At 39.1% G+C, this 72,089-nt stretch overlaps 1 protein-coding gene across 1 annotated transcript; it reads right to left on the reverse strand.

The window, feature by feature from the left end:
- Positions 1 to 28,924: 28,924 nt before the first annotated feature.
- YTHDF3 (YTH N6-methyladenosine RNA binding protein F3) lies at positions 28,925 to 51,893 on the reverse strand. Its single transcript, XM_055704530.1, has 5 exons — positions 51,510 to 51,893; positions 49,468 to 49,492; positions 43,524 to 43,609; positions 40,566 to 42,158; positions 28,925 to 29,900 (listed from the first exon to the last, which is right to left on the reverse strand). The coding sequence occupies exons 1-5, from the start codon at positions 51,531 to 51,533 to the stop codon at positions 29,877 to 29,879; spliced, it is 1,752 nt and encodes a 583-aa protein (XP_055560505.1). The 5' UTR covers positions 51,534 to 51,893; the 3' UTR covers positions 28,925 to 29,876.
- Positions 51,894 to 72,089: the final 20,196 nt, after the last annotated feature.

A 72,089-nucleotide genomic window follows, 5' to 3' on the forward strand; every position in this document is an offset into this window, starting at 1 on the left:
TGAAGCCAGGGAACCTGGACACTCTCCTCGTTTTGGTCCTCAAGCATGCAAAGTAGACCAGATGAGGCACCATCCCTTCTCACTTCCAGGTGTTAATATTTTTTAAAGCTGTTAGAGCTGCAGGGAGGGAAGTACAGGGTGACCCAGCTGGTCCCCCAGTGGGAATGACCTGGACTACAGGAGAGAAACAGGAAAGGAATGCCTCAGACTTCATAGCTGGGACATAGCAGAAATGTAGACCCCAGAAGCAGTGTGGGGCACACCACGGAGAGCTTCTTCCCATAGCCCATACTCAGGTACTGCAGGTGAAACAGCTAATTACTAAGCGCAATAAATTTACAAAGCCAGCTACACAGTTTGGACTGTATCTCTGTCAATGTTTCATATTTGAAGCAAACTGGATTTAAGATTAAAGTGGGAAGAAAGGCAGCTGCTATCCCAGATGCCTTAACCGTTGAGAATACCCAGTACTGTTTCCACTAACCTGCTAGTGAGGAAAGTTCAAGAGCAGACCCTTGAGGTACACTGTATTGCCTGCTTCCAGGATTGACTTGACATCATTCAGTACAACCTATGCGCATTCTTCTTCGCAAGCTAACAAGCCAATTAATTATGAAAGGCAACAGGTTTTGGCCTAAAGCCAAATTACACTGGTGTCATTAGTCTTTGCTTTGTAACAAAATCAAGAGTCCTGCCTGGATTACATTCTCTGAACTCTTCAGTTCAATGATACTGTGCTGTAGGACTCCAAGTAGGGGCTGACACACACATTTCGTAATAGCAGGCACAATGATAGCAATAATCATCCCATACTTGTAAAGGTTTTTTCGCCTTTTAGCGTTCAGAATCTTTTTGTAGAAACATGACCTCAAACAAACAAGCCCCTCCTGTGCATCTACCCACCTGAAGATGAAGAGACATTGCCTAGGCTAACGCAGAAAGTTTAGCCTGGAGGCTGCCTATCCACCAGCAATGCTCCTACCCCTAACCACAGCCCGCCCCTGCTCTCAGCATTGCCCCCATCTCTGAATGCCCTTACCTTGGATTTTGTGCAGATTATCCCTAAAGATTCACAAATGAATTTAAGGGAATAGTATTTTTAGAAAACAGGTGACAGCTGTATACAAGTATTTTGTTTCACTAAAGATATTTATTTTATATTTAAATTAGAATATTATCTACACTAAAAAAAGCAGATCTGTTGGCTGTACAAGATACATTTTAAAACGATACACATGCGGGGGGGGGCGGGGATCAATAAACTCTGAAGCAGAGACACGATTTCAAGTGAGATGGTGATCCCCTAAAGATTTTGCCCAATTAGGCTGCACCTCTACCACGATACTTTTAGGTCTCCCTCCTGAGATATTTTCACTTTCCACCCCATTTCATCACCCAGCACTGCTGCTACCTCCTGGAGTCAGTCACAGAATTGCTGAGCAGGCTGGAGAAGCTGCCGTGAGCCCCCCAACCCACTGATGCACCATGCACGGCCCTGTGATACAAGAAGCTGGCTGCAGCAAGCCAAGCAAATTGCTTTATTCATAAACTGTAAGGACCCAGTTCATTCAGTATTATTATAAACCATCATGGTTTAAGCTAGCAGGATCAATGGCTCATCTCATCTGATTTCTGTACAATGTGAAACAAAGGGAATACACTCTCTGACTTCTGTGTTGCTACTGCTGTTTCTGATAAAATATTGTACAAACATATTAAGGAAACCACTAGAAAACACCTGAGATGTCCATCTGCGTTAAAGTTTTATTACTTCTGAGATCTCAAAAGGCTTAGGAAACATCACCGAACATTGTTTCATACATACTTGTGAAAGGGTAACATAATAAAACCAGGTCAAACAACACTGAATATTAAATTTAATGTAAAGTATGTAAAAGAAATACAGGAGGTATTGGAAGAATTATTAAAAGAGAAGAAACAATAACTGTACATGTGATTGTCAGGGGTTTGGTGAGATTTTTGGGGGGTAGCGTGTTGTTTTTTCAATTGGCACACAAAATCATCTTACATCCAAGGAAAGACACAATTAATTTTCCTCATTTTTTTCTGGCTAAATTTCGAGCAGCTGAGAGGTTGGTTATTTCTAACCATCTTTAAAAATGGATTTATAATGTTGCCATCTGTTGGCATATAACAGATATAGCATCCCACGATTCCAGACAGTCACAAAGATGCAGAAAATTAAAGGGACAGATGTGAGAAATACATGCTCTCATTTGGTTCCAGTGTTCACATCTGCTCTCCTCAAAGATTTTTCAATCATATAAATCTGTCCTCAGAAGCTAGTACCTTGAAATGTTATGGCATTTCTGGTAATCATAAAAAGCATATTCCAGTAGAGTTTACTGCATTCCAAAACATCACTGGATTCATAAAAATCTGGTTTCCATCAGCAGGAGACACAAAGTACATAGCAACATTACTTGACCGCTTAACTTCCCTCTCCTTCACAAATCATGAGCAAAAGGGTACGTGACTGATGCAATTGTAACAGAACTGCAAGCACACAATTTCAACAGGTATCTGCAGATACTCTATGTTTACACAACACCTAGAAAGGAAATTGGCATCTCTTTCTAATGATCACTGTACACTGCCCTCGCCCCGTGTAGATCACAGAGCGCACTACCTGCATCCTGCTGGTGTAAGGGCATTTCTTGTCACCCAGACGGTTGCCTGCCATTGCAAGTACATCTGTCTTCATTTGCAACGTCCCTCATTTCTTTTTACAGTGCTTTTGACAGGCTGGCTGTTAATGCTTCCATCAGCTGGAAAGATTTTTCCCACTCCCCTGTCCCAGCACCTCTACTCATGCAGCACCAGTGCGCTTTGACCCTGTAGGACCCCTCACTGCACTGGACGGTGTGAGACATCACCGCTTCTCACAGGCAGGAGACGAAATAACCACAAAACCAGACAGGGTTTGTTACTGCTCCCTCTCCTTCATTTTCTACCTGTTACCCCTCTCTTCCTTTGGGTTTGAACCTTGCATATCGTTTTCATCCAACAAGGGTTAGAAAGGACATTTCCCCCCTCCCTCCCCATTATTCTGTCAATGGGAGTGGGGGCTACGGGTATCTGCACATTTGCGGCACACACACATAGGCTTCTATGGGCAAACTTGTACCGCTGTTTTTATTCACAGACAGGTTTTAATGGTGAACACAGAAATGATGCTCAAATTCCTATTTCACCTTGGCTGCAGTGAACCCATTTTTACCTTATGTACAACATACCTCCTTCTCTGCAATACACTACAAATTCACTCTCAAAATGGCAGTGCCATCAAAAATTAAAAGGTGTATTACAAAGCAAACAATATTGGAGCTACATAAGCATGCTGATAATTCACGTGAACAGTTTTCAGTATTTACAGAAAGCATTGACTGATACAGTTCAATGGCCCCATGAGCACTATGTTAAATCATTAAAGTGTGAGCAGTCTTTATTTGTATTGCAATAATATTCTGTATCTCCAGCCCAGAACTCTGGTGTGCTCAGTGCTGTACAAACAACCACCAAATCATGACCTGCATTTGAGCATGATTTTTTTTTTCCTTTAAGAAATAGTTTCATCTTTGACAACTCTTCATTTTTCTACATATTTTCAAATAATTTTGAAGCATAAAATAACCAGCAAGCTACCAAGTGGAAGACAGAATCCCTCCACACAGCTACTGCATGAAACACTGAAATAAGTTGAAAAGCCTAACTATTGCCTACTTCAGAAAGGCCAGTAACCTATATGAATTTCACAATACATAAGAAATCACATGCTCAGCTTTAGCTGATAAGAGATACTTGACAACAGGATTGTTTGGTGCCTCTTGCTCGCCAGGCAAATGAGTATGAAAATGTAATGAAAAAACCTTTTCCCCAAAAGATTCTGAATTTAAGAACAAAACATTTTTTTGCAGCTGGTACATATCACTGCCTCTAAACATGATAGCAGTTTAAAAACAACAACAGAAGTAACCACTAAAGGTTCAGATGTCAGTAGTAGGCAAGTAGTAGGACCAGCGATTCAATATATCCCTTTTGTGGGTTGCCCTCAGCTGAAATCTTGTGGCCACACAGCAGGGCCACAATTTGTATTGCCATGAGAAGCAAACCCAGGGGATAAAGGAAAGACAGTAAAAATAAGTAAAATTAAAGTTGTCACATCTAATGTGGAGTCTCCCAAAAGTATTTTGTCTCATATTTAATTACCCTTAAAAGTAAATGATGGTTATATACGTACTACAATTTAGCCAGAAAATGGGGTTAGGCTAGGATTTATTAGAGAAGTGTATTGCACTTGCAATACGTGGGATGAAATTTTCAAGCACCTTTTCCTTGCAGATAGAGTCAAGGTACTTTTTAGGCATGTGAAGGGAGAACATAGCACCTACGTCATCTTCTACAGAAAGGGAAAAGAATACTAGTCTTCTCAGCCACCTCCTACTTGACTCCTCGGTAACACTGGGAGTTGTTTCCATATTCTTAAGACCCGAGTCATGACTGCAGACAACCTGCCTCATTCCCTCCATCAACTAGGAAGCAAGCTCCCGTGTGGTGCTTCACAGGTGTGGTGAAGCTGAGTGGATGACTTTAAGAGCTTTTGAGAAATGCTTTGTGCACTTGAGAAATAAGGTGGGTTTTATATAAAAGAGAGTCGTCATGATATCAGACTTCAGCTGCACTAAAAAGAAGAGCGGAAACAACAACTGAATTTATGAGGCACCCTATTCTGTCAATCTATGTTAGTTAGTCTTGCATCTCGCTTACTTTGTCAGGGATATAAGCAGAGAAACACTTGATTTTCTGGATCCTAAAAAGGCTTGAGCACAGATAAAGTACTGGGATACCTGAGACTTGCAAAATTAGAACAATTCTGGCTTGCATTGAATGCAGTTTTATAATTGTCAATTAACACCCAAAAATCAATAAACTTTTAGAGTGCAGATATATTCAGGTGTACAGAGCAGTTAAGTAGGGGGTTTCAACATGAGGTTGGAAGATCTGTACCTTGATGGGCATGAGTCATCCATCAGCAGAGCGCTTTGTGGAAGCAGGCACCCCCTGCCAGCCCTGATCTGGGTGGAGGGAGGCTGTGGAGCCAGGACCACATCACAAGGAGACGGAAGCAAGATCCATATCCACTCATGCAAACAAGGGGTTAAAAGTTCGCTATACCCCCCTCCAATAAAGCCATTCCTGACAAATGCAGAGTGATGCATCCTTAGGCATTAAAAGTTACCAAAACAAGTCAATTTCAAATCTTGCATTATGTTACAAACAGATGGTTTAAAAGACTCATTTACAAATCAGAAAATGTTCACCTGACCATTTCTATAAGGTCAAACACTTGAAGATGCTCAATGCTCCCATGTCACTAGGGAAAGGCCATGTAAAAAGTACTTCTGTTTATTGCATTAGCATCCATTTTCATTAATACCCAAGGTGGTATCATTTCACAGGCTAGAAAGTAATTGCCAAAATCACGCTTTCCAAAATGTATCAATTGATCAGAAAGTGCTGATGAGATGAATCAGCTTCTGCAGACCAAGGAGAAATATGTTCATAATCCCTTCACAGCTAGAAGTGACTGAGTACACAGTAGCCTGCAAACAGTTACAGCAAAGCTCCCCTTTTTTTTGATGGTCATGTTCAACACTCCTACACCACTGCCATCTGCTGGCAAACAGAAAATACAAGTTTCACTTAAAAAAATCGTAGTGTTTAATCACAAAGTTATAAGGCTGGAAAAGGAAGCATGGCTGGAAGCAAGGCATTTGCAAGCTCCAGGGCTGCAGCAAGTCACCTGCCTTCACTACACCATTGTAGACACCCCGGGCTTGGAAAGCACACCACCTTCTGCCAGCAGCAGCACTGAGAAATATTATTGCTCTCCCTTTAAAGGTATTCTCCCTCTCACAAGAAAAATCAAGTCTTAAGTGTTCCTTCATCAAAGACATCAACAAAGCTTCTATTGACTATTATGGGAGCTACAGGTGACGTTTAAAAAGCACTGACTTATTGGATATTTTTTTCCTAAACTGTTAAAATATGCAATCAAAAGAAGAAACAAAAAGACAAAGTACAATGCAAAGGCAATACACCACAACATTTTCTTCCTCTCGCTAGTCATCTTAGGTTCCCATGAAATGTGGAAGAGTCTCTGGTGACAGGCACAGCAATACGTGACACAGACCTTCCTGGCAGCTTTTGAGTGCCAAAGTGCTACGTAATTTACAAAAAACATTTACAGTGCAAGTGCTTTATGACTTGCCCTGGCCAAAGGGTGGGTTAGCTCATCAATACAGATTAGAACACTGCCAGTGAGCTTTTCTATGCTTTTCTTTGGGATTAATTGACAAGGAAAAAAACCCCACCAGTTCTGAAACCCCAGCTATTGGCCCCAAAATCAGAGCATGCTTCACAGCTCTAGAGCTGGTTAAAATTTTTCAATTTAAAAAATGAGCTTCTAGATAGGATAGAAAAATAATAATTATAATTATTATTAGCAAACAATTTAAGGCCAATTCTGAGATTCTGTTTTGGGAAAGAATGTAGATTTATGATTTAATGGGTCTTCAGGATTTGTCAATAGAACAAGACTGTGCCTTAGGAAGCAAACAAGAACACCAAAACTTTAACCTGTAAATTGACACATCCACATTATTCATACTATGACAGGATCTAGAGGACTTTGTCATGGACCAGGACTCCTTTTAGCAGTGCGACAATATAGAAACTGGGCGGGGGGTGGGGGTGGGGGGGGGAGGCAGGGGGGAGGAAGGTAGGAAGCATCCTTGCCTTACCGTGCAGTTTTCTAAAGTGATAGAAGAAGAAATACAATGACATCACAAATGGCAGATTTCATCTATCAGCTGGCCAATGAATCATCCTGGTAGCAATGGCAAGAAGTTTATCTGAGCTGCCTTGGGTTCACATCACAGAATGCAGTGAGTCATCCTCACGTCTTGCCGTGGATATAGACATTCCTAACAAATGACTACTTTAAATTAGGCAGCTGTATAAAAGCCAGCTGAACCTAACCTCATGGAGAGGGAAGTACAAGGAGGTGTAACGTTGCTGGTCAGCACCAGCCTTTCTAGTCACATCACTTAACAATCCTTTAAAAAGGCCCAGAGAAGATAAAGATTTTGAAGGAGGATATGAAGATAAGTTGGTAGCATGAAAAAGAATGCTGGTATTTACATGAAAAAATGAAAGATAGAAATTGTCATCTTAGGCTATTTCAGAGGAACAAGTTGGCATATTCACAGTAGAAGAAAGGAGGTGGGTAAGCTGGGAAGGAACTGTGAAACGAAGCTTGTGTGTGATGTGCTAAAGAAGTGATAAAGACTAAGCAATGGCCTAAAAAAACCAACACAAACATCCAAAACCTTTTCAGCTGCGTCCTGCACATTTGAATAGAGTAAGGCTACAATTCCCATGCCCAGATAGACATAATAATAACTGACACAGAAAATTAGAAAAATTTTACCTCTGTAATTGGATTGAAAAGACCATCTCTCTTGGAAATACCAGAAAAGCCTGCAACAATTGGCTGTAAGATGCAAGAGAAGCAAAGATGATACCCAAAAATAAACCTTCTTTTATAGGTCTGAATGAAGTAAGAAAGCAAAGTTGCCTCCAGAGATAAAAATGGGATGTGGGTGTGTGAGCATATAACAGAAAGGAAAGTTTGCCCTCTTTTTATATATTATATGTATGCTTTATATGCACATATGTGTGTGTATGTATAAAACATGTATTTATACAAAAGTAAAGGCTACAGATACAGACCCTTTGGGAACTGGAGTTAATGACTGGACATTCATGAAGAGATGTCACAAAGATGGAATGCAGGGGGTGGGGGTGTGTGAGTGAGGAGAAAGTTTGACAACAGAGTACGTTTGCAAGTGTAGAAATAATAACAATCTCTGACAAATATAATTCAACTAAGACACCATTCAAAACGGAGAGAAGGAACAGAGGAATAAAATCTAAAGCCAGACTAGATTTCCAAATGACTTGTAGTTAAAGTCGGTATTATCACTGCTAAGAACTAGAAAGAAGCAGGAGCTTGTGAGAGTCGCTTACAAGGAGTACGAGGGAAAGCAGCAGAATGGGAAACGGCCCAACACATAATTGGAAAAGAAAAGCAAAACTGATAGCAGGTAGGGCTTCCAGTCATCTTGAAGAAAAGAAAGTGAGGATGGGAGGGAAAAACCCAAGAGCTGAAGTCAGCACTGATAGATCAACAGTCAGGGAGCAAGCAAGGGAGACGTACCCAAGAAGCAGTGCTAGAGAAGGTACTGTGATGGCTAGAAAGAGGGAATGAAGCAGTGGAGACAGAGGGCACAGTCTGCTAAAGAGTAAGTTAGGTGAATGATCTCTTGAAGGAAGAACAAGATTGTAGATCACATTTTAGTTTGAGAAAGAAAGCATGCAGCTAATATGGAGTTTGATACCAAAATTAAATCTGAAGTATTAATTCCCATTAGAGTCAGAGGAACGCATATCTATGGCTTAGTTTTTTGGCTTCCAATCTAGGCAGCCTCAAGAGATCAAACCTTCTCTCTGCCCAGGAGCCCAGCTTCCACGATCAGATATTAAAGCAAGTGTGTTATGGAACATAACCAGGTAAACGGAGCATCATAGAGAAGTAAACAAGCAATATGGCATTGAGCAGCAATCTTGCAAATGAGGGAGGAAAAATATCAGCATTTTCTTTCAGTTTGGGTCTGGCACCTATCCTGAATGTGAATTAAGTGTCAAGATCAAACGTGAGCGTAGTTAATTATTTAAAGTTATGATGCTTTGGAGGAAAGTCTTATTTTTTTGATGATTTGTGACTAACTTTTAATCTTTACTTTTTTATTACACTTTCTTTTGAATAATATTTTCAGCAGTGCTTCCTCTGAAGTTCTCATGAGCTCCAATTTGACTGTAGTAAATAACGTGCTTTGGAACTCAGAAATAATCTTCCATATAAACTTGCAAATGTCAGAACACTTTTTCTTTTCCCCTCAGTGCAGTTTTTTTTCTTCTTCTTATACCTTTGGGAGACTGTTAGATGTAATGTAAAATACAGTATTTCATTTATGTCCTCATGCCCCTAAGCTCTACACCTAATAGTAAAACAAGTACGAAACTACATCCTGTATTTTGAAAGTGTAATAAATGCTACAAATGCTTATGTATTTCCTAATTCCATTACCGGTGTCAGAGCAAGTACAGGTTTTTGTTAGATTATTTAATTCTAACACTGTTCATTCAGAGGGATTAGCTCGCTCCCCAGACTTTGAAGCTTTGCCATTTCCATTCAGAAAGTGGCTAACCTAAGGCCTGGAACAGTTAAGTAGCAGTGTGATGGCAAATGTAATGTAGGAACTGCACCTTGTGACACTTCAGTTTCTATTCTGCCCATTGGACTACATAACCTGACATTCTAATGTGATGCAGTTTGCTGCAGCTCTTCCATCTCACTTTTCAAAAAGTAGCGCTTTACTGATCTGGTAAAAGGTCCCTGGTTCAAGTGTTTAGAAAGCAGCTATCCTGACTGCGTATCATCAGTATCCTTTTTCCGGTAAGTAACAGGCGATCTCTGTCACAACAAGTGCAGTATGTAACATCAAATGCATGAGAAACTCTTCAACAGTAACAGGTTTAGACCTGTTATTTGTAGTTAAGCAGAGAAAGAAAACTAATTTATGAAGGCAAGAAATCTCATACTATGCTTAATCAATGGAAAAATCTTCTAACTTAGATAAAAACTTCACTCCTACCTGCTTTATACCTACAGTCATAAAACTATCTAGTTTCAAAAACCTCAGAATTCTTTGAAGACAGAATCAAATTAAACCAAACCTGATTACAACCAAATATTTAAATACTGAACTAACAACAGCCTCTGGGAGAAGTAAGGAGATCCAAACCTCATGCAACTGCATCTGGAATTGAGGCAGCATTCAGCCTTCTTTAATAACACCAAAGCTGAAAGATATAAAAGATTACATGGCCAAGGTCATAGCTTCTCACTAATCTAGTAATAGGCATCAGCAACCTTTGATGCCAGTGGTGCAGGTGACATCTCAGCCTTTCTGAGGAGCAACAGAGGTCTCCAGGCATCTGAGCGACATTCTATTTCAGCCGTGAAGATCTGACTCAAAGAGCTAACAGCGAACTACAGCTCCGTGTCTACAGTAGGGGACCACAGTTTATGGACCACAGACTGCTGCCATGAGGGATCAGACTCCAGAGTGGCCTGACATTTTCTGTGCATAACACCAGTCAGTATTATTCTGAATGAAGTACAGCCGCAAGTTGGTTTGTTCAGTTCTTTGTTTGGTTTTGCTTTTCTTTTTAGTGCTTTGCTAATAAGCAGCTAAATTGTCAAAGTTCATAGACTGACTTCCAACCTGATGATCTCATGAGTGTACGCCTGCCCACAGGAATAGAAGTGCCAACAAGATGAGTTGTTTATCTCTGGGCCCCAGTGGCAGAGTACAGCTATGAAGGTCACGCATTACATTTGCAAGAAGTGACAGAGTTTCAGCATCAACTTCATAATTTTAGCAGCCATAACTGAAAGCTATCCAGACATGTGAACGGCAATAAGGAAGGACAATTACATATGGGAAGATGAAGGTCATTGTAGTGCATAATACTGTGTTGTCGTGTATATTATTACATGACAGCTGGAACCTAACAAGGTCAACCTGTCACCAAAAAAATACAAAATAAAAGAATTATAAAGAAAGTAATTGCAATGGACAGACATGCCAGAGTGCCCCAGCTTTTCTTTGATGCTCTGTAGGAATTAAGAATGGCAGGATTATTTTGCACAGGGGAAAAAAAATATATCAACAAAACTATTGAAGTAAATAAATAAAGGTTAATTCTACTGTTGTATACTGGAAACCTATGTATTGACCCAAATGTTGTTTAAAATAGATATCAGAATTCCCTGACCCACTTTCCTTTGAAGAAATCATAAATGAGATTTTTTTCCACTCACATGCTTTAATTTAATTGCAAGTTCTTAGAACTTCAGGTTATTAGATTTTTTCATTTTCAAGTCAGCAGCTGTTTCAAATCAACTGTAAAAACCCACAGACAATGAATGAAGGCCACAATTCTTCTAAGAGGAAAACAATAACATTGCCAACCATCTACCAGCAAACGGGTAACGAACGAATGAATGGGTGGGGCCAAGAGTGAAAACAATCCATAAATATGGTATGAAAGTTGTTTTAGTTGAGAGCACTCTCTCATGCCATAAACATACATTAAAATAAGACTAAAGAAAAAGAGACTTCTCTCTTTTTGCAAACCTCATTTTAATAACACTAGAAAATTTTCAAAATAAAAACATCAGGGAGATTAGGAATATTTGTAACTTGACTTGTAAAAGGTCTTGGTGACCTTCTGAAAAATAATATGCACTTCTTAAATGATACTTTAAATTCAAGCATTATACATTAAAGTAAAACATCGATAATCTTAGTTGAAGAATTAGCTGGTATAACAGGATTTGGAATATAATTACTATACAGAATGTAAATTTTAACTTTGATTCAAACAGGGTCTTACACTGTAGCTAAAAAAAAATAATCACGATTTCTCTAACCTAAAAACTAATGTCCCTAGATCTCTGCACATCTATTTGCATGAACAGCAGTGGAAAATCTGTTAAGCCAGATAAACTGTTGCCATTAGATTACAGAAGGAGCAGACTTCAAAAGGACAGAAGCTTACTGCTCCTTGCTTGCTGTCCAATGCAAAATTCCATCAAATTACAGCTGTGCCAGAGTTATTGAATTAAAAAAAATGAGAACACTTATCCTGCTCAGCTATAAGTTTTGAAAAGCCTAAATCTCAGAAGTTTAGATGTTGATTCAATCTTTCAAAAAATTCAAAAGCAAGAACAAGTCCATGTTTTGATGCTCCGATTTTAGAGCAAATATCCAAATTCAGCCAAAAGGTAAGATTTTGGTTTTATGTCAGGGCAAGTATAGTAACCTATGACTCTATGAATAACCAGAATCTTGATTTTAATTGCCTGCGTTTTCTTTACAGAACTCTACATGTACAGATTTCTTCCTGGAAGTGTCATTTTGTTCTTTAGAACAAAGACTAACAGATTCATAAAAACAAGAAGAATCTCTATCATTTCTGTTTGAAGAAAGTGATCATCGTTTATGGGTACAGAAATATTGCAGGATCATATCTAACAGAACACGTCTCATTAATTGTACTGGAATGCTGTTGGACAGTGTGAATTTCTTCCCTTCCCCAGTGATTTGTTAGCATGGATGTCAGAGCTGGACTTCTGGGTTATTTTGACTGCACATGACTTATGTCCATTCTGAGATGGACATAACACTCATTTGTTTGAGTGTTTGTGAAGTTAATTTAGATGCACCCAATACAACAGATACTACAACATGCAATATCACATATGGGCTTCTTGGCTGAGACATCCCAAGCATCCACATCGAACCAAGCATCCTGCTTCCCCCGGTCACAATTTTCTATGTGCGTGTCTTTTACAAGGGGGACTTTCACTCCTACCAGTTCCACAGCACATCAACCTGTTTATTCACTTTTCTTGGGTCTGGGCAGCCACCAGCCCTACCAGATATGGGTGCTGCACAGTTGCATTGCTTATCATTTACAACTGAAACTCATTCTGGTGTCTTCCTTCATCATCTTAAAGTCATGCTTACATTAAAACTTTGGTTCACGTTACATCCAGAAATCTCTTGTACTGCTTCTTCCAAACACAACACTACACAGCTCAGCACAGACAACTCCATGACCCCATGAGCACTCACTTAACATTCGGTAAAAATCATTCTCAGGTGTTCCAGAAAAGCCTTAAGTCCTCAGTATAACAGTACCCTACGTTTGTCTCTCTTGATGGTTTTCTGTTCCTGAAGAACTTCCTAAAGTAGATTTTGAACTAAATCTTTCCTCAAGCCACATGGACTCAAGGAGCTGCTCTTTAAGCAGTAATTTATTCCACGCTTAGTGTATCCAAAGCTTATAGAGGATGCAGACCTCCTCTTTAAAATAAATCTGGTTACCACTTTCTTAGAGACCTTTTACCTCAATTAGCAGCAACCAGACAAGTTAACCTTATCCCTACCAGGGAGGAGGCTTGCTGTGGCTCAGAGACTGCCATAAGCACGACCTGGGCCCTCTCCCAGATGTGAGTGCAACACACGACCACACCACAGAGGCAACCTAGGTACAGGGACAGTCTACGGAAGATCAGGAGGAATAAGAAAGCAAAAGAGGAATAAGACAACGTGAATGTTGTCTAAAAATTCTCCCCTTTTCACAGCACTTCTGCACTGCAGCTCTTAAAGGTACACATGCCACGTCTCATCTACCGCATGAGGGCTTTCCATGGATCTGGAAGTTGCAGACAGCAGATTTGATTATACAATGCACTCCAAGGAGCTCACATTATATATAAATACTTTGACAGGTTAGTTTCCCTTCTAAGTTTTTTTATTACTATTTAATTTTTTTACAGTTTTAAAACTGCTGCCAGAGCTGGCACACAGGGAGTTGACCACTGCACAGAAGTGACTGGGTCAGCAAATCTGTCCCCCCTTACAGGACATCTAGCTTTACAGGTAGTATATATGCAGAAATGCTATCGTGGAAACAATATTGAGCCATCTGGCTGCAATTAGGGCTTCTAGCACGTTCATGAAATCTGAATTCCATATGCATTTAAATTCTGGACTCTCATTTTTGTGTGTGTATATATAAGCCCAGGTTTTCTAAACTGAGAACATAGGCTTTGGTCCTAAGTGCATTTTTATCTTCAGTTAAATCTTTTTCCACTGATGCCTAATGATATTCAGTTACATCTTTTATTATAAAGAAATATTTTATAATTTGCAATGAACTCAGATTTCAAAGATCGTACAGATCTTTACAGTAGATTTCTGCGCACTGGAACAATAACTATGAACCATTCTTAATGGGACATTGATGTTTCCACTCTTCATATCCAACCACTGAAAACCTTCAGTTCCCTTCAATAAGACAGATCTGCATGACGCCTGCCCCCATAGGCAAATGCTTTTTAAAAAAAATAGGAAGAAAAAAAAGGAAAAATAAGTTTGTCAAGTTCCATTCCCACATCCACATTTGCTGACAAATATTCAGTAGCTCTAGAAGGTACACCAGAACAATTGTGAAGACGGGATGGCAAGTGAAAATCTCCGGGGCCCCACAAAGACATGAGGGCTGTTCAAATATCTAATCAGTATTGTATCTTAGATGTTTTCACAAAAAATAACATGTGAACTGAAGAAGAATAGCTTCTTTTTGACACTGATGTGCATTCAGGGTGTAACTAAACAGGAATCACCGTGAAGAGTAAATGCGATACTCTTAGTACTGCTATTCAAAACTCGAGAACGCATATTGCGTGACAGCAGTGTCCTGATGCAAACAAAACGCAGTAAGCATGCTAAACACTGCCTCCAATACAAACATTATAATCTAGCTCTAGTTTTCAGAAACTAAGATGCCTGGAGTAAAATCTCAACTGGCATCGATCTGCTCTAGGCAGCTAACTTCATCGTCCACCTTCACTTTCTCCTCCCACGCCACAGTTTATGCTGCACCGTTTGATTCAGGGACCACGTGCCTCAATATGTTTGTGAAGAAGGCACACAGCGCTACAAGCTGGCATTTTTTTGTTGTGGTTTCTAGCAGGTAATAAGAAGAATCAATAATATCAATTTAAATGCCTTTTTTCTTCTTACCCATTTGCTGCAGTCTACTGTTAATAAGTTTTTTGAAAACATGCACACACAGCTTGGTTTTGAAAACTTCTATTATCATTCTCCCAAAGCCCACACACCTCCAGGCACTGTGCAAACATATGGGAATATATCGACTGGTGTAAACACAGAAGAGTAGAAAGAAATATTTGGTAGATATGAAAAATGAAGCCAGTACTACAAACAGGTTAAAAATACCACAGGTTAATAGCACAGATTTTAATAAACAATATTGCACACTCTAGTAGAGACTGCATGCATGGGGCAAACTAACGTCAGTGACTGCTCCACAAAGTTACATTCTCAGACTTTATATAGGAAGCCGCCCAGAACACTAATATAATCAAGTATCTGGAACATTTCAATACTGCAAGTGACACTTGTGCAAAGTTCATTGAACTAACATGTTTTGTTGGGGTTTTTTCCCTGCAATTTTTCATCTTCCTATTCAGTTAATTGTGAAGGAAAAAAGTGTTCTACAACTCGAAGTCCAAGGGTTGGTTTTTTTCCCTTTAAAAGAGAAGCAAATAAACCGAATTTCAATGGCTCCCTCTGCTGTCATGTCTTAGACGCTTCACTATAGTTGGGGTTTGGGTTTTTTTCCTGCTCCAGTCAACGAATATCTGGTATTTTCACACATCATGCAGTGTTCCAGCTCTGAAGAGTCAAAGGCACGTTTATCCAAAATCGAATTCCTCAAAATGCAATTCAGTACCTGCTTACCAAGGCTGGAACAGTATCATCCCTTCACGTTTGCACAGCAGCTATGCATAATAAGAGGAAAAAATGTTTATGAATAGTTCATCATCTTCATCATCAGCTTTGGGGTGGAGTTGGATTTAACTGAAGAGATCTGGCTTTTTTAGAGACAAAAATACATATCACTTTTCATGAAACAACTGTATCAAAGAATAACAAAAATTTCAAAGCTATGAGAACCGTCCTAGAGATGGAACATGTATCTCCTAAACCAAAAATACTCCACCATCAATTGCCAAAAAATACTCCACAACCAATTAAGCAAGCTGGAGAGCTATACTGCCTCTGGCAAGCGTTTTGCCTCACTGTTTGCCAGCCCCAAGAGACAGATGATGGAAGTTACCTGGCACAGGTGAGTAGCAAAGCAGCAATATCAGGGTGTCTTGCCATACAGCTGACAAGGACTTGCCTGCCTCTCAGCATCATGGTAGGAAGCTTAGCAACAAGTACTCAGTTGGGGACCTGACTCCAAGCTACAGAAGTCAACAGGTCCCTCAGAAGAGCCAGACTCCAAAATCTTCCCTCCCACCACCACTTGGGGAAAAAAAAAAAAAAAAAAAAAAAAAAAGAAAAACCTGGAGGATGTCATTTATTCCCAGCAATGTATAAAAAGGGAGGGTAATAAAAATCAACAGTTTTCTGCAGCATTTAGTCAAAACACAGTAGTGTTAAGAGGAAAGCAAGATATTGAGTACTTCACTTTCTGGACAGCCTGAAAACCACCTCCCCAGGCACATGATGTGCAGAGGGAGGCAGCCAAGGTGGGACTGGCTCTGCAAGCACAGTGCTTCCCCCGCACACAGTGCTCCCGCCACCTTGGCTGCCCAGCGGAGGCACACGCTGTTGAACAACATCTTCCCCTAACGCTTCCCTAAAGTATATTTGGTGCCTGAGGTCAATGGAACAACTGCAGTGAATATTTCCGTACTAGTCACTGAATTTGCCCCAAATGCTTCCATTTTCCTTCCTCTCCAAACCTGCTAGCTCCCAAACCAGGCGCTATATTTACCCTTCGCACACTGAAACACTTGATGGTCTCATGGTTTTAAATTGAGCAGTTACTATTGCATCCAGGACCAGCCATAACCCTTCTCTATTGGGTCTCCACACCAGACTTCTTGGTGCACTTGCGATGCCCCATCCAAGCCATACTTAGATGTACACTCTTAAATAGCCAGCACGCATCTCACTCATCTGGTGGTGAAGTTGTTCCATGCTGTACTTACTCCACTTTTCATTCGGTATGCATTTAAACTGGTGGCAGACCGTCTCTCTTTTTCCCCCCACCCAAACTGCTAAGGTAAGCACTCAGAGCTACAGCCTAATTTTGCCTAAAGATTATACCCAGCTGCATCTACCTCTGTCACCTTTCTCCAGGAAACATGCTAAAAGCCATCATATTTCCACTCCTCCCATATCCTTGACAGAGCAAAGCCATCCTCTTGATTTCATCTTTTGTTTTCTTTTTACTTTTTCCCCAGGACATTTTTACCATTATGGCTGGCTAATTCACCTACAGGAAGCAAGTCTACTTCATTGTTTGTAAAGAGATACACTCTTATTACTACCTCCCTCCTAGTGTGAAATGGCTTTGCACTCTCGTTTCAGTAGACTAGGCTCATGCATTAAATTCTGCCCATCCAGATATAGATAATATTTCTAACATCCCAGATTTAGCTTGGAGATGGACCATCCTAATCTAACAAGAAAAATCTGAAAAAGTTTTTGAAATATTTCACGTGAAACATGCCCAAATAATATTAAGATAGCTCCATATTTAAAATCTCCCAAATGCCTTCAGCTTACAGTCCTGGTCCTTTGCTATAAATTCATTAGATATAGGCTTTTAAGTCTTATTTACTTAGATTGCAAGTATAAATTAATCAGTTTATTAGAAGTAGATACTATATACAGGCACAAGTTGAAAGAGCTAACTAGAACATCCAAAAAAGTAGAAGTATGATTCCTCGTAAGGAACCTTGCAGTGCTACCAAATACACAGATGTAACAGCTGTCTGCACAGTTACTTACCCTCCAGATTAAATCTTTGGACACAAGTTTGTAAGAAGTTGCATCTTTACTTCCCCGAGTTCAGTCCAACTGCTGCATGCTTTCTGGTTTACTGATATTACTGTCCTGACTGGCAGGCGCGGAAGGAGCAATTTTCATACAGGAATTGATGAAATTACAAAGCAAAAAAAAAAAATAATTTTGGCACGCAAACACCTGTTCCTTCAAGATATCCGATGCTAGAATGCAAGGGGAATACACTTAGTTAATGCAAGCAGTGCTAACTCTTCTTAAAGCCCATCTGTGCTTTTTTAGACAGGAGAGAGAACACAGCCTCCCAAAGCTCCTCTTGCATCTATTCCAGACTCTGCCTACAGAGCTGGAATAATTATCCAGACCTGGGATCAAGTGTGTCAGAAAGTCTGAAACAACAGTTGTTAGCGAAATTTATCTTTACAGTATTTGTGCGCTCAATTAGTTTATTCCCTAACCCCTTCTATGTTAAGAAATACCCACATTACTGACATGAAAACAAAGGCATGAAGATTAAAGGATGTTTGCTGTTCCACAGAAAGTCTGAGGCATCAAAACAGAAAAAAAACCCGCAAAAAAAAAACCAACCCAAAACAAAACCAAAAAACCTCCCACAATCCTGTCCTCTCCCATCCTCTTTTTCTACAACGCTGTTACTCAGTGAATTAACCCAGAAAATTGTGAATACCAAATCTTTTCATTTCACCACGCTACAGATGCATCTGCTATATCAGATGTGTCATTTTGTTTGCTCACCCAGCACAGGTAGACTCTTGTACATTTACACTGATCCTGCTCCAAACTCGCCAGACGTGATCCGGCTGCGAGTCAGAAACCTGCAGCAGGCCAGGGGTGCTGCTGAGCTAGGAACTCCAGTGAAATGCAATCAGAGGAGCAACGCTCATTGCTCTGGCCCAGAACCCTGCTGCTGCTACTGCACTGCAGAAGCGGGCACACCAGCAGCAGAGGTGCAGAACACAGCTGACAACTAGATGAGCGCTTGCACAGACTCATGACCACAATGTATAAACATGGGGTTTTTCCATCCTGGCTCTTACTCTCTCACGAACTCACTCGGGTAAAGACGTCTTTATGCCAGCATCAGAATAATCTGAGCTCTGTGTAAATTATGGTGCACTTTAAATTCTCTCTCTTACAAAAGAGCTCTACCTCTGTAAACGAGGCCAAATACGGAGTTAAAATCTGTAGAATGCAAGAGGCAATATCCAATAGCATCTCACCCCTGGTTCTGGAAACAGAAATTCCTAGAAGGAAAATCTGGATTCCTAAGCACATTTCTTTCTGAAAGTATTTCCTCCAGCAATTACACTTCAGCTAAAAGTGAAGGATCCAACTTCCACCTGGGAGCCTGTTTTCCTGTGCTAATTCCCACAGGACCTGAGGGAAGAAATCAACAGGAAAGAGGAATCCAAGCCAGTAACTAACCCGTCAAGCAGATTTTGTCTTTGTACAGGGACAGAAGCACTTGATTCAGTGGGAGTGCAGCACCTGCCCCCATCTAACTCCTATATTTAGTTCTCCTGTAGGTTGCTTTAGTATGCTTCCTCTGGAATACCAAACACATTTAAAGATGGAAACTTCGACCAAATGCTCTCCAAAGGTAACGAATTGCTGGAGCTCGGAGGTACTTTTTGACAGGAAAAGAGAGCATGGAAAGTGTGTGGATACTCCTATGCACACCTAGTAACTGAAACTTTCCAACCGCATTTCTGTCATGTGTGGTATACATTTAATTTTCCAAAATAAATGCCATTTTGCCTGTAGAATAACACTCCATTTATCATCTTCATAATTTCTCATATTTGGTTAAAGTTAAACAGAGAAAATCCATGCTTAACAGTCCTTTTGAGAAAGTTCTCAATGGACTCTTTTGTTCTTGACTGTCAAATGAATCATGTTTCTACTGCAGATATATTAAAATTTTTTAAAAACCTGGTGTTTTGCTATATAATTTTCCTCCTGTTAAAGGTTTTCCTAGTCTATTCCAGTTGCACTGAGCTATTTATATAAACTCACAGGTCATAAAGCAACTGAATTAATTCATTGAAGTAAAAATCCAGAAAAGGTACTGATGAAAGTGCCAGCCAGCTGGAGGCTAGCAGCACACCGGAGGCAGCTCGTGCTCTCCTTGCTCTTACACTGTAAGTGTTCACAAGGCAAGATATCGAAATAGCCAGATCTTTGGTCTAATGCACATACCTGTTTGTATATAATGCCATTTGTGGAAAGATTTTGATTGTAAAGTATCTGCAAAAAGGGCCGAGTTGAAATTTCAAAATATTTTTGCAATGAACTTCTTGAATTTGTTAAAACTAAAGACTGAAGTATCTTCTCATACTTTCTGGATCTCAGTTCAGACAATAAAGTAAAATTCAGTTTCATTTACATATTTAATGTATTTAAGTATCTTTTTTGAGCACAACGTTATGAATACCAAGACACATGAAAGTGTTTAAAGTACTTTTATTTAGAAAGAAATGGGGGGAGGGCAGTTTTGCATCCCACATTTTGGTTCATTTCTTTAGTTAGTGGGGCAGAAGACTCCTACATGTTTTTTTGTGTTTACATTGCAGTAAGATTTTAATTTGATCTGACTGGCTAATAGCCCAGGTGACCAAAGACTTTGGGCTAGACTCAAGTCCATGAAGCTTTGTGCTTACGAAGAACATAGCCCGAGAACTTTCTGGAATATCAGTGCCCCATACAGTTTGCAAGAACTGTAAAACTGGATCCAGATCAGCCAACAGTAGGCTGTTTATTATTAGCGACATTAAGCTAGATGACAGGGGAAGGTTGAAACAGTCTTAAATCTCTTCTGCAAAATCTTATACTCAGAGGCGTAGTTTTCCTTAAGACTCAGCACTTCTTGTCTTTGAAAAGCTGCACAGAGCTCATCCTTCTTTAAATTTTGCTAGCGGATTAGTGGGTAAATTACTTACCGACCTGGATGTTTCCCTCTTGACTTGCCTCAGGCAAAAGGGATTCAGGGTCAAGCTCTTACCTTTGTGCATTAAGTTGCAGCAACCACCAGAGAACTGCAGCCATCCTGGGAGCTGGCACCCGTACTTCCAACTCTTTCTTCCTACCTGGACGATGAAATATCTGTGCTCCAGTTCTTTTCTCCCCGTTCAATCCATCTTAAGACTAAAAAGTCTCCAGTACATTCTTCCCTCAACTACCCCCCTTTCCTCAGTCTGTCTTGATTATAAGCTTTCAGTCCAGGGACAGCCATCTGTGAAGAGTCTAGTGCAAGTGTCTCACCCTTTCAATGTCCTTCAACTGTCCTGCAGAAAATGTGATTTATTATAATAGGATTATTACAGTATCAGTTAAATATAGATGAGTTGATGCCTGCTGATGGTTGACTAGGTATAAATGTAAAAATTACTGCATTACATTTGTGCATTCTAGTTGAAAATCTGTTTCTCTAAAAATACAGCGGAAAAATTTTAGCACACTAATGTTTGCTGAAATAAACTTCTTAAATATCACATTCAAGATTACCTTTTGACTTCCAAATGAATAACAATTTCTTTCTCCAGCAGCATTTTGATACCAGCTTATTTACATAAATCTTACCACACTGAATGACTTAGAAGTACAGCACAGTAAGTCTATTCTGTTCTGTACACCTCATCACAGTATTATCCTAGTGCTTCATTAAATCATTAATTCCCAATTGGTGCCCATAGGGTGTTTTTCTCCCGTTGCTCACACAGTGTTTGAAAGACCAATACGCTGCAGCAGGGGTGGTCTCATTTGGGGTATCTGGTCAGTCTCTGCCTCAGAGGAGCTTCCAAGCTTCCTTAACTTCCAAGAAGCACAATTATAGGAAATAGCAACTCATTTGATCCAAGATCTGATATAGGCATAACCTGTTTCAAGTTTCTCTTCTCACGCTCATCTTGAAAAGGAAGCTGCATTATCTTCCAGGGTCACACAGGCAGCAGCACCTCAGACTGATGCTTCTCTTTGCACACTCCTCCATGGCCTGGTATGCCTGTAAGTTCCCAAACTTCAAGACAAATTTGTTAAAAATGTTTGCGTTACACATTTTTCCTCCACTGCTTGTAGATCTTTCTGGGGGATTTGAGGATGGAGGAGTAGGGAAGGACAAAGAAGTACCTTCCAACTTAAGACCAAAAAAAAAAAAAATAAATAAAATTGAAACTTAATTTCTTCAGACTGAAAAAACAGCTTTTTATTCTTTGTAATCATTAGAACTGTAGGTTTAAGATCAGCAAACTCCTTCAATTATAAAAATTAAAATAAACCAACACAAACTTAGCTCCATACTAAACATACAAATTCATAGTGAAACACAGTACAACCGGACAGCATTTCCTCTATTTCCTTTTAGCTTAGGCTCTGTTGGTGTGTTTGCTCCCTGCAGGTGGAAATATCACACAATGTCATCTGTTTCTCATTTTCTTGAAAAATTTCCCATTATCCCTCCCACTTGTTCCAAGTGAATAAACCAAAAGCTCATTGTTCTTTTACACAGCATAGGTATGATTAATTGAATTGCAAGGAATGGGAGGAAAACATCAAAAGCCAAAGAAGGTAGAAAGTCAAAGTGTCCTTTCAAGTGAATTTTCTGCTGCAGAGAAAGCAGGTAGGCTCACTGAGATTCAAGATACTCAACAGTTGCAATCCTACTCTTAGAGCTAAAGAAAGACACTGAGAAAGTCCATCATGGTTTAACGCTGCAGAAAAGTTGTGTTTGGAACAGCGGCTTTTTCAGTCTACCTAAAAAGTCTTGAACACCATTAAGACTGTTGAGGCACAGAGAAAACTAATGAGAACTTGCAAGAGTTAAGCAGTGAAAGTATTCAAAACACAGCTTGTATGGGAAACCTTCAGTATTTTTTTAATCTAATGTAGAACTTACTTAACGTTATTTCATTATCTTGTCATTTAATCAGTATGAAGACAAAAAAATGATGCAACTTATCAGTATAGCCTGATCCAAAACCAAGCAATTATTCACAGAAATAAACTAGTAACTGAGTAACTTCTTCAGATAAGCAACTTAAAATAAGCAAAACTAGAAAAATCACTGACCGCGAAATCAGCTGGGGATTCTAGTAACAGAAACAATGACTTGGGGCAAGGGAACGGCCTATGTGCTGAACACAAGTAACCTTCAAAGCCTTGGTATACATATAAAGCATATATTTAGGGCTTATTTAAAGAAAGCGTGAAATAGGGAACTTTGTGCTGAAGCGCAAGTTAACTCTACGACTGTAAACTGATGTAAGGCCAAGAGCAAAATTATAATATTAAGAGAGAAATGGAAGAGATATATGAGATAAATGGGGAAAACAACAAAAAAAAACCAACACCAAAACCCCAAGCAGACCGAATTAGGAGTTCAACTAGACTATGTGAACATACATTTAATTCTTTGCTCAAAAGATTCTTCACATCTGAAAAGCTACACTGAAGTGTGAGTGAAGAATCAATCTCACAACACTCTCTTGGCTATGTGAACATCCTTTGTCTCATACAGCTGCTAGTTCTCTTTGGTGTTCCAGCATTTCCTCTACTTCCCAGGGTAAGTATTCCTGTCTCCACGTTCAACTTTCAGTTTTCAAGAAAATCATCAATACTCACTAGCAACCCAGAGAGCAGATATGAGTTATTTATTAACATTTAAAATAAGCATAAATCTCAGGAACCAAAAACTTCTCTGAATTGTTCTGCATGTGGTATTGATACTCAAAAAAAAGATCAATACAACTGAAAGACCAAGCATTATCATAAAATATGAAGTTAAATGGAATACAGGTCAAGTTAATAGCAATTAAGTTACATTAACTTGAAGAAATTAAATAGTTTTACATGTTTTCTGATGAAGCACCACACTCATAAGACCCAATGAAGCATCTCATGAGAACTAAGCTACAAACCAGTTAAGCAGTTGAAAACAAATTGGCAGCCAATTTAAGTAAAAAAAAAAATTTTTTAAAAAAATAATTATGGTAAGAGTTTAGTAGTAATGTTTTCCAGAGAACTAGCAGAAGAGGAATAGATTTAACATCCAATGTATTCCAGTCACACAGCACAAACATCTGAATTTTAACCGGTTTAATAATTCTGTATTCCTGGGGTGGAGGGGGGGTGGGAGGAAGAGATCTCAATCCTTTTATCCTGTATTTTACATAGCTGCTAATCTGAACTGATGCAAATACTTGTTAGATTCTTGGGTAATATTGAACAGCAGCTGCATATATTAGTGGTTGCAAAATAAAATTTTGGCTTTTTTTTTTTTTAACAGTAGATATACAATTAGAGTAGATAATGAAAGATCCACAGCCTTTTATCTCACCCTTTTGCTGAAATGTAATAGCTTAGCTCCACCTAAGGCTAAACCTCCATTTAGCTTGCTCAAACGCTTAGTGTGGAAATTTTTATTCGTGGACTAAGCATAAAGCAAGGACTTCTTATTTTAACATCCAAGGTTCTTTCAGATGTTTGCAGAACAAGAAAGAAAAGATGCATAAATTCAGAGTTCAAGATTAAAGTGTAATGCTTCACATGAGGGCACAAATCAAGACAGCTTGTTCATCTGAAAGCCCACAGGCTCAACAAAGCAGTCGTCAATCTAGAGTATCTTGTTTCATTTTACACGAACATCCATTCATTCTCAAGATGCACGTAAACTTGTGCAGGCAGATGAAAAGTTACAGTATCTCTAAGTGGATGAAATTAAAAAGAAAACAAAAAAAAAAAAAAAGAGTAAAGCTTCTCAAGTGTTACAGAGTAATTTTACAGGCAAAGGAAGTTAATTCAGTATTAAGACGACAAATCCAAATGCACACAGGATATGCAAACAGCTTATAAACTCTCATTGTTAACACACCAGTTATCACCACCACTAAAATTCAGAACACTTATAGTGGACCCTTGTATTTAAATAACTGTACGCCCTTTAAAACTCCAACAAAATCATATCCCTTTCCACCTTCTGAACAAAAATGTTGCAGAGTTAACTTAAAAAAAAATGGCATACACCACATGGGAGATTGAATTCATCCAGTTATTAACACACTATTTCTCTATTTACATTGTGGCAAACAGGCAGAGACAGACTCAGACAAGCGAAACCCAGCCAGGAGATTTCCTCCACACAGAGAAGGAAATAAGTGAAGTCAGGAACTTTTTTGCAGACTGTGAAAACAGCGTCCAACACCAGGCTCCCCCAACGGGCATCCAAAGGAATCGGCAGCCGAAAGAGGTAACAGTGAGTCTTCCCAGAAAGGGGAGAGCAATGGGAAGGAATGCTTACTTAGATGGGAGTAAGAAATTCACTGCCTCTTGAATATCTAAGAACAGACTTCTGGAAGAAGGTATTTGAAGACCCACCCCATTTGCACTCTGCTTGCAGTGTGGTAAAAATAGTTTCTTGTGAAATACGTAGGAAAACTGCTTCGAAGAGACATCCAACTGGTCATTGACTTCCATTTGTTGGACTTCTACTTTTGAGGAAGGACAAGGTCAGGGAAAAAAAACCCTCTCGGGTAACATGAATATCATGCATCCCTTTATATTAACAAACAGCAAGTTTTATTTGGCTTAGAGATCCCTGGATGCTGAAAGTATCATTATTAAGAATGCTTCAAGATTATTATGGGAAGAGAAATACTGTCAAAAGCTCGGGCTGGATACAAATTTAACTTTGTGAACTGAAAGGTTCCATATTCATCATATTAAAATGCACTTTATTAAAATACATAAAGTAGGACAGACAGTATAGAACAGATGTTTTGAGGAAATCATGCCAGCTGCACACTAATATTTTAATTTTATGAGACCAAACTAATTTACTTAAAATTCCTATGATCCATAGAGATATTCTTTTCTCTCCCATGCTAAACCATGGTAAATGTGTCAGGCTGAAAACAGAATAAATGAGGATGTGAACAGGTAACTCTGATGTAAACTTTCAAACAGATTAAATAACATCAGATGGTCAATTCTCATGCCAAAGAATCCTCATTTAAGTTACCATACTCTAACACACACAAAACCCCACAAAATTTAAACCTGAATAGAAAATAACTGCTTTCTCAATCTTGCTTAATTTATCAGTAAATTACATGGATCTTCACCTGGCAAAAGGATAAACAAGATCTGTATTTCCTCAACAAAATGGCAGGAAAAATGAGTTCAAAAGCTTTAAAAATAACATAAAATGCATTCAATAAAGGGAAAATTCTATTTGAATGCCTAGAATTATTCATTTAAAAATAAGTCAGTACCGCAGAAAATTCAAAGACTGTCCATACTGGATTTCCACTGTACTAGATAGAACCAGCTGAAGTATGTATCTTTCAGTGAAAGAACCACCAATAATTTTGAAAAATTAAGGTAACTGCTACTTACAGAATTCAAAACACTGTTGCTTCAACTCAAGTTTCAGCTAGGAAAGATGCGTTGATACCTGTACATCAAAATAGTTTATTTAAAACCTCTTTTTTAAGGAGTATATTTCAAATGTGTAAACATTCCTATGAAACTGAAAGCAGTTTCAAAATAGAACTTTGACTGAACAGTGAAAAATAGATACGATGCTTCCTCCTAAATATTGTTATTTGCATTTGACCAAAAGCTTAACATCATCTTTTCTTTGGCGACACAGATTTGTCTGGGACACAAACCATTCTGGCAAGGGGCTTTTGCATCTAAATTCTGCAGACAGTGCATTATGAAACTGCCAGAAAATTCAAAAAAGAAGGAAACAGAGCTAGAGGATGTATAGAAGCAACTATTTCATAAATTAAGCATAGAATAGCAAAACACATGAAGCAGTAAAATTTGTCTTGAATATTAAGCTTTTCCCAAACCAAGTCCCTCAAAATTAAGTAATGCCCATGTCTTCCTTAAGCCAGCAACTTGAGCATTCAACTGACAGGAATTATTTCTTGTTGAAGTCAAATACCAAAAAAACTATGTTAAAGATGCTGATGTTACAAAGTCAAGAGACACTCAACGGTTAGCAAAGCTCATACAACTTTGATTTGTCCCCCCGTGTTGGCAGGACAAGCTTCTCAGCAGTAACTTTTTTGTATGAATTCTCAGGTCTCTTCAAATGGAAAAAGTAGTCGAAATGGAAAATACTCAGCATTTCTTCCCTCCTGGTATCACTAAATGTGTGTGATAACACCGTATCTCACTGCCACTGTACACTACTGAAATCTTACACTGAAAACAGAATTGATTTTTATTTTCTTGTGGAGCCGTTCCCAGTTTTAAACATTCTGCTGCACCTCTGGTTCACCAACCCATAGTGCAGCTAAGCCTATTCAACACTGGGTACCTGGTCCTGAAAGGGCAAATCTTCCTTGCCCTCCCACCATCTCCCTTCTAAACATCTAATCTCACAGAGAACTGCCCAAACCGTTAAACCAACAGAAAACGTCTTGAACTGGCTCAGTATGAATCACAGGAAAACAAATGCTGACACAAAGGAGAAGGCATCAGGAACAGAAAAGGGGTTCCACTGACTCCTCCATTAGCAAGCGGCCATTACAACAACTTCACTGTATTGAAAAATCAAGACCCCCAAAAAAAGGTATTTCTACATTTATTTGAGATATTAAGCACCATTCCTTTTCTTTCTGGAGGAAAAGAACTCGTGCATAAGGAAGCTGAAGGCTAGAAGTTTCACATGTCCATTAACTAGTACAGCACTCCATAGCTGATTTTACAATGTTATATACTATTTTTACAGTACTTTATATGCACATAAAATTCCTTTTAATTTCAGCTGCACATACTAAACTCTCAGCAGTCAGCAAATCAGTCGCAACATGACTAACACCATCAGCAATGAAACTCTTCTATTTGTAGATTTGCTAACAATCCTGGAACAGTGTAAGAACTGTCACAGCTCTCTAAATGTGATCACCTCCTTCTCTCACAATTCTGTCTCATTTTCCGAGCTTTCAAAGTCTGCAACACACTGATGAACCCATTTTATACTAAACCTGATTCAATCCAAGAGCAATGCTCATGCTATTAGAATAAAAGAGGCAAGGGGTAAAGCAGAAAATACTAACAAAGCCTGCAAAAATATGAATACTGCAGTGGAACTGCAGGCTGCACATGCAATCAATTCCTGAATGCCTGACTCTTAACAGTAGCTTTCTTTTAAACAGAAACTTCTGTGCATTTTTGTAAGATATTTTTGTAACAATGAAGCAGAAACATGCTGATCCCTTGAAGGATCATCAGAAGGACTACATTCTTTGGACTCACAACATTAGCCTTTGCCACTTCTACTGACCAATGACAGTTGGAATAATAGACAGTAATCCATAAATCAGCCCAGAGAGGGAAACAAATAGCTATAAAATTTGTTAGCAAGAAACAGATATGCATGGAAGCAGCAATTTTTGGGCTCAAGCCAAATTTCATAGGGTTTGGGCTTGAAACCTTTATCTCCTGCTCTTTTCTTACAATAAGCACTTTGCTTTTCCCTCCCTTACACCACTTAGTATTTGTTACACATCTGCATTTAAGTGAGATTGCTTCTTTTCCCCAAAATATGGGAGTGGCTTCCCTTTCGAGCTTCCAGAAAACTGGCTGTAAAAATTAAGATTTGTATCTGCTGCTCCGCAGTCTCAAAAATTTTTTAAATAATGAGCAAGAAATAAGTGTGTACTGAACTTTTTGTGTTTGCAAAGTTAGAAGAGTGCAAGAGGCTTAGTAAGAGAGAAAGTAAAATACAGCAAAATAGTCTGTATTGAAAACAAACCTTTGCCACTTAAGCTCCAGAACTTTGATTGCCAGAATCTGTAAATGAAGGACTCAAAACACAATATAAAAATCTGTGTTGGACAGTAAGACATAATACATGTTTAAGTAATATGTGGTATTGCTATTTTAAGCTATAACATATCTGACTTCTACACTGCTGTTCTAAAAAGAGAAAGCTATCCCTGGAGTTTGGTACAGGCTGTTCAGTATTTTGTACAGTCAATACACCCGCTTAACATTTTTTTAATATTCTTTTCCAGCAGATAGAATGTGTTGCTATATAAACTGAAACAAAAGACGTAATTTCTAGAAGTTAAAAACTAGTATAGAATTACCCAGTTTAATACATATTCTAAAATTCTTGCTGCTTGGTTCTAACAAAAATCACGTTAACATGGCCATGAATGTCATCTCCATGGATCAAAGTATTTTTCTCAAAATATTTTCAAATGGGGGAAAAAAGACCTGGATGTTGGGACAATGAAACAAAAAAATTTGAGAAACAGAGTATATGCTTGCTAAACAAGAATTATGTTTATTTAGCTAGTGAATCACCTAGAGGAGTAAATTTTCACTTTCATGATAGCAATCTGTCAGGCTTGCAAACACCCAGAAATAGGAATTAAAGATTACTTTAAATGTAGTTATAAAGGTCATAAAAAGTCTGATTTAGACTGAGGTACATTTACTCAAAACTGAGATTCATTGAGTGGTAGCAAACAAACAGTTCCTCAGACAAATGCACTTTTTTCAGAATACATGTTACAGAAAAAAAAAATAAAGAAATGTGCATTAACTGGTGGTGTCCACCAAGCTGCATATTAATATTCTCTTACACCAAACAGTTTGGAACAAGGGAGATGTCATTCTAATATAATTTTATGTTACGTTTCATTTGGCTAAACTGCAGCTTAAAGTTGCTTTGCCATATTAAAAGATTACTACAATAATTTTCACATGAACATTTAGACTTGAGTTTTACTCCAGGACTAAATATGGCATGATTTGCTTTTAATCTGTTGAATAGCTAAAAACTGACAATTAAAAAAAAACTACAACAAAGAAAAAATTAAGTTGAAGCAATGTGAATCTCACATCATTGAACCACTTCTAATGGTTAAATGTTAGTATTTAACAAATTCAAAGAGTTAATGAATCCTTGCATTCGTTCGGTCTCCTGTGCCTTAGCTAGGATGCATAAATACAAAAGACAGCAGATACTGGTAAAAGCTTCAGGACAGAAAGTGCTTGACGAAGGTACAGTTCTCAAGTGTGTTTGGTGAGAGAGTATAAGGGCAGATGCACTGATGAGAACCATTACAAGAAGAGTCAATTTTGTGTTAAAGTGTTCAAAGATGTCACCTTAAGCAGAAAAAAGCTTTAATAACGTCTTCTTAGACATATTAGGCATTTCCAGAGTCTACATCATTAGTGTTGTAATTCTAGCAGGACATCTCCATATAGTTATTGTTTGTTTCTATTTCTCTCCTGAAAAAAAACAAAAAACAAAAACACAAAGGAAAATTATGTTAATACACACAATTCAATATTATCTGTTTTCTTCTCACTAGAGCAGTTGCATTGCTTGCCATTTCTCTAAATTAGGCAACAAGCTTTAAAGAAAAAGCTTCACTTTTTCAGGAACATGAAATACTTAGTTCAAGCTAACTTCTTAAAGAGAAACACAAAAGTATATGTCAAACTAAGAGGCAAATACATTCCAAAAAACAGGTAACGGAAAAGGTTTTATAATGTTACTTTTAAGTCACTTCTGATAAAATATACTGCACAAAGTAAACTGAGTAAGGAGACCAAGGGACCTACAAACAAGCAAGAGGTACCCTGAATCCTCTGCTTAACTTGACAAAATATGCTCTGTATTAACATTTAAATATTCTAGTCTCCATCCATTATTATCCCTGGGGAAAAAAAAAAATAAAAAAAATCACATTCCCAGGTACCTCATTCAGTGCCCCCTACAATAAAATGTTTCAATGTGCTTAAGATCCAAAGGAAAAAGTTGGCCCAGTACCACCTCATCCATACAAACACACTGCTGAAATGGTGAGAAAAGCCGTTAAAAAAAAAAAAAAAAAAAAGCCATCCATATCCTTCTTAGAAATTACTTTTAATAGCAAAAATACAAAACCAGTGAGGTAGGAATGGCTGGAAAAAAACCCTACCTGAATGCAAGCCTGAGTTGCATTCAAGACCATATTCACTACAAAGCCCTCACAGCATTGCAAGATGTTGCATTTGGTGTAAAGGAATGAAGAATGTAATGTCACCTGTGTAACGCAAACACAATGATAAACAACTATGTACCATTAAGGTCTAAAATACTAATTGCATTGTACTTCTATCAGGGACTAACAAGTTCTGTATTCTGTATTACAAGTCTAAGAGAGCAAATAACATTTTCAGCACTTTATCATCATCCTCCATTTTCTCTACTTTGTTAAACATACACTTAGGCATTATGACTACCTCTAGGAAAAAAATAAAAGCAGATCAATAAACTATATCTCATTGCCTTCGTTACATACCCTCTAGACTGTAACAAGACACTGTAGGCTGACTCTAAGAACTAGGAATTTATCTCCTAATACCATTTCCTTTCTCAATATAGACTGAGCACATCATATAATCTTTTTTGAAAAACCTTCATAGAAGAAAGGTAGGTTCCCTCCCCCACTTAAAATAGAACAAAAAACTCCCTCATTTCCAGTATTTTTATTGTTACTGCATTACACAGCATGTTATAAACTGAACATAAACATAGCAGGGAAACCAAAATAAACCAGGAGGCATTTGAACAATCATTTCAAAACCACTCTATCTGATAGCATGCTGAAACTTCATTATGCTAGGAACTATTTAGAAAAGGTGCAAATTAGCATATAAATCTAAATAAATTCTGCCAAAAAGACACTATAATGAAAGAAGAAGATACATAACATTTATGTTGGTTATTAGAGCACTGCTGATGATCTAGTCCTAAAACCAACCTCCAAGTCGCTTCAAGATGAACACCAGAAAAGTAAAGCTCACACAGTGTTCTTGGTCACAATAAGCAGCTCATGGTCCAGGCAGCTGTATGTCTAAGACTGAACATTCTCTAGGGCAGAACTTCAGTATATTTAAAGCCAGAGCGATACTTGCACAATTCTGCTAGCAGTCATTTTTTTCCTAGTTCAAAGAGACATGGCTTATATTTTCATAGTAAAAGACTTTTTAAAATGTGAGATTGTTAGTATCAGTCATTAACGCAAACTGGTATGTTCACAGTGCACATCTAGGCTGAAAACAGATGATCGCTGGCCTCATGCCTCACTATGCATGTAAGGCATGCAAAAATAGCCTGCTCACACACATCTCAGATTTTTCCTCTACTATTAGCAGACTTCAACTGAAAGAACTGCACTAAGTGCTGTAAAACACTACTGTGTATTAAGTAGGAGCCTATGAAACTGTGACGTTAAATATCAATATTTTAACAATTTTAAATACTACCTATATACAAATAAAATAATCTGTTCCTGCCTGATTGCAAGTATTATGTACGTAACCACTGATTCAAGCTGTCTAGAAAGTCTCTCTGCATTGCAAACTGCTGCACAGTAAACTGACAGACCTTGTGCTTTGGCCCCTGAACTCAAAATGCATTTAAGTTCATAAAAATCCAAAGCAGAAAGGGAAGGATATCCTGATTATATGCTTCCAATGGATGAAATCAAGGAGGTGTTAGAAATTTTAAGTCCATTTTGAATTCTACAGAGGAAGAAGGCTTCAAAACACCACAAGCACAAGGTAGAGAAATTAAGTACTATCTGAATTAGAACAATGTGGGAATCTATTGGCTGGTTAAAGGTACCTGCCAGGTGCAGACCACGCAGTGAGCCGATTTCACACATGCAAATAAATTTCTACACAAACTGACAGAACCAAGTGAAGGTGAACCTAAAAATGCTTGGGCCTTGGAAACATGCATCAATCTAGTGCAAACAAAACCATGGAATTAAATGGTCTGAACTGGGAGGCTGACTTGCTTCCAAATTTCAGTTCTCTGAACTGACAGCATTAATCAAATGATCCCATGCTGAAAAGCAGCTGCAATGCAACTTATCCTTAGATTAAACGAAATCTCTGTGCTAACAAAATTTCAAAATTCAAAGCAACAAAAATGTTCCCTGATCTGATTTGAAAGAAACTACCAAGATGCACACAACACTGGCTTCTGGAAGTTTTTGTCAAAAGGAAGGAAAATGAAAGAAGCCCTCATCTTAAGTAGCAAAAATGTGAATGGTAACCTAACAACCACCTTGGCTGTACTACTTCTTTTTCCAAGATCTTACAAACTGAAGCTCCAAGTGAGGGAAGTTAGACCTGAAGGAAGGACCTTTGCTTCTCTTAGACCAGTTGCAAGTGCAAGAATTTCAAGGTGTCCATTTTGAAAGCTATCCAGGATTGCAAGCTGGCACAGGGAAATTGCAGAGCTCCCACACAGACTCACCTCCAGCACAATCAGCTATACTTGCAAAAAAACCCCAGAATTTTGCCAGACTTTTGCATCGTACTAAAATGTTTAAAACGTTCATGCCTGAAGCTGTCTGTTTTGCCCCTCTCCCAAGAGGCAGCGTTCTCACAGCAGCTTCAGAAGGCAACATGTAGCACATCTTTGTTGCCTCACTGCGAACTGTGACTTAAAGATTTAACTTTAAAGCGTTGCTCATCTGCAGTGTAAGCTACCATGTCAGATTCATTCTGTGAAGTGAGGCACAGGCACATATCTCTGCCAACTCTGCCGCGTGGGCAGGAACACCTGGCAGGGGCAGAACAGACAGCTGTAGAGGTGGCGAGAAGAAGCCACAGCAAAGTTCATGAAATCTCATTTACTAATGGCATCAGCCATAATCTGCAGTTTATTGCACTCCAGTGTACCATTACAGCTCTGACAGCATAAACACTGACCTTAGTACTTGAAAGCCACAATGAAAAACTGATTACTGAAAAAACTGAAAAACGCTGGAACTAGTCCATTTGTAACACGGACCTCACAGGCTGTTAACATGAACTACATTACTGAAACTTGAAAACAGTGTAAAATAAAGGTCTCTTAACTTCTCGTTCTTGAATTCCAAACCAGAGAGGGTAAATCTGAAGACAGAGATTACCTCAAAACCAGATAAAGACATTTAAATACATTTTTCTGAGAAGCACTTCTGGGAAAACAAGAGGGAAGGATCTCTAAAAGCCTTACACGGACCTAGCAATTTTTTTCCTGTGGAGATGCCATCCCTTCCTAAACACTCATTTTCCTCTGTTCCTTACCCCAACATGAAAACTACAAGGCACACATTAAAAATCAAAGTCACCACAGGAAGTCAAACGAGGTTTTACCACTCCAGAGCAGTTCCTTCTCCTGGTAAGCCTTACGAATTAATACTCAGAATCTGAGACCTTGCTGTTGCAGATCATTTGAACTCCAAACAGTAAATAAGGCTTTCAAGCATATAAATATTAAGAAATTCTGAAAAGGTACAAGATCTAGAGTTTATTTATTCTTCCTACTACTTTTGATAGCATTTTACTTATTGCAGTCTCTGAAGCATACTTAGCAATAGCAAAAATGAGAACAAATTACAGTAAAAAGGTAAGTAAGTTTAAATTTGAGCAGACACCTGCATTGTTAGTGGAACATGGACAGACCATATTTTTTTTATTGCCTTTATCATTAGCTCAATAAAATTTTAATCCACATCTGAAGTTCCACAGCACAGTAAATAACAGGGCACAAACATTCAGGAGGCAGGAGTGGGGAAAGAAACAAAACTACTTTAAAGATGTTGACACAACAAGGAAAGGCTCTGCAGAAACCAAGTTTGAACTCCATGAGCCAGAAAAGCCCTTCCAGTCTTGTTTTCCCAGGTAGATACTTTCAATGCTGGATTGGTGAATTCTAACTACAAGTAAGTAGCAAGTGCTTCCTTTCAGTGCTGTACTTCATTACACATTTTTCCTCAGACACCCATGGGCAACAAGATGATCTTATTTAATTGCTCTGCTAAGGAACCCATAGTACTTCTTGGAAGAGAAATGCCATCCACTGCAGGGCCTACGAAATGCATTAGGGAAGAATTTCTCAGAAAACTTTTCTTTAAGCCTCACTACTCATGCTATTTGCACACATGTAACTGAAATTCCAGTCTATCATGAGAAAACATGAACTTATTTTATCTTGGTTTCTCATTATATACTATATGAAAGTGCAACAAATGTGCAAGTTTATATTTGCTTTTTCACAACTGACTAAAAACCCTAGACACAGAAGCAAAACAATAACTACCTGTCAATACGAAGTACACTAGCAAACCTCTGAAAATGTGTTCAGAAAGAACTGGGCTCAAACAGCTTAACATTCCTGTAATATAGCATTTTAATTAGATGAATCTAAAGGTTAAAAGTCAATCAATTTTGATACAAAACAATCCTAGTTCAACTGAATCTACAGAAACAGCTTTACTAGATATGCAAGATCTGTATGGTTTTAGAGAGCCATTTTTTCCAGCAAAGCACCACCAACAATCTTTACTCCAGTTTTTGCTAACTAGCCCATCTGTGACACGAATCAATGAAGCAAAGCTGAAGTACTGCATGGAGAATCACATAGGTAGCAACTTCCTTGCAATATGCAGGGATACTTCTTCCCTGCAAACTGCAGGAAAAGCACCCGTGTTCTAATCAGTTTGTTCTTAACAGAGCAGTGCAGTCTGGGGAGATGCAGCAGGAAGCAGAAGGCTCCCACATGAATTTTAACAGCTATTCATGCATACTCAAGGTTCTGCTTTTGCTCTGGAAGATTTAGAATTCCTCCTTTGCTTTTAAAACCACAACTAAAAGACAGAGCATTTAGAAAAGGTAGAGCTGTCACAGATCCAGATCAATTCATGTTTTAAGTTATGTCTTAGGCAGCTACCTTCACATTTAAGAACACTGAAGAATTAAGATTCCAAAAATGACTGCTCTCTTGAGCATTAAGGTAAACCATCTGGTTGATATTCCTAGCTTTTCCAATAGGGGTCCCTATTTTACAGGAGAAATGCGTCTTTTAAGTCCCAGAGTCAGAGAATTTAAACCCACTCCGTAAAAGACTCTGTAGGTTTGATCTTGTAGACAGCGATTTCAAACTGAAAAATGCAACAAGATCCATACAATTGCCACTATAAGCTAAGACGGCCTGTGAGTTTAATTACATTCCATCTTTCATTCAACAGACCAATAATGTGCTTCCAGGGCTGCACCATCTTTTCCCTTATGAGATAAAGGCAGGCCACACTGCTCAAACCCTTACATAGTCACTCTATATGATACTGTATTTTAACGTCCAGACCTTTCCATACTATCCCCATGCTGTAATTAATTGTAAAACCTACCTCTGAACAGAAACAACTGACTCTACCAAACACACAGAAAACAGGCACATTTGAAATCCATGTGTCTATCACAAGAGAACTGGCAGGTCATTTTTAAGTGTTTCCAAAAGATGCAAAAGCAAATGAAGACATGGTAAATAAGCCCACCATTCTGGGATGAAAATTCTGGATCAGTATGTCTAAAATTATTCTTGCTGCAATTAATCCTTTTCTCCTGAAAGCAGAGGTACATGCTCAACTCACAATTATCAAGGGAGCAAAAATGTGTATTGTTTCTACTTTCAGACCATATTGTTTTTTCTTAAAATAGACAAGAGGTCTGCAATATGACTGTCATTTATGAAGACGAAACTGTATATAAACATCCAAGTTCAAGGAAATTGCAAAATAATGGCCCTTGAAACATCAAAAGCATATAGGAAATGCACACATTAGAAGATAATACATAATCTATTTACTGTTTTGAACTTCTTTTAGATGTAAATACACAAATTTTAAAAAGTTCTCTGGTACAACTATAATTTAGCTCTATTTTTAATGTTGGTCAACTACCTGTTTTCCTTGACTTGTACAAGGACTGTGAATGTATCTATATTTGACTTTGATATTATAATCTAGTAGTTGATGGCTGGAAGGGGGGGGTGGGCTAGGGGGAGGAAGAAGTGTCAACAATTCACTCTTAATGGATGTTTTCTCCCTTCCCTCCTTCCAAGATATTTTTAAAAAATATCAAATCAAGCATAGTCAGCAACATCCTGGAGTGGAAAGGAGTTACACTGCTTAACACTGCAGCCTCATCATGACCCAATTATCAGAGAAACAGAAGTTAACACTAGTGTGAGAAGGGGGGGGGATATGAAATTACTCAGTATTTTCTGAGTAATTTTGGTACTTCTCAGAGTCAGAAAGTTTTAGCTGTAACAGCACTTCTATTACAAGATCTGTAGTACAACAGGAAAAAGTTACCATTTTAAATGCTTATTTACCTGCCTATTTACAGGCTACCTGAAAAGTAATAATTCCAAATGCAAATTAAATGAACACAAACATACACCAAATTCCTCTACCTTCTCCTACAAATAAAAATTATTTATTTTTCTGAACTATCTCACTAAGAAAACAAATCTGAAGCATTCTACAGTTACGTGGAACCATGATCTTTTTTCCACTATATGCTACAAAAGTAGAATTCTGCACTAGAAAGCAACAAAAAAAACCGTCCTAGGACAACAGGTAATTGCAGGTTAACAAGCCACCACCTGAGGGTGAGGAAGTTGTCAACTCCCAACTACTGCATTTTTTAAATGAGAGCCACATTTCATTTTGATCCATGTATTTACTGAAGATCAGGTGCATAACTACTAATACAGCATTTTTTTAGTTTTCAGTACCTTTTACTTTCCTAATGTAATTGCATGCTCTTAAATTGCATATTTTAAGACGTCCGTTCTGTTTTTTTAGATCTTACTGCTACTGCTCTCTGTTGAAAGACAATCACATTTTTAAATAATCTGCAGACAATATGCACATTTGCACCACAAAGAGCTGTTCAAACTAGGGTAGGGACTAAAGGCATTTCAGATTATTTCAATATACTACTGATTCATGGAGAAATATTGCTGATTTCTCTGCTCCTTTGGTTAAAGATCACAGTACTTGTATGTTTAAAATAGGACCCTGAAACCTGAGCCATAAGATGGTTGAATAACCAATGAATGATTATTCCACAAATTTGTTTCCAACCCCAACTGTAGACACCCTACATGCACTAGGGTTACATCAAACAGTAAGTGTAAATACTAGAACTTCAGTGTTTACTAAAGAGACTATTCATAGTCATTTGCAAGTAACCTTTATCAAATGGCAAAGTTACTGAAGTTTCATGTTAATCACAAACTATTCATGGCACTTTGGTAAGTATACTGACGTATTTTAATAAAACATACTGGTCATACTGGAAATTAATTATTGATTTCCTCCCCCCCACCCCAAGTTGTTAAAATTAAACTTTACAAGCAATTATTTTAAAATAAGTTAGCTGGAATGATGAACAGTTATAAATTAAATTAATAAATCATATGCTGTTTACTATGTTTAGGACACTGGCTGTATGACAGTTTGTTACCACCCATGGAACAACACAACATTAACTGAGCTTTAAGGAACATGTAAATGACTACTGCTGCTTGATGCATTTTACGGTTTTTTAACATCAATAAGCATATTTTTTGAGACCAAAACACTGGAAAAAGTGATTGCCACAGCTGCCATAGAAAATGGGCATGAACTTAACTTAGTTCTACGGGCAGTAGAAAGTGCACAAATTTAAATACAGCTCCATAAAAGCCTAGCTGGCATGAGGTAATTAAGGATTACTCAATTAACCATAACCCAGAGCTTACAATACTAATCGTTGCATTTCCAAACTACTCTTGAATCATAGAAGAGTTAACAATTGTATGTTTACAATTTAAAGACAGGTTGTTTGTACACAGTGTAATAAAAGAAACCTAGAGGTTTAAAATGAACACTCAATCATAAGAGAATGATGAACTTTCAGTAGCTGTCATTAGTTTAATTTGGACTTCCTACATTGTAAGTACATATTAATTTGCTTAAGGCATATCTCAAATCCATCTAAAAAGAGAAAGCCTCAGAACTAGATATGCAGCTCTAAATATTTTTTTTATAATTTCCAACAAAACCAGTTTGTATGATGTTGGAGAATTATCAATGCCTACTGTGCAATTATCTTGACAAGTATGTTTTCTCTCAATAGTACCGGGAAAGGTAACTGTTAACAGACAAATGCAGAGTTCAGTACTAGAGTCATACAGATGCTGTATGTTTCCCTGAAGATATTAAGGGAAACAGCAATGTTATTTTATTATACAAATACGCTTAATCACAGTCATCTAGTTAGAGACCTACTAAACACTGCATTTAGTACTTTGAATTTTACATTTAGCATACATAGAAATACTACCAACAATCTATGTTCCTCCCCCCCCCCCCCCCCCCGACACACTGCATATCATAGCTTCTTACTACCACCAAGGGAACAAAACCACAAATAAAACATTCTCTTCCTGAGTTGCTAGGACATGTCTGAATTATGACTCCTTAAGATAAGTTTTTTTCACAAAAATAGATACTTTGAAGCAAATCAGTTATTTGTGGAGTGTCTTAAAACATAAAAAATTAAGGAAATACTGAAACAGAAAGGCTACAGAGAAACACAGTAACCTTAGTCCTTCTGAAACATGAGCAAATACCACAAGGAAGTTGTACTAAAGCCTGAAAGAGTCAAAGTTTTCCCCTTGCACTGAATATTAGTTAAGAATGTGGTCCATCCTCCCATCATGCAAGATAGCATGGAATTAACAGTAATGATTTAGGCCATACTCAGTTTTCTTTTTAGGAAAAACCAAAAGGCGTTACGTATCCAACTGGGTTATCATTTTGCCTCCAAACAATAAAAAACTTCCTACGTGACAATTTATTGCAGAGTTGTGCAATAAAACTACAAAATCGATTCTGGGTATTCACAACTGGTCTATAGGAGATGCAATGTGTGTTGGAAGGACCAGGAAGATATAAGAGGTGGAACCACTGCAGCACTACTAGAAACCTAAAAAATACGGAAGCTGTGAAGCAGATAAAATTCGTATGCAGCGAGAATTGTGGCAGCTTCAAGAAGTGAACCAGTTCAGGACTTCACATCCCACAAAGCACCTATTTAGTATAAACCCTAGACTTTTGAGGGTTTTTTTATTCAGAAGGTGGTGTGACAGGATAAACAGAGAGCACTACCACCAAACTGCAGTGATGCAAACTCCCACTTCTGAATACTTGCACATCATCTAACTGGTGCAATAGTTCCTGAAATGTTCCTCATCATGAGACAAATCGTGTATTTACAGTTACCAGCAAGCTTGGAAAGAAAATAAATATAACAAAAGTAAATATTGTGGCCAATGGCGAACACAAGTGTTATTAGTAGGGAGAGTACACACAAGACAAAGTAGACAAGTACTACAAAACAGCTTAAATTAAATTCTTTTCTCCCTCTTCTGGTTTTCTGAAATACCTCCAAAACTAAAGGTTTCTCTACAGATCTATCGTAGGCATACTTTTCTTCACAGAAATTAATTACACATTACTTCTTTCAGGAAATGTACTACCAGAAAGGTCCAAAAAATTATTCCAACACTGTACAAGTCATCCTTGTAGCACTTTTGTGTTTCACAGTTGTGAAATGGTATCAAGGAGAAAGCCTAATTTTCACAGTAATCATGCTATTAACATTTCATTAAAGCAAAATTTGACTTGTAATGATATGTTAAATAAAGTAAGCTTCTTCTGTAATTTCTGGTCTTTTCTGTGACATCCAGAAACTGTAAAAATCTAAACTAGAAGACTTCAGTTATGGGTAATACACTCAATTCAATTTTTGTTTACTTTGAAGGGTAAAACATGTCAGAAGTCCCTGATGCAGGCCTACGTTTGTGTTATGGTTAAACACACACCTGCATTAACACCACAAGTTACAAGAACTTAAATCTTTTCATTAAGAGCTAAATATCAAGTACAGACAGCTTGGTTAAAAAACACCACTTTCTGATTCAACTCTCACACACAGAAATTCCAGCTGTATGAAAAACAAGGTTTGCAAGCCAGAAAAAACAGGAGACATGTTATAATGACATTGATTTCTTACCCTACGCATGGCTTCCTCCTCCTCTTGACGCTTCTCATAATGTGCAAAGTCATCAAAGATTGAGGTGGTATGCTTGAAAGTAGCAATTATTTTAAGCACTTGCTTGGCTTTTTCTAGGGGTACCTCTTGAGTGTCTCTCGAATTGGTAACCGGTTTGTTGTCATTGTTTTCCAAGCGAATATGCCGCAGTTGGTTATTGGGAACGTCTTTGACAAAGATCCATTTGACATCAAACTTCCCCTTCCATTTATCCTGAGACCAGACACCAGCATATGCATTGTAGTCCACAACAGACTTCATCTCAGCCACTCCACAGAAGTGTCCACTGCCATTCACACTGAAGAGTAAATACAGTGGGCCTTTTCCATTCAGGGACCGGTAAGCAGCATCCAAGCGCTTATTACCATGTTCAGTACTACACCAGATAGAGTACTTAATGGAGCGATGAATATCGTCCTCTGAATAACTTTTGATTATAAACACACGTCCATTCTTCAGATTCCAATCGAAGTCTTTGGGATTGTAGTTGTTTATGGCCTTTAGTTTCTCCAGCACTGGGTGCACTTCCACACCAGAAGGTGAGGAGCTGACGGATACAACACCTAAACCAAAGTTCTCACTACCAGCTCCGTTGTTCTGGCTGAAGCCCACACCCCTATTACGAGGAGCTACCCAGCGGTTTTGCAGCTGTTGCTGCTGCAACTGGTGAGGCTGGGCCTGCTGCTGAGGTCCTTGTTGCTGTTGTGGTTGCTGTGGCTGAGGCTGCTGTTGAGGCAGTTGGCTTTGCACCAGTGGTGGTGGTTGAATTAATGGCTGAGGCTGCTGGATTATAGTCTGAGGAGGCAGTACTGGTTGGGCTGGGGGTGCTTTTACCACTGACCCTTTGTCATCCCAAGTTCCAATATTCATGTTATGTTTTATAGGTGGTGGTGGTACAGCAGGGCCCCCAATGCCCACATTACCTTTAGGCTTGAGTTTCGGCTGAGGTTTAGCAGGCTTCCTTGCAATGGCAGCCCATGAGGTTGGTTTAGGTGCTGAACTGCTAACTGGGGGCACGCTGTTTGCTGCAATGCTTGTCATACCTGTACTGCTCAGAGCTGAACCTACAGTTTTTGTTACAGCAGCCGTCATATCTCCACCAATTTTCAGTCCAGTCATGCCTTGTTCAATGCTGCTAATACCAGGCACCTTGCTCAGAGTATCACTGCCAAATCCAGCCTGTCCATCTGCTATGGCTCTCCCAAGAGAACTAGGTGGATAGCCATAGCTGCTGCTGTAAGCAGAGCTTTGTGTTGATTGTCCCTGAGATCCACTTGTCCCCCATGTAGAGAAGTCTGCATTCCCAGGAAAAAAATTAAATCCGTGCTGCCCAAGAAATGGAGGGGTATTTCCTAATGCCCCAGGTTGACTAAATACACCATCAGGTATGTAATGGTGTTCGCCATTACTCATCTGTCCATAAGTTGTCAAGTATGGCATTGGAGGGTCACCTGCAGTTGACCATGCTGCTTCGCCTAAAGAGTATGGAAATCCAATGGATGGAGCATAATAACTAGGCATATATGGGTCTGACATTGGTGGATAGCTGTTACTCTGCAAGAGAATAAAACAGAAATCAGCAATATAGACAATTATACTCAGCGAAAAACAAAACAAATTGTAATACAGTCCAAAACATTTTTAAGGATTATATGAAAGCATTTGTAACTTCCACCATTCCTCCCAACATAAAAGATGAACAAGGTTAGAAATGGCCATTTTTTTTCCTCAAGAGACCTTTTCAAAGCACTGAAGAGCTCCATTTTTTGTAATATATTATCTTTATTTTCAGTTACTGAGCGAGGCTTAAAATGCCTCTATGTCAACAGTATCAAGAAAATAACACGCTACTTTAAAAAACAAGTCATAACAACTTTAGTTTCATAAAATCCGAAAAATAGCTGCAACCATGATTTAAAGTTTTGGTATTCTTAGTTTTTTCTCAAATTTCTCACTTCTAATTGGAGACACCTGCCAGAACATTATAGTGAAAAGGATGGGATGCCTGTTTGTTTCCGAAGGAACAACCACCAAACCGTAACATTGCCACACTATTGAGAATGGGCATTAAGTACAATCTGTGGTCTAGCAGAACAAAGTTTGCTACCTAAATTCAAATCCCACTCCTAAAACTCTTGGGAAATCACAGCATTTACTTCTTGAGAAGATAAAGCTCCAAGAGATTTGAAGGACTACCCCCCTATGACTTCTGATGTTGTTTTGGGGAAAAAACCTACACGTTATCATCCACTAGCTGATGCCTCCTTCATGTTGTATTATTTGAAAAAAAAATGGGAGGGTAAGGAAAATTCTCAAAACCTTTTAATAATTTGCACGTTCTCCCTCTCTGAAGACCACTACAGCTAACAAACTTAACATAATGAATATTAACTTTTGACTACAGAGACAATTCTAAGCTCTGGAAATAAGTCATTAACTTCCTGGCAGAAGAGTTATACCAAGCTGTAGTAATACTAAGTTTCAATCTATTATGCCATCAACTGCAAGCTACTTCTACCAACTTCAAAGGAAATCATGCCCAAGCAGTTAATATTTTCTCAGAGCCACTGCTGTTTTGAACTGCATCCAGTAGATTATGATTTCACTGTGGGGTTTTGGTTTGGGGTTTATGTTTTGGTTATTGGGTTTGGTTTTTTCCCCAAGCTCCCTGTAACTGCATCTTTCTGAAGTCAGAGCAGAAACCATCAGACCATGCCTTTTAATTTCATCTTTTCCAGAATTAAGACAACTCTTCCTGTTTAAGATATCGTATAATAAGACGGGATACAATACAAAATTGTATTTCAATAGATATTCAGGCAAGTAAGTAATGCTAAGAAACTTCATCCAAAAATTAATTGTCTGGAAGTCAACTGAACTCCAAGATTAACTTAAAGATAGTAAACAAGGTTCACTTACCTGATTTGTCTGACTACTTAGATATGGCTCAAAATCATCATCATTTACTGCATCCTTTTGATGAATCGAACCGTTTTGTACTGAAACTAAAAATAAATCTGTATTAGGTATACTCTCTGGAAGATCTATGTTGCACTTTTAATCTAGATAACACTTCTAAATCGCCTGTACATTGAAATATTTCTACTTGTGCTTTGTTGAAACTGAACATATTGTTAAGCACCACTTTGGTAAATTTAAAGAAAATAGCTCATCCTGTTGATGATCCTGATCAGATCTCAGGAGAGGTCTGGAAAGATGATGTTGTGGCTTAACCCCAGCTGGCAACTAAGCACCGCATAGGCACTCACTCGCTCCCCCACCCTCCCCTGGTGGGATAGAAAGAAGAATTGAGAAAAAGGTAAAACTTGTGGGTTGAGATAAGAACAATTTAATAACTGAAATAAAATGAAAGATAATAATAACAACTGTAATGAAAGGGAGAGAGGGGGAGAGAGGAAGAAAATCCAAAAGGAAAAAAAACCAAACAAGTGATGCACAATACAAATGCTCACCATCCGCTGACCAATGCCCAACCAGTCCCCAAGCAATGATCACAAGGCCTCAGCCAACTCCCCCCAGTTTATATACTCAGCATGACGTACTATGGTATGTAGTACCCTTTTGGCTAGTTCAGGTCAGCTGTCCTGGCTGTGTCCCCTCCCAATTTCCTGTAACCCTCCAGCCTTCTCCCTGGCAGGGCCTAAGAAACTGAGAAGTCCTTGACTTAGTATAAACATCACTTGGCAACAACTAAAAACATTACCAGTTAACAACATTATTCTTGTACTAGATCCAAAATACAGCATTGTAGCAGCTACTGAAAAGAAAATTAACACTATCCCAGCCAAAACAGGGGCAGATGGCAACCAGAGCAGACTACTCCTGACTATTCTTTCCTGTGCTCCACAGACAGAGGAAAAACTACAGGCACACCTTATTTGCACAGGCAGTAAATCCAGCGTTTCCAGAAGTACCAGACAAAGCGCAAATGTGCAGACCAACCAGATCAGACACATTCAATAGGTTCAGGGAAAGCTGCAACACACAGCTTTCTCCTGCCAGGAGGAAAGGCAATTGCCCACCAAGACAACCATGAAGGGCACTATTCAGCTATTTATTTCTGTATTTCCCACATAATATTATACTGTACTGCATTAGTGGCAGCATCTCAAGCTCTGAGGGGACAAAGCAAGACAGACACAAAAGCTGAAGTCCCCAATGGTGATCACAATCCTCTCCCAACATATATGCCACTATACACTGGATATCTCTTCCTATCTGCTCTTCTTCGCCTCCTATTACCTTTAATTTCATCTAGGCATTAATTACATCTACCTGATATTTTCCTGCTGCTCAAATTACTTGAAGTGTCTCTCTACTCTCCCCCAGGCTACTACTCATAGTCAAATTGCACAAATTTCTACAAAGTTCCACTGTTTCCTATGGTGCAAAGCAGAACAGGGACTTAAACCAGCAATTTGGAATGATAAAGCCTGAAGATTAAGCCCTCTTCTCAAAAATAAATTACTGCTTTTCCAAATAAAATCTTTTTATTATCTATCAGATTGGGGGGGGGGGGGGGGGGGCTGCAGGGTAGTTTTATAGCGATCAGGAAGGTGCACTGAGACACCACGCAGCAGAAGTTACAGCAACAAAACAGCAGATTTTCTGACAGCTTGAGATGCTGACTTAGGAGCTGACTCCATGGTTTCCCTCTTTCAGCAAAAGCTTCTGAAAAGTATATACAACCATGTACCTAAACTTCCAACTTTCCTGGAGTTAGTGTTTAAGAGTGGGGTTTTTTTTCTGTTTCATTGGCGGGGGTTGGGAGGGTGTTGTTGCCTAAAGTTCACATTGCAACCAAGCGGTGTCTGGAGCAAGTCACTTAATACAAAAAGAGTTTTTTTCATTTTTTTTATTTCCCCCACATTTGACTTTAACACCTCTAAAACAAACTGCCTTCAAGGAATGAAAGTAGCTGAAAAAATGACAAAGAAATAGATGTAATTGCAAGGGAATAACCAAAATTCTTGAAAAATGTATTAACTTCAGACAGCAGTAAATGAGCTAAAAATTCGTAATTTAACACAAGATTTTTTTTTCCACAACAAATATCTACGAAGAAAGAAAGCAACTTTTGTTTTGAATACCTTGAAGCTTTAAAAGTCAGTACACTTGATACTTCAGTTATTACAAACTGGCACAGTGTGTATAGCCAAATATGAGCAGCAATGGTGAGCACAATGGGTTTTAAAACTTGATAGGACAATATTCCTAATTAAATACCAAATTTAAATTGACATTAGGTGTTAGGGGGTTTTCTTCCCATAATTAAAGAGTTTCCATTAAGGTCATTATTCATCCTGAATTTATACACAGTGGTAACATATGAGCTGGAATACTATTTTTATCTTTATGTTTGGCCCAGTCACACAGGGGATGAGCCTCAAAATCTTTTGTCCATGCCATGTTTGTTGCTTAGACTTAACTAAATAGTATAGAGAACATAATTCTCAAATACAGTTCTGTTATACCGAAAAACCTAGATGGCAGCATACAAATTTCTTAAAAGCACGCAACCACAAATAAAGGAATAAACAGGTGCATGTCAAGACCAGAATCCTATCAAAATTAATCTCCTCATACTGACAGCTAATCTTCATAAAATGTGCATCTGCTGTGTTTATTGTTTCAGAGGTATCTAAAGGTCACTTAAGACAGAATTATTTTTGGTCTGCCATTACAACTAACACGGAATATTCTTGTAAATGTATTTTCTTTCTTATTCATTCTGTATTGAGATCTTATGTTAACACAAAGTAGTTCTATACCAATATCCCTCCTAGAAATATATACCTTTCCCAGGGAAATAGCATGACTTGAAGTGTGTTTCTTTGGCTTTTCATTCTAACTTTACATAATGTGTTAATAATGAGGAATGTAGCCCACACACACATTTAACAAGAGCAAACAGATTAAGATGCATGCCTCATTCCCAAAAATCTCACATTAGGTGTTCCAACTGAACAGGGCAGTGATGAAGAATACTAATTGAAACTAATCTACAGTTACTAAAAATATCTCTTAACAATCCAACCCTGAAAATACTGTATACTTCCGCAAACACTGTGCAAACGTATCACGTAATGAGATATTGGGAAGAAAGCAGCTCAGCAAATAAAGGAACTTAAAGCTTATATTCTTTTAACTGCTACCATCCTTTGAATAACCACTTGCAAAATGCACAAATGATGGCCAAAGGCGTAAGAGTAATTTTTTCATTACAAGAAGCCATTAAACCTTGATTACTGTGAAGAATAAGTACTAAAAGAAACATTGACTATTTCATCCTTGTTTAAGCTTAACACTTACATTTAAAACTTCTATAAAACCAAAATTTATATACATAGATATCTAAACAGAATTCAGACAGCACTTTCCTATGACATGTGATACACTGGCACACCAAAGGGGGGAAAAACCAGGAGTTTCAGGAATGCGTTTCTCCCCCCGGCCCCTCCAAGAGATCAGTTCTGATGTCTTACGTCAACTGTAAAGCAGTTGACAACTAGAATAAGAAAACTTTCAAGATAGGATAATTTACTCATTTAAGCCTCTGAAATACCAACATTAATATCCAACACAATAGAACTGTTCTGCACGCTAGAACTTCAATCCCAGAAATTCTGGTCAAGGGAAACAGCACAGTACACCAACTTACAATCAACTAGAATAAAGCATGCAAAAAATTTACTAGAGCATACAAATCACCTACCTCCCAATATAATTTGCAGGTCTAATATTTTTTTGTTTTGATATGGAAAAATACTCTATTGACATGCATACAGCCCTTATTCTGTTCACTCACATTTTCTCATATGCTCTACCAGACATGTGGTCAGTAACCTTTTCACCATCTTCTTTAATGTTACTACTCTTATTCACCGAACCAACTTCAGATTAGTCTTAACAGTATCACATCTTCCCTTGAAGCTTCTTTAAGCTGGGACCTATCATGACACCTGAAAAAGATTACTGTCTGCTAACATGTGGTCAGCAAGGATTGCTGATACTAACTTAATTTATCCTCTTGCAAAAATCTGTGACCCAAAGCCATCTACTCATGCTGCACTATGCTTAAAGCTCTTAAAGCTCCCAGGACTTCAATCTAATGCTAAATCGTAACTTAGTTTCATTAAATCAAATAATTTAACAGAACGGAGGAGACTAATGGTTTGTTTCACTGTAGTTTTCATTTAGGTCATATTCTTACCAAAAGAATACATAGTAAATATCTATTATTTAAAAGAATGCAGTCCATAAAAATCCAAGCTCAGAAATGCAAAAAATCTCTGCCTTACATAGCAAACTAAGAAACGTGTTTTAATTCAAACATTCTGCAGTATCCACAGATTATAGCACACAAAAATATGCTAACATAAATACATTAAAGTAAGGCTGACTTGTGCACTTTCACTATTAAACAAGCTGCAACATAACACCTAAACAGAACTGCTTAATACTTCCTCTCCAATTCATATATATATAGTTCAGAAACTACTTGTACGATTTCTCTAATAGATGCATCTCAATAATGTCAGTAAAACTGAGATACGGTAATTCAAAGGATATGAAGCCATAAACTACTCGCTAAAATGAATATGACTTTTCTCATTCACGGGCAACATGGAAGGTATAAACACAAACTATTTTAAAGACACAAAGAAACAGCTTAAAGCTCCAGTTTGCAAGAGAGAACAAGTATTCAAGAACGACCAAACTGGGAAGGTAAAAACAAGCTCATTTTTCACTGAACGCAGAGAAATTAAAAGTGGCCAAATCCAGCAAAATTCGCAAACCCTATTTGCTACCTCATAAGTGATGCATGTGATAAGCAGCAGATAATCTGCACAGAGGCTAGAATATGTACGTTGTGGATAACATTGAATGACAGTTCACAGAGAACAATTAGATTAGTTCAGATAATGAACAACAGGGGGCAAAGAATACATGAGCTCAAAAAAGAAAATTTCTTATCTGCATGAAGAAATAATAACCATATTAACACACGAAGGTACCTGTGTGCATGCTATTCTAACAGCTCAGCTTGCTGAGCACCTAAGAATTAAATAGGCACAAATGTACTAATTAGGCAAAACAATTCCCAAATAGAGTATCAGTCTTTGTATCAAAGATAACAAATTCCAGACAAGAAACAAATCGTAAGACAACCTGAGATGCTGTTTATGAGACTTGCCAAGAATTTTATACAGAATAATATTAAGCAGTTAGCTCCTTGTTTCTGTGGGAGAGAAGAAACCCCGTTGAGTATGGTATTTAAAAACTAAAATGTTGACAGAATCATGAAAAAAGTAGAAAAGCAGAAGACCTACAAACACTGAGAGAATATTCTATACTGACACTAAAATGAAAAGCCTACAAAATTTCTGAGAATAAGGAAGGTGATGTGTTCTGCTCACAGATATGAGTAACTAAATAGTCATGTGGCTGCTGTCTCGCAAGCTGGGGAAGCTGTTCAAAAGATTCTTCCTGATGATTCTAGCACACTGATTCTATTCACTGCACAGAAAGGCCCAAGGTGTACTGTTAAAAGAGATTATACAAGCATATCATAAAGTCAGCTAGAAAGAAATAGCTATGTTATTGTCTGACTTCTGACATTAAACTTTATTTGCAAAATAAAACATTTTAAATTTATGTACCACTGTGCCACAGTAAAATGGTGGGAAATAACATTTTGGCACACAATTCCCTGTCATCTTGCTCTGAAATAAAACACATCCTATAGCTACATTCTCTTCCCACAATTGTCTGAAGACAGATTAACCTCCATAAACAGCAGCATTAGAGACTTATACAGAAATACAAGGAATCAACTTACCTTTATTTCCCTGTCCTTTAGGTCTCTGTATATAGGAAAGGTGGGGGGAGGGGCAGGGGGAAGCAAAACAAGTTCAGTTAGAATCCTCTAAAGTTTACTTCAGGGTAATTCCATTTATTTGCCAATTCTGTTCTTTTAAAACTAAATACCCATTTAAAATATTATTTAAAACATTAGACTATATAAAATAATACCACATAAAACATTACAAAACCCCAAAAAAATAATTTTAGAATTGAAAAACTTCACCAAAACCCATTAAAATAATGTAGTCTTTTACAGCATGTGAAGTTTAAATGGTATCAAAAACCTGATCCCGCTGCCCCCAAAATACAAACAATAAACAAAGCATAGAGTAAAAGAACAAAGAAAGTTAGTAGCTTAAGATTACTGCCAGTAAACTTCATTATCATATGTCATCTTTTAAGTTGACTGATGGGTACTTATCAAAGAATAATCTACAATGCTTTTTTGATATACAAAGGAATACACAGCAATACTGTAAGCTCAACTAAGAGTTGCATGTCCCTCATCCATGCAATTACATTGAGAAAATGATACGCTCTATATGAAGCTTTCACACAAGGAAATAATACCTTAAGGAGGATTTTTTTTTTTTTTTTAGGATTAGTCATTACAAAACACTGTTAATCTGTCATGTACTAAGAATCACTGTAACAGTACAAGTTACAGTATCCTTAATTTCTCTATAGCAAAATGTAATAGCTTAGAAAAATAAATGCTAGCCCATGAAAATCTAAGTCATCTTCTCACACATGTACAGCTAAGCATGAGTGGGTCTTCAGGCTCTCTAACAATTTTAGTCCTAAAAACCTCAGTATTCAGAGGTTTGCAAGTTCAGGAGGCAATCACCTCCATCTTGCTTTTATGTGCATCTGTCTCAGAGTTATCACAAGACTGTTTAACACAGCTCCATCTAAAGCTGCGCTGGTTAGTCAACTCTCTCTCCCAAAACTGGAGAAAAATCTCTGTAATCTTAAACACCCGAACCACCTCATCTTTTGGGATTAATCTAATCCAGACACAAAGGCATGCAGAAACCAACAAGAGACATAGAACTAAAAAAGTTGGGAAGAAGCCACCTTCGTGGAAAACAGAGCAATGAAAAGCTAAGAGATCACCGAGCTATAAATAAGCACATAAAAGGAAACTGGAGAGCATGCACAGGGACAAAAGAAACAAAACATTAAAGCCGCAGAGAGAAAATAAAAGGGGGCAGAAGACTGCACGGCCAACTTTTGGGGAGTGGCAGAGGCCCAGAGAGGAAGCAGAGACCAGGACAGAATCGCTTCCAGCCAGCCAGCACGGCCAGCAGAAGCCTAGCAAAGACACAAAATGACAAACTCTAAGGTCCATGAAGAACCAACTAAAACAGCGCAGCACCGCGCAGGGAGAGCGGCGGGAAGAAGCGGGAGGCCACGGGGAAGGAGCAGAGGCCCGAAGGAAGAAGAGGTGGGTGAGGAGCGAGAAAGGCACGAAGGGAGGCGGCAGCAAGGAGCCAGAAGGAATGAGGGGTGCGCAGGGGAGAGGGGAAGGAGCCGGGCACGGCGGGGAGCTCGGCACCGAGGTGCTCCCTGAGCGGAGCGCGGAAACGGGCGCCCGGCGGGGCTTGGCGGGGGGGCCGGCCCGCCGGTGGGGACGCGGAAGGGGGCAGGCCGGCAGAGGGCCGAGCCGGCGAGGCGGCGGGCCCGGCGGCGCGGAGCTGAGCGCCGGCGGGCCCAGCGGGCGGGGAGGCGGAGCGGCTCTGGCGCGGATCACCGATTATAAATAGGGGCTGCCAAGCTGGGAAAGGGCCCGCCATCCCGGGCGCCGCCGGCTCCGATTGATCGCCGCTGCCCATGGCGGCAGGGAGGGAGGGAGGGAGGAAGGAGGCCGCTAACCGCGCCGCTCCGGCGGCGAGGGAAGGTGCAGGTAGCCGCCCGGCCGCCGCCCCCCCCCCCCCCCCCCCCGGGGCTAACGACGGGCCAGAGAAGAGGAAAGGGTAGGGAGAGGGCGGCCGCCCCTCCCGCCCACGGCCGTACCTGGTCGACGCTGGTGGCTGACATTATTCACGGGGAGCCGCGATCCCCTCGCTCCGCTACGCCTGGGCCTCGAGTGATTCCGCACGCCGGGGCCGCTCGCTCGCCCGCCCGCCCGCCGCGCCGCTCGCCTCCGCCGCCTCCTCCCCGCCGCCTGATTGTCGCCGCCGCCTGGGCTCGCTGCCGCCGCCGCCGATCGGGTTCCCGCTGGAAGGAGCCGGCCGGCCGGACGCAGCGCCGCTTCCCCCCCTGCTCTGGGCTCCGCTTCCCCACAATGGCGGACGGGCTCCGGCTCCTACTTCCGCTCCGCGGCGCCCTGACCTTCCGCTCCCCCTCCGCCGGCGTCGCCACTGACCTTTCCCTTCCCGTCCCCGCCTCCATGTCACGTGGAGCGGGAAACAGCCTCGCGCGCGCCCGCCGACGGCGGCTCCGACGGCGCGGGGGCGGGGCCTGCGGCGTGCAGCGGGGAGTGCGCGTGCGCGGGGGGGGGGGGGGGGGGGGGGGCAGGGGGCGCGCAGGCGGAAGGAGCTGGTGCCTCCCCCATCCCCTCCCCGCCCGCGGGCCCGGGACGCGCATGCTCCGCGGGGGAGCGCTGGGGAATGCTCGGGCCGGGGGCGTTAAATAACGCTCATTGCCTCCGCTCCACCGCGTGTGTGCCGGGAGGTGGCGGCGTAGCGAGGCCTGCGGCCGGCAGGGCTGCGCGGGACCCCAGCTTGGCCGCTGCTGGTGGCCGCCGCTGCTCGCGGTGGGTGGGCGCCTCGGGCCTATCCCGCGGCGGCTCCGCGGGGGTTGTACGCGGCAGCCTGGGAGCGGTCCTCGCTGCTGCGGGGCGGGGCCTGGGGCTGGAGCCCGAGCCCGGGCTGCCTACCGCCGCGGGCGGGACCGCTCCGGGATGGCGAGGTTACCTGCTCGTAATGTGTACTGTGCAGCCCCGTCCGCCTGGCTCCGGGGCTGGCCTTCGCTGGGAAGCCCGTGCTTTGGGGGAGGTTTGGCGGGACAACAAACAGCAGTTCGTCAGATGCCAGGGTTTTGCGTCGCTGCTTCCACCTGCACCGTTACAGGGAGTACATGGGCCCCGAGCGGTGCAAACACAAGCTCAGCAGTTGTATAGGGGCTTCCTGTAGCAACCAGCAATAAAAGCCAAGAGTGCTTCAACAATGCCACAGGGGAGAATTAAGCATTTATAGATTTTAATCTGAAAAGTCAGCACTGTAGTTAGTATGCTGCTTAAGAGTTTTGAGGAAAGAATGCCTTAAATCCCATCCCACTTGTATAAACATACCTGTCAGGGCAACGGGAAGGTAGCTTTCCTCAAGACTTCCAGTCTAAGTTGCTTTTGAGATTTTGGTGCATGTGGTTTTAATTTGCAAAGTAAAGGGTGGTGGGTTGTCTTGTGGTGGTGGTTTGGTGGGATTTTCTTTAGCAATTGCACGAAGTGATCCTGGGAAACAACTAGTTAAGTAACAGTTCTGGATGGAGAGTCAGGTTATAGTGGATACATCACTTCTTACTGTTGTCAAAATTTGAACGTACCGAAAGTTACCCAAAACTGGCGTAGGTAAGACTTGCAGAGTGCTCGTTTACTCTGTTACAGTGAGGTCTGTTATTTTGACAACCACCCATTAATAAACATGCTAGAGTCCAAAGGAAAGCAACAAGGATGATGAAAGATCTGGAAATCAGGATCTAAAATAAAGGATTGAAAGAAATTGCTTTGATTGGACTAGGAGAAGAACGAGGACTGATACAAAGAAAGTCATGAAATATGCATAAAAGTGATAATTTCTGTCTGCATTCTTTCAAACAGAATAAAATGCTATGGATTTAAACTGCAGCTAGCAAGGTTAAACTTGATCTTCTCTTATGACACCTGGATGAACTGGTTGACCTTTAGTAGATCTGCAACCTTAACTTTGGATAGGACTCCTTTAAAATGCCATCAAAGCAAGTAAGACTGCACCCCCACCTCTGTAGCACCACAGTTACAAAGCAGGTGGGACTCTCAGATTCAGTTTTTCAAATTATATTTCTTTTGCTTTTCTCCTGTTTTCCTACTCTATAGGCAGCTATGGCATGAGGGAATTCTTGCTTCTTGGTGAAGTGGTTCTAATTTACATACAAAAAGGTGGATTAGATAGAGGAAAAGTAAGAGTCAAGCAGAGCACAGGTGTTTAGGTGGAAAGAGTGTCCACATTGGATGGTTTCCTTACCGGTAAGCTAGACATTCGTTGCTACCTTTGGTTTGTTGGGGGATTTGTTTGTTTCTTTTCCTGGCATCTCCTATCTTTATTCATTTAACCACAATGAAGTAACTTCAGCCCCAAAATACATTTTGGTGTGGTGATGAGAATACTGCCATGAGAAATGTGGGTTTTAATCTCTTCCCACTGAGGAGAGAACTCAGATCTCAGTATTTCTTAGGTGATGGGGACTGCTGGCCTTGGGTAAGTCCCACAAAGTTACATGTTGGATAAGCCATTGAAAATGCTGGTTTTTGTCTTAGAGACTTGACATCAGGAACACTTAATAAGAATCTGCAACATAGGTCTGTTAGGGAATATGGGCCAATGAAACAACAGGCTTTAAACCATCTACTTGCCGGTTCTCAGGATTTTTTAAAAAACTATCTTTGGAATCTTAAAATTACATTAAAGTGCCATTTTTAAAAATGTTTTTGACCCTCCTCAACAGACAAGTCTTGAAAGTAAGCATCTGAGATTTTTGAAAATGGGCATCAAGAAAGGAGGACTGAAATTTATTCTTTAAGATCTCACTGGTTTTGACCCAATGCCATTAATTTTGTGAGGTTGACAGTTGTTTTTTGAATGTTTTTGGGGTTAAACATTGCTCTTTTTATAGAAGTACTGTATTGCCTTTGAGAAAGTGCTGGCCTCTAGTGACTTAATAGAATCTATTCAGTTAAATATGCAATGTAATAGTGGAATAAATAAAAGCAGTAGAAATTTTGAGCTCAGTTTATAATAGTTGCTGTTATTTGTGTGACAGAAATCCAATGTGCTGCAAATATTTCCAGTTTCTGATAATGTTGGTATCTGTGCTGGGAAGTCATTCTACATTGTTCCTCCTTATCTATACCACTAAGAATGTGGTAGAGTGAAAATTATCCTTAAAGAAAGTGCAAGTTCAGCAGGATTCCAGTCTGCATTGCAAGCTTAGGCTCAAATGAACCTTTTTGAAGGGGAATATGGCAAGCCTCTGAGGACTTGCTGGAATGCCATGCGGCAATTAGTTCTGTAATTTTATAGTTCAATGTGGCTCTAGAGACTTTAGAAATATATACAGTTCAGTCTTCAAAATGCTTTTAGGCCTCTCTTTTTTGCCCCTTCACATCTTCTGTTGTCTGGTAGTTACATTCAGGAGTGTCATTTGTGATCTTAGCTATGATAGCTTGATTCTACCACCCTTTGCCATCAGATTGTCATATTGAAGTCATCCGCTTGCATGACTTGTAGAGTTGGTGCAGATGGAGCTATGCCTAAGCTGCTATGCCAGCACTTTTCTGAATGGACTTAATTGGACAGGGAATGGTAACCAACAGTAACGTTGTCTTCAGGACTCCACTTCCCCCTGGTTACTTGAAATGCATACCAAACGGATGTGTGCTCCTGACCCTGAAAAGGTCTTGGGGCCTTTCTAGAAATGTAGCTCTAGACTACAGCAGAGCTCAGGAGGAGGACAAATTCTCTTCGAAACCATGAAATCAGTAGGCCCTTATCAAAGTCTTCCCTGTTATATTCAACAAAACCTTTTGGATTTCTCCTTTACTGCTTTCAGGGTAGTGATTGTGCCAGCTTAATGGCAAACTTACACAGCAACAGGATGACTGTGTTTACCCTTTTGAGATAGATTGTTCCCTTCGGCTTCACTGGACAAAACTAGAAGAAGAACATACATATTTTATAAATTAGGAAAACTGTATGGTAATAATTTAAGACACATGTTGCTAAGCTCACAGAAAAGGTAACAAAGATTCTTTCCTTAGCCAGTAAAATATAAAAATGACTAAGCCCAGATAACCATTATCTTCTTGTACATCTCACAGGCTATCACTGGACGGTAAAACGGGTGCTTTGTCAAGTCTTGGGTACAGATAGAAAGTGCCCCAAGAATCTTACAAACTAATACTAGCCAAAAGACAAACTGTAAATAGTATGATGCCTCTGTTTCTCAGTGCAGCCTAACAGCTCAAAAAAATTATGAAAATCTATGTTAAATAAGTAGAAAATACATGCTACTAATTCCTGTTTCTACTGCCTCAAAAAAAAAATATATCAGTGGATAATGATGTAGCATTGGTGAAAGACCTTCTCCAACCAGTAAGCTGGACCAGGCTTCAGATATTTCCACCAATCAACATTTTTATGATTATCTGTGATTGAGGGAGCCTGCGAGTGGTTCATGGGACAAAGTCGAAGCTCAGGTGTAGGTCACTGCTGAGGAACGTGCCTTACAGAGTGTCTCAGTTATTAGCACACCTCCAGCTGCACCTTGGTGTTGCACCTGTGCTCCCTGGCTCTGGGGTCAAGAGACTGGGATGCCCAACTTCACCTGGCATGAAGGGTCACCATGTTGGTGAAAGTCTTCATAGCTATAAGTGAGTGAAAACCAGAGATCAACTGCAGATAAATAAAAAAATTCCCTCTCTGTGTGTAAGATTTAATAGTTCTGAGCTATTAAATATAGGACTATATAAATACTTCATTTTATATATATGTCAGTTGTAATTGAACAGCTGAAATTTAATCCTATGCTGAAGGCTATGGCAGGTCCCAGATTCCAGCAAGCATTCTTTTCCAAGGCTTCAATAGTTCTGAATAGTACATTAGCATCTGTGGAACAGGGCATTTCAAAATATGCAACAGGCATTATGGAAAATACCCTGACCATAAAAGAGCGATAAGGTTGTGTGATACATTAATGTTGTTGATGCACTTCTTGGGAATGAGGAAATACAGGTTTGCACTTATGAAAGAGTTTGGAGGAAAACATTGTATGAAAGGGCTGCAAAATTGTATGGAAGACTGCAAATAATCATAGTTTAAATTATAATTGATGGACAATTAAATAGAGTGTGATAGCTTATAGCTAACACTGTGACAGAGTTAAGCAGCTAAGTTAATGTATGTTGCCTTTAAAAAGATTATGTTGTTTAAACAACGATTTCACCTCCTAGATACTTGATTTTATTTCCTTTGTTATCCGGTGTGTTATTTTTGGTGGGCTCCATTATCTGAGAGCATGAGGTAAGATGGAAGCTTTCCACACTGGCAAGCTCTTCTCCAGATATATACTAATGTAAAGTATTAGTATATTTGATAATAGTGTGTGCTAGCTGTTTGGCTTAAGGAGGCATGTAATCACATCTCAGTAGTCTGGGTCCACAACAATGATTAGCTGCTGACATCTTCTCACATTAGTTCCTCTTACGCAAGACAGTCTTTAAAAAAGAAAAATTATATATATATACACACCCTTTATTTCTTACATTCTGTTTGTGAAACCTTCTCTGTCTGTCTACTTTTTTAATCTAAATTTTACTCATACTTTTGTAAAATTAATGTCTCTTACTGCCTTTGCTCCTAGTCACATAGAATAATCTCCCTTTTGGTGTGCGATGTTGCTCATTGTAACTGCATGTTTGAAGCTTGGCTGTGCCATCATCCTGATAACAGCCCGGAGGATCGGTACAGCCAAGCACTGTGCTAGAGAAGACTCCCAGTATAGTTTATATAGCTGGGGTACTTCTGGCCCGCATCATAGTACATTAGCAAATTATATAACATCTAGGAAACCCAACAATTTACTGAGTTTAAAAAAGCAGAAATTTCTGCATGTGGCTTTAAAACACACACTCTCCCACAAGTAGCAACCCTCTTTTCTTAAAGTGTGCTGTAGACAGCAGCCCATGTTCCCACCATGTTTCAAGCTATGTCATATGTTAGACCAGAAAAAGAATGGAACTATTGTACAGACCGTGCTCAGAGTTTGTCCAAATATTTTTAGGTGACTTGTAGTAAGAAAAGCTTCTGTAGTCCTATTTAGCCTGTGACATCTGTTCTCCAGCACAACTGTTTACATGTTTCATTCCTGTTTCAATATTTGGCTTTGATGAGCTGTACATAAATACACATAAAGCTAGCATTTTGGGTGCTAGGCATCACATGGCAGCCTGCTTGCCTGAGAATATGCACTGAATGCTATTCTTTAATTTTAATTTAAGTTTATAATTTTCCTGATGTTTAAGAAAACTTGTCATGAACTGGATTCCATAGTTACTTCAAAGACAAACTATGTGATTCCCACCTCTGACATTAGATTCAAGAATATATTTGGAGTTAAAACAAAGTTTACTATATCAAAGAGACATGATGTGCATTTCCAGAGAGACACTCATTCCATAAATTTACTTTGGCACTTATTTTGGAAAAAAGGATTAAATAGATTATGGAAAGGGTATGCAATTCTACCACCTTATTAATATTTTTATGTTCAGCCTGCTGGAAAATACCTGTAAACCTTTCTGAAGTCATGTTCTGCATGTGACTGCAGCATTTTGACTTCTGCAATCTTTGACTATTTCATTAGATAAATATTTTTACTGCCTGGGTCTTGTCATGTCACATGATTTTGCTAATTTTCTTTTCCCCCCTCTGAGACTTTTACTATTTTTTATTTTTTTTTAATGAGAGAACTCATGTCTTTTTCACAGGATCTGTGTTTTCCATTCTTGCTCAAGAAGTCCTGCAAGTTTGCTCTTTGGTAGAATGGGGGGGTTGGCTCTTCTCCCAGGATCCATTCCATATCCAATTCCATTAATCTGATTTCTAAACCTGGAAAAATTTTATTGGTTTTATAACCTTACAAAACTTTTTAAAATCCTACTGACAGTGATGTTTTGGGTTTTTTTCCTAGATACTCTTTGCTATGTAGTTTGTTAGTGGTTAGATTCAAAAGTCATATAGCATAATGTTGTGGGTGATGTTAGCTGCTCACCAGAAGGGAAACTGGAAGGATATCTCCAGTGCTAGCTCTAAACTAGCTTGCTCTGGCAGATCCTGAAAAAGTTAAAGTAATCCCTCTCCCCAGACCCTGTTACCTGTGTCTAGACCCTGTTATCTTCACAGGTATGTCTATGCAAGAGAAGTCCTCTGTTAATGTTCTTAAACTATTCAGATAATTACAGGATGTTGTCAAAATTCAGTATTTATGTGTGTTTAATGTCTACAACACCTACCTAAATCTCCATTGTCCTCCATAAAATTTACTGAAATTTAAAACAGTATGGTGTGCTTCCTACCAGAAGCAGTATTTTTTAGGCAATACTCTTCTATTTTGGGTTATTTCTCTACACTTCTTTTTCCCCAAGAAAGTCAAACCAACCCCCACCAAGTAAGGGTGCAATAAGGCAATGAGTGAAGAACTGTGTTCCTGAAAAATCTGCCTTAAAAGTATCTACAATAATTATATTTTTTCCATCTGTATCATGTTCCTCTGCTATCTAAGGTATATGTTAATTTTATAGATATCACTTTATATCATCACATTGTACATGATTATGTAGATTATATTGTCATTCTTATTATTTAAGAAATTTTTCAATGTTCAGAATCACCTTTTCAGAATCAAACTTTTTTTATAATGAACTACAGTAACTTTTCTGTCCTTGGCTGACATACTGCACATATCTCCTTGAAAGCATCTACTTTCTGGGATGCTGAAGTCTTGTCAATAAATCCTGATCTGGATACACGAGTTTCTGAGTCCTTGGAAGCATGGTTCTGACTGACAGTTCTTCTTCATGTAGTTTGAATACCATGTTCTCTCACTGAAGAAAAAAACAGGAAAAAGATGTACATCCATTCTCCCTGAGCAATGCAAGAGGATAAATTAAATCCTAGTATTGGTGTACCGTGTCAGTGGAATTGTGTCCATTGACTGGGCTAAATTTGACCCTCAAACACATAGAAGCTGCAGAAGGCAGCTTTATGATTTATATTATGTATTAGTTCTGCATTGCTAAACCAACCATACAATTTACCTTTGCTGGCACAAAACCCAGCCACCCACTCCTTGATCAGTATGATAATAAAAAGAATTAATCACCAAAGGCTGATAGAATTTAGTTAATTTTTCTGTTTGACTATTTCCTTGACCATAGCATGTGGGAGAAGGAGACTTATGAATCAGAACATTTGGTATTTTGTATTTGTGACACTTTAAAATATTTAATACAAATCTGGAGAAGGAAAGAGTTTTGTTTTGCTTTGGAATACATAAGGCCTGCACCTACTTCGTCAGCACAACCACTCAGGATCCCCAGGATAAAGATATTTGTATAATTAGGCATAAAATAAATATATTTTATTTATATTATTTAATATAAAAATATTTACAAAGTAATACCATGAACAAATAGGCACCAACATGTGATTCCCCCATTGTTATCTGTAGGAAGAGTGCAACTTAAATTTGTTCTAAAGCAGAGATGCCTTGCAATGTACCACATACAGACCAAAACAGCTGAGGTAATTTCAAAACAAAGACAAAATTGTGATGATTAGTACATGGTACTTTGGTCATTTCCATTCAGCCAACTAAAAGTAACTATGTTTCCTCATTAATGATAAATGTCTGTTCTTTATTACTACTTGTTGTCCTGTATTCCTTACAAGAATTGATCTATTTTCAGTTTATGCCTGACTTGACTGTAAAATAGCAAGTTAAATCTAGGCTGTGAGTTTAGTGTAAAATGTGTGAAAAGTACTTTTGCTATACAAAAGTTAGAACCGTGAGCTTTTTTTTCTAAATATAGATTAATTGAGTAAATAAATATCAAATACAGCTGACTCAATTAATTACATGATGGAACACATAACCCATTGGCTGTTGTGAATACATATTTTTTTTTAAGACCCTCATCAGAAAGAGATACACAATTCTTTCTACATCCTTATAATTCATTCCAGACACAGCAGCTCTCCATATTTTTTTTTTAAGGCTTTTCATTAACCTATGTAATCATATGTCTGATCAGCTGCTGGATCAACACCATTAATTCTAGTCCACTTGAAAGTGTCTCCAGGGCAGACAGCTCAGGATTATTTTTTCTGAGCATTGGTTTCTGCTTTCAGTTCTTGCACTAATTTCTGTTTGCCCCTGTTTTGATTTTTCAGCCATTAATAACTGCACCTCATAAATGGTTATGATGATTCTGGCATGACAGTACTTCCTCTTATAGTTGACACTTCACAGTATTCTTTCTATTTTATATTTTAGTGGCCTGATCATGTCCATCTCTGTTCCCTAATCTTAACTGCAAGGTCTCCATTGGCTAACCCCCTAATTAGACAAGGCACAAGTACTCAGGTGCTCAAGGTTTGGTCCCAGTCCTGAGTCAGGGCAAACTCAGTTTACTTTAGGCTGACAACCTATCACTTTAAAGATCTCAACATTTTAATATTTTTAATCAAATCTCAGTTTCTTGCAACAATAAATCTGAAGCCTTGCTGAAAAATGCTCTTCATAGGTAATATTTAATGTATGAATTACATACGTTATAAGGCAATGCTCAGATCAAATACATAATTTTAAATAAGTAACCATCCCTCCATACTTAAATCAACAAAACCAATAAAAGTATTAATAAACTTACAGTAGTGATTCATGTTGTATTTTATTTTAGGAAATTACTCAGATAGTAGGCCTATCAAGGGTCTCTAAGCATAATATACTACATTTTACAAACTATATACTTATGTAGTTATATAGCCACATTTTACTGACTAGTGAACAAGATTAGAAGTACCTTCTCTCTTGAGTTGGTTATTTTCCATTATTAAAATCATGACATCTCAGTCTTTCTCACTTGTTTTCGTTTAAAAGCAGAAGTTAATTTTTTTTTACTCAGGGAATTCTGCTCATTAAAGGACATGTCTCTCTTAATGTTTTGGGCCTAATGAATTGGGAAGAGAATGACCTATGCTGAGGAATAGCAATCAAATAACAACATTTAAAGAGGGGAGACTGACAGCTGCCGTTCCTACCTTCAAAAGCTAAATTATTTTGTCAATTGCCTTTTGTGTGTGTGTGTCTTTTAAACAGATCCACTAGATGGTGCTTGAAATAAGCTGCCCGGCTGTGACTGAGGGTTGCCAAACCCATCTCAGAAATCTAGAGGCAACTGGAATTACTGTGGCTGGGAAATATTAAACTATAATTCATTAGTTAAAGCTTCAACAGGAATTTTCTTGGCAGCAGGAATAAGATTGCTATCTAAGTGCCGCATTCCTCCTTTTCCAAAATCGACTTTTCTGTTTCAGAAGTAAAACTAGGTGTTCACCATTATGGAGATGTAATGCTCCTCATTATAAATTTCAGTTTCTTCACCTCTAGTACTCTCAAAACAGATAATTTTCCATCAGTGTTTTTCGCATTTGAAGAGAAAGTTTATGTCCTGACTCAAGGATAAGCAGGTCTTGAAATACGTTAAGATGAAGCTTGGCATTACCCAAGTGCTTCACCACTCCAGAAAGAAGTTTAATTTCCAATAAGAAATGAAGGAAGACTGTTGCGATGTTATAGCACGTGCCAGGGGAAAGGGGCAGGAAGGCACGTATGGCCAGTTACATAGGTATATATTGGACACTGTGCCAAATTCCTCAGGGAGACCAAGGCTTGTTTTCTCAGGTTATCCTTCAGCCATTTGCTGTGCAATCACTCTTCCTAATGTAAACCAGCTTGGTCAGAGCTTTAAAAAAAGCACAGCTGCAGCAGACTTCTTGGTTAGCTATGCAGCAGACAGTTGCCTGAAATTTCCCGCCTTTCAATCTGACAGTGAAAGCTTCTAGTGTAATCGTTTGTTCCTGACATTGCTTCTCTATCAAAAAGGTTGTTAGTCCTGTCCAACACCTGCCCAGTGCCCCAGTGGGAGCTCCAGAGCCCATCCAGCTGCCAGGAGATGCCGTGACACCTTCAGCCCTCGGGCCACTCCAGTTTCCTCTCCCGCTGCCTTGAAGGTGAAACGCTGGTGATCCAGGCTTCACTCGGCACATGGTTTTCAAGGAAGTGCCCCTCAAAAGGCATTCATCTGTTCTTTGCAGACCCCAGTCGAACAAACTCCTCTAACCCATATGGCAAGTGGGGGATAGACCAAGAAGGAGAGGGAGGAAATGCGATCAAAGTGTTCCTATCCTTTTCACTTGCCTATGGTGGCAGGCAGGTGGCTGAGGGCAGCTGCCTGGGCTGTACCTGTGCAGTGCTGATGCTCACGCAGCCTGTGCAAGTCTTGCCCAAGAAGTAGGCAGGCAAAGGGGAGACCCGTGAGAGGGCTCTGATTGCCAGGGCAGGTCTAGGAGGGCTTCAGGTTTGGAGAGAGGGAGCTGGAGAGGGAGAGCTCAGGGAGAAAGTGAAGGTAACACCAAGGGCTGGGGAGGAATCGGACGTGCTCACTAGTGGCGATTAAGAAATTGGAAGTAACCACAGCTGAAATAGTTTAAGAGACACAGGACAAATTTAGGGTAAGCCAGGCTTCTGTATTCATAGAAAAAAATGTTTTAAATTACTGTTGAGGCAGGGTATGAAGGAAGAGCATGTGTGAATTGCCAGTGGGAGAGACTCTACATGGTATGTCATCAAAGTCTCTAAAGGGTGCACATGTAAACCCAGAGAATTCAGACCTAGTTATTCATAAATGCACTGCAGTTAAACAAAATGTGTCATGTAGGTGTGATGAAAAGTCTGTTTTGCTCACGTCCAAAGCACAAAGGCTCTTTTCACCACAAGGGTGGGAAGTAGAACAAGATATATAAACTAGGGTGATGTTCGTGAGAAGCTAATATTTCATACTTCGTATGCCTACATCAGATCAGGTATTTTTCTTATTTAAAACATAGACTATGAAGAAACTGCCTAAGAATATTGATCCCTCAGAAAAAAAGAATGATTTGGGTCACTCAAAGCTATAGAGAATTTAATCATGAACTCGGCATTTTGTGCAAAGATGATTTATAGGGCATGAAAAAAATAGGCTTAATTATCTGCAGTGCATCTTGGAATAATGCTGATACCAGTAATCTGAAATATGCAGATTAGAAAATGTTACTGCAACCCTCAATTAATATGAAGTGGATAGTTCAAAGGCTTCCTCCTTTTTCTTTGTTATTGTAGTTCTGAAATGGATACACAAATTATATATATATATATATATATACACTATTTTCTTTCTTCAGTTTGTTGTTGCTGCTAAAGTTTAACACCAATTTTAGTTTTGTATCTGAGTATCTTCAGTATGTATACTGCCAAAAATTAAAGTCTTTCTTTTAAATCAGAAGTCACATGGATTGATAGGGTTAGTTAACTTTATTTTTTTAATTAGCCTAGGTATTTATTGTTTGTGGGGGTTTTTAACAACCTTTTTAAACAAGTCTTATTTTAACACTTCTGATTCATTTTCATGAAAGGAGACTAATAAAATCTTTCTTCGTGGTGATGTGAGTCTGCCACATAGCCAGGGCCAGAACTATAGGTCGTCATCTCAACAGACAGCCACAAAGAAAAGCCCTTGGCTCTGTGAGTCTTCCAAGGAGCTACTCTCTGTGCTGGGCTCAGGACAGAGCATCTTCAAACCCAAATGCAGAAGGAACATACTCTCATCTCTGTGCTTTAACATCACACTTACTGTTACCAGCTATAATTTAAGTTGACAAGACAAAATTCAGGCTTGAGCTGAAAAAGCACTGAATACGTCTTACCTTGGTAGGACCTCAGCTAAGAACAGGCAAGAGTTAATTTCTATTTCACTGACATAAGTTTATGTAAATTTTCACTTGTTTAAACAAGTGGTTTAGTCATAATTTCTTGTAAAAGGGAATAAAAGCAATAACTAAGTTTCAGAGTCAGAAGAAGAAAATATGGCTTTTTTAGTATTTAATGCTAAGGTAGGACACGTGATGTTTTCATTAGTCAGTTTGTAAATTTTCCAATGCAAGCTAACTAAAAAAATGTTTAAGTAAGGCATTTTTTCCCCTGCCATATTCTGAAATTGCTATTTGTTTTAAACCAGGCCAAATTCATTCTTCTTGTAATTACAGACAACTGAGCAATGTCACTGTTTTAGAAACATTTTCTGTGGCAATATGTAAGACAGAAAAAGGAAAATTTAGAGAGAGGTTCTGAGGACAGAACTGCAGAAGTATGCCTTGATCAAAAGCCAGACTAATACAACCTTTGCAAACAGGGAAAAAAGCACATTGCTTTGCAGGCTTTTTAAAAGCTAGTGAAGTAGCAGGTAAAGATGTCCTAAAAACATAGTTTCTGCATTTTTTCAACAGGCTTTCTCACAGAATGAAGATTAATAAAGAGGATGAATAATCATGGGGTTTGCTATGAATTAAGCATTGAATATGTAAAGAAAACAAACAAGCAAGCAAACAAAAAACTGGAGTGAATGGCTGTTTCTCCAAATAGAAGGAGGTTAGTAACAGGCCATCCCAGGGATCTGCATTAAGATCATATCATTTTTATTTGGAAGCAAAACCTTTTACCCACTTAATCTAAAAATAGGCTAATATGAGACAGAAATAACTCCGTTAGAAATCAAAGATGAGATACCTCGCCCCTTTGCAACAAGACAGAGTTGACTAATAACTATTCTGAGATAGAGTAAGGTATGTGCTCTGTTTTGTGGCTATATTGGCTTCTCAGATACATATAAAATACCACTTATTTCTATGCAATTGGTTATACACTTTTAGGATTGTCACAACCATTTCTCACCTCCAAAATATTTATTACTGGCAACTAAAATATTACTATATCTTCCTGGCTTCCTCTAACAGATAATTAACCAACAGTCTCTCCCTTGCAGCCCAATCCTTCTCCGCATCCTCTTTGATGCTCTGGCAGATGTCATCCATCTGCCTGTCATTTTGGCTGTAGCTGAACAACTATCAGTCTCCTCTGTATTTTCATCCCTAATTCATACCTCTTTTTTTTTTTTTTTTTTTTTTTTTGGCTAACTCCGTCTGCATAATGTATCCAGGATATAATTCTCTTGGTCTACTCACAAAACTGAAGTTCTCATTCATGTTAGGGTTGTCTCATTTGTTGAGAACTTTTTCTGGTCTTGTCAAATTCAGTCTTGCCTTGCTCACACCTACCCATAAGGCTGCTGTAAAGATTGCTTTTTGTGCACATCTGAAAGTGCTAGCTCTCTGTGCAGCTCCTCCTCATACTCCCATTTCTCTGTCACATCACACCTAAGATGCTTATCCTCAAAACAAAGCACTTTATACTGTTGCCATCTAACCTACAGCACCAGCTTTTCTTTAGCAGCCAGTTAGAATTGGGTGCAGCCCCTCTTTTGCCATCACTGTTGGGAAACCCTCCATAAAGAGTTTTCACCTTTCAGTCCCTCCTTGAAGCTCTTGTCTGGGATATTTCCAGGCTTCTCAAGACCTAGGTTGCAGGCATGCTATAATTTAGTTGCTCTGAGGCCAGGGACCAACTTGTTCTGTGTCTGCACGGAACCTAAGAGAATAGGGTAATGCAGTAACAGCAACTATAGTAGTAATACCAACAACACATACATAATAGTCATTTTACATTTTTTTTAGGAATCACAGACATCTTTTTGGGTTAGCTACATTAAGAAACTACCTTCTTAGTCCTTCTGTGCTCATGCCTTTCATTTAATTTCACTGATATGATACCAAGTTCCCCTGCATGAACAGCTGAAAGGACTCTCAGGGAAAGACTATTTCATTGTCTAAGGTTAGCTCTGTCCTTTGGCTACCTTCGTGCACTAAAAGAAAGGAAAATGTTGACAGAAGATAGAAATGGCTCTAGCATACTTCCTTCAATGGTGCCTCTATAGAGACTCTGAATATGATTAGGATAGGCAGTATAGGAAGCATCATCATTCTTTTTAGTTGAATTCACTGAAAAAATGGTAAAGAAAATCAAGCATAAAAATACCGAATTAATTTATTAACTCAGCTGAGTCAGTGAATAGCCAGTGACTGCCAACCTGGATTAAAGTTTATATGTCATTCAAGAACTCAAATATTGTTTCAGTTGGCAGGCAAGGGTCTCAGTAAACAGGATTTCCCTGAAGGTAACAAGGAATGGTAATGCAATGTGGTTATTTATTAGCTTTGGGTTTACTGTCAGGGAGATGGGCAAATAATGCCCTAATGCTTAGAATTTAAATGGGTCAAACTATTTGCACTGCTTAGTCTCTGCCCAACTTCTTTATAAGTTCCTAGAGATAAGCTTCTCAGTAAATGTTATAATTTTCAGAACTCCTTTATCCTCCTTTGGTACTTTGTGCCAGTTTAAGCACTTTTGAAAATGAAGCCATTCATTTAGGTTTTGCAGTACAACTACTCAGAACCATTTCTTTGCAGAAGGTATTCCTCATTTAAACTCAAAGCTTTCACAGAGTTCTACCAATCTGCTTGCACAGAGATCTGCAAATTTGGATTGAATTTTTTTCCTGAAATGTTCCATGTTGACTGTCTAGTCACTTCAAGTGCAGTATCTCAATATATATCTGACATTTGAAATCCGAATATTTTAACACAGTATGCTCTCATAGGTTTTAGGTTTTCCAGTATAAAATGAAAGCAAATTTTGTAATCTTGGAATGCAGTAAATGGATGGCTGTCCTCTGGATAGATATATTTACATCCCTAGCTTAAACTGATGACTTGAAAAATACAAAAAGCACTTGTTCTCAGTCAAAAAAAATGATTTAAAACTATTAAGTCGTCTTCTTAAAAAGAAACTTTACTGGGAAAAAAAAAAATACTGAGGGTGAGATGTTGGACCCACTGACAGAATCTGCTTTCCATTTGACTAGGAGAAATTAATTTTGATAGTGGTGCACACCACTCTTACTTTCACAGTGCCCAGCAGACATAGGTATTACATCTATACTTGTAGTCACTCTGCCCACTTTCCTCTGCAATCCTTGCAAATAGTTATCATCCAGAATTTGCTCACAGGTCTTGACACCATTGCATGTGGCTCTTTGCTACACACCTCACATGTAGAAGTAATGCAAACCAAATGAAGACTTGCCTTGACTGTGCCTTCGCAATATTTCACTGGTCTTATTCTCTGACATACTATATATTTTAACTGGCTAAAGAAAATGGGAGATGGGTTATCCAATTTTATTTTTTTTTTGCCTGGATCAATGTGAAAACTTGTAGGAACATTGCTTCAATGTTGACTGTTCGGCACCAGCCTAAGGGTTTGTTTTCCTGGTGATATTTTGCCATTAAGACAACATGTGTGAATGAAGGCACCTGATGATGTAACTTTAAATTTTTCAAGGTTTTCAGGCGTTATCGTTGCTTTTATGTAAGCTTTATAAAATGATAGACTCTTCTAAATCAGTACCAAAACTCCTATCATGTACCATTTTAAATACAGCAAGTGGGATTAAGGCTACTCAAGTGATACAGCAAATCCTGTTAAAGTCATTAGGTTAGACGATTAATGTGACTTAGGTACCTAATTCTCCTTTAATCCGAGTTAAGATGAGGTGCATAAATAAATTTGCCACTCTGGGTCTTAGGAGCTTTTGAAAATCCCTCCCACCAACATACAATCCACAGTCTTGCCTATGACTTACAGATCTGATTTCTCAAGGAAATACCTGTGAACATATTGCCTGCCCATCTGTCTGTCCATCAGTCTCCACCTGTCTGTCTCCCTCAAAACTTTTGAACCTGACAGCTAATGTTGACTACATTTGACAGAAAGGCAAGGGCCCGAAGGTATTAAGTAAGTCCTTACAAAGTGTAACAATTGGAGAAAGGGCAGAGGCAGCTTTCTGTCTCCCCTTGTGAGCTTGCAGCATAAGCTCAGCTGTCCTCACTTCTCTCTTGTCCGCTCAGGTTGACAGGTCAGCACGTGTTGGTCACAGCAGCACAGCACCACCATCTCTGACAGACAGAATGTCTCACCTTAGCTTCAGGAACAAACCCCACAGACAAGGCAGCTGGCACAACACTGCTGAGGATGGTGGAAGAACCTGAAACACAGGTCCACTGAAAACTGGGCCACATCGGTTTCATCGTCTAGAACAGGGTTCCTCAAACTTTTTAACCAGGGGGCCGGCGCACGGATGAAGTGGCAGGCAGTCATCTGCGGCTGCTTGGTTTCCCCCCCAACCCCTGGCAGGGGGGAGCAGGGGGACTGAGGACCCTGGGGGGACGTATCCGGCCCGCGGGCCGTAGTTTGATGACCCCTGGTCTAAAACCAGTCACTTGCTAACTTCCAATAGCCAACAGTGAACAGCAGCTTCTAAACACAGCTTCTGGAAAAACACTCTTGAAAACCACACATTTCCTCTGAAATGGCATCAACAGAATCTATTTAAAACTAGTTCTCTGGACCACTACAATTTTTCTGTCTTGCAAAGGACAAAAAATGTTGATGTGTCCCAGTGGCACCAGCTGTACTGAAGAGCTGACATCAGTGCCTACCCTGTAGAAGGTTCTCCAGTCTAGATTGGCTCTGCGATGTGCCACCAGCAGGAGATGCACTGTCATCTAGTCTTGGTTCACAATGGATAGTATTTCTCCATGCTCCAGGTTTACCTCATCTTGATCCCAGGTGATCAGCCCACAGGACAGGTACTGTGTTGGGAGGAAGGAATGGAAATCTATCCACAGGCCGTGGCTCTTACTTGACTTCTCAAACTCAGGCTTTTTTGTAAATAAAATATTGATGCCCAGGCCCATGAAGCTTTATGTCATCAAGGCAGTGGACAACACTATTGCATGCTAAATAAAAGTACATTATGAAACTCAGTATAGACAACTGACCTTCAGCTGAGAACAGAGAAACTGGTGTTAAATAAAATTAGGTTGTCAATGGCTCATCTTAAAGATTTCTTTGTGCTGAGACAGTACCAATCGGAGGGTGTTTTTAATCCAGTATATGGAAGGAAAATTGAGATAGAGGAGTAGCTATTTTTCTTACCTATTCAAAAGAATATTTGTAAAGAATATTTATAGAGAGTTGAAGCCAGTGCTGTACCTATCTGGAATAACCAGTTTCTTTTCCAGCAAAGACACAGCATTTATTGATGCCTGATTTTTATCTAAGTACCTAAATCATGACAAAGCAAGTGATTTTTATTCACTTGGAGTAAAAGGCAATAACGCAATATATTCTCCATCTCACAAACTTGTTTAGCAGTAGGGACAAGGCCTGGGAAATACCTGCTGCATTGATGCTTAGTACATAAAGAGATGCAAGGGCTTAAGTTACTAGTTTAGTTCAGGGATAATGTAAACAATGCATAGATTCTACAAAGCAGTTTGTTACAGTGGCCTGATTCTGGTCATAGCACTTATGTTTTGGTGGTCCAAAGCTTATCCAGGTGAGAAGATGCCCATTGTTTCAAACAGGATGGTGGTTTGGTCTCATTTAATTGGCTTGATGTATCCTAGAACTGCTTGTTAAAATACCTACTAACAGAGTTGATTTAAACAGCATGATTTACAAAATAAATCTGGGTTTCATAAAAGAAAATACTGAGTATGTTATTTTCAAAAAGGAAAAAGAAAATAAGAAACTGCAATACTGCATTTTCTGTATTGTGAAAGGAATAGCTATAATTTTAGGTACAGCATAATGTCTGTTTATTGTAAGAATTGATTTGTACAGCCATATCCTAGTATAAAACTCCAACAATATCAGTAGTAGCAGATCACAGCTTAACACATATCTCAGTGTTTTCCACAAATAAAAGTATCTCTCTTCTATATAACTTAAGAAGAATGACTGTGTTGTGTGTCTCATTCTTTTACAGTATCATATACTGGATTCTCTCATATTTACAAGCAGAATGACAGCTACAAAAATTCCTTAGCAGAGATGATTTATTTAAAGTATAGGCCAAATAAAAACCTAAACCCTAATAAAACACAAGACCCAAAGAAAAGTTTGCGTTTAGCTTGCTGGGATGTATAGTATTATAATAGTCACCAAACTAAAAGAAGGAGAGGAAAATGCATCAGATTATCTGGTATGGAAGTGAAAGGTAACCTTGTAGGCTTAGTTTTTCTATTTCTGCATGCACTAACATGCTTATGGTACACTTTGATATGTTTTTTCAGTATTTGCAGATGCCCTTTTCAATGTTAAGTTTTTCTTTACAAGCTTCAGCTTGCAAATGGTTTTACCAACATCTCAGAGAATCTATGCTATATATTCCCATGTGAAAAGCACGCAGTAGACCCAACTGCTTTACTCGGAATCTTTAAACCTCTTAACTTTCTGAGGGAGGTGAATGTCTTCAAAGCTTCATAACCTCCACTGAACAAAGTTTACCATGTACTAATTAATTCCCTGGAAATTGCTTTTAGTAGTCTTCACAGTGCCATCTTATTTGCCAAAAATGTTATTTATTTGGGTGTGTTTGTGTGTTTTTTTTCTTTTTGACATATTTTAGTGCAGAATTCCAGCACAGGACTCCGAAATGGGCACATTTTGCGAGTGCAGTCAGCACCCAACTCCCTGGCTAGTAAAACTCCATTTAAAGTCATCTTCCCAGGCAAAAATCTGTTAAGTCGATGCACTGGATACTGCTTCTATGCCAATACTTCTATGCTTGTATTCATTACCCAGCATATCCTGCTGCGTATCATAAAGAAGACTAGAAAGCTGACAGGATGAAGAGGTTGCAGACTGGAATCAAGTGCAGTACAAGGCAGCAAAGAACCACACCTTGAAACAACCCACTTTGATTGAGTACTTGGCATTAAAGGTACAGGAAAGGGCAATGTGCTACAGCAAATCATAATCCATAGACCACTGCTGCTGCAGCTACACTACAGGCAGTAATGATATGCTGGAATGCAGGCAGGAAAGACAAGGCATGTGAATGCACAAATATTCACCCTATCGATTCTGCTTGTTGATTTTGTTCCCAGCTTTTCACTGGCTGTCAGCCCCAGCAACCTGAGCTAGCATCTTTTATCACTTGTATGCTTATACAGTGGAAATGTTGACAAGCTGCAAAAGCAGCAAAAAATTGTGAGCAGAGGTCCCAGGGAGGGACACTACAGCCAGCCAGACCAAACAGATGGTCACAGACAGAAGTTGTGAAACACACAGATGCAAGGAATAACAAGAAGTTTGATGAAGGGCTGTTGTGTTTTCTGCTTTGGGTGGTTTTTTGGCTCCTTACCACCACCAGTTTACAGAAGCTCTTCAGTGAAAACCCAGTGAAATCAGTTAGATAAGTTTCAATTGAAAATCAGTGATAGGTGGAAAACTGTGAATGATGAAATTAAAGCCTGAAGTATTTAATTAAATATACAGCCAATGGGTAAATCCTTCCCCTTATATATATGGGCACAGTTTCATTTGAAAGTTGAGATTTAAGTTGAGAAAGATGAGGTTTAAGGAACCTACACAAGTCTTTCCTCTCTTTAAACATATATAGTGTGATGCATATTCTCCCAGCCATGTGTCAGGGCTGGATCTAGCTAGCCTTTACTGCTTCCATAACATGCCCAGACATTGAGGGGATACCCATAA

Source organism: Falco cherrug, chromosome 3 (genome assembly GCF_023634085.1).
Source record: "Falco cherrug isolate bFalChe1 chromosome 3, bFalChe1.pri, whole genome shotgun sequence".
Classification (NCBI taxonomy): domain Eukaryota; kingdom Metazoa; phylum Chordata; class Aves; order Falconiformes; family Falconidae; genus Falco; species Falco cherrug.

Bases quoted from the DNA above. Each gene is read 5' to 3' on its own strand.
- YTHDF3 (XM_055704530.1), bottom strand. From the start codon at position 51,533: ATGTCAGCCACCAGCGTCGACCAG. The intron at 43,610-49,467 runs GTAAGTTGATTC...ATTTATTTTTAG, and splicing joins TAAAGGACAGGGAAATAAAG to TTTCAGTACAAAACGGTTCG. The intron at 29,901-40,565 runs GTAAGAAATCAA...GTTTTTTTTCAG, and splicing joins AGGAGGAAGCCATGCGTAGG to GAGAGAAATAGAAACAAACA.